This window comes from Euleptes europaea, chromosome 12 (assembly GCF_029931775.1).
Source record: "Euleptes europaea isolate rEulEur1 chromosome 12, rEulEur1.hap1, whole genome shotgun sequence".
Classification (NCBI taxonomy): Eukaryota; Metazoa; Chordata; class Lepidosauria; order Squamata; family Sphaerodactylidae; genus Euleptes; species Euleptes europaea.
In genome coordinates, this window is record NC_079323.1 from 38,413,329 (window position 1) to 38,485,417 (window position 72,089).

General features: G+C 42.6%; 1 protein-coding gene across 1 annotated transcript; it reads left to right on the forward strand.

Annotated features, from left to right (window-relative positions):
* Positions 1-7,552: 7,552 nt before the first annotated feature.
* On the forward strand, positions 7,553-42,519 carry PLCXD2 (phosphatidylinositol specific phospholipase C X domain containing 2). Its single transcript, XM_056858183.1, has 4 exons — positions 7,553-7,615; positions 32,515-32,975; positions 35,707-35,948; positions 42,363-42,519. The coding sequence occupies exons 1-4, from the start codon at positions 7,558-7,560 to the stop codon at positions 42,517-42,519; spliced, it is 918 nt and encodes a 305-aa protein (XP_056714161.1). The 5' UTR covers positions 7,553-7,557.
* Positions 42,520-72,089: the final 29,570 nt, after the last annotated feature.

A 72,089-nucleotide genomic window follows, 5' to 3' on the forward strand; every position in this document is an offset into this window, starting at 1 on the left:
CAAATATACGCAGTCACCCAGCCAAATTACAAAAACTACTTCAACACAAACAATTATTTATAGTGTTTGACTCCAGATCCCTCACATACCAGAACGAGGTGATCCGGAATACCACATACATGTCTACCTAGGTTTGCCAACCTCCAGGTGCTAGCTGGAGATCTCCTGATATTACAACTGATCTCCAGCCGATAGAGATCAGTTCACCTGGAGAAAATGGAGGCTTTGGAAATTGGACTCTATGGCATTGAAGTCCCTCCCCTCCCCAAACCCCGCCCTCCTCAGGCTCTGCCCCAAAATCTCTAGGTATTTCCCAATCTGGAGCTGGCAACCCTATGTCTACCCCTTTTCCTCCCTTCAAGATACTTGCTCACATTTACAAGTGGAAGCTAGAAGCTGAATGACTGGAATGGTCAGCAGAAGTAGCTCCAAGCATGGGCTGCATCAGTACAGTTCCTAAAAGCAAATGAATCTGCAGTCAAGGTCACAAGCAATTCCCAAATAGTTAACAGTACAGCTGGTTTTTATAGCCTAGCATGGGTTATTTTCAAAGGCCTGGCTCTTCATTTCAAGAATGAAGCTGTTATGTGACCGCATCATTTTTGTCATGACATGGTGCAATGGATGTGAGCAAACCACTTCCAAGCCCTTGTCCGTCCTGAAGCTCATTGGCTAACACAGAGTGAACCGTTTTCTCTCACCTTAATCTAGCCACAGGATTGTTGACAGGATTAAATGAGGGCCTCTTCTGAAGTTACATCTCCTTACTCATGCTTTGAAAGCTGCCAGGAAATAGTTGGCTCGGCTTCCGCTTAAACTATTCTAGAATGGTCAGACATGCAGACTCCAAAGAAGGTTCTGAGCATTTTGCAAAGCACAGGTCCCGGATTCTCAAATGAGCCTCAATCTACAACACAGCTGGCAGCCATTTTCTGGCTGCTATCCTACAGATGAAGATGTAAATCCAAGACCAGTCCTGCTATAAGAATCATGAATAACTTTGTTCCCTGTAGTGGTCATGCGTCATACTTCAAATGGGAGTAAAGGTGACATGCCAACTGATTAGGCAGTATATTGATGGTGGTGAAAAGTGCAAGCCAAGTCGCAACTGACTTATGGCAACCTCATAGGGTTTTCAGGGCATGAGTCATTCAGAGGTGGTTTGCCATTGCCTGTCTCTGTGTTGTAACCCTGGACTTCCTTGGTGGCCGCCCATCTAAATACTAACCAGGACCAACCCTGCTTAGCAGCCGAGATCTGATGAGATTGGGCTAGCCTGGGCCATCCAGGCTAGGGCAATGTAATATATTATCAAAACAATATATTGCCAAATATTTGTTTTATTTATTTAAAACATTGATTAGCCTTTCTACCTTGTGGCACTCACGGTGGCTTACAATGTACATAAAACAATGATTATGTTAACAAATGCCGAAAAGACCACAATTTATGATCTCAATTAGGGCTGTCAAATGCATTCCTGAATCAAACTGTCTCCATCTACTTCCTAAAGTTCAAAAGTGAAGGAGTCAGCTGCACCTCCCTGGGGTGGTTTTCCATAACCATGGGGCTGCCACCAATAAGGCCCTCTCTTCTGTACCCGCCAAATGAGCTTTATTGATTGATGGGGCAGTCAGCAAGGGCTTCCGCCTGTGATCTTAATTCCCGAGCCAGGAACATATGAGAGAAGACAGTCTTTCAGATACCCTGATCCCAAATATTCCATAAGACCAAGAATTCAATTGTGTAGGTGGCAAATTATCTCTTTTCATTTTCTTTCTTTCGTTACCAAGGGCAAGAGTGAGGGCTGCTTGACCCCAGCCCTGCAGCAGTCAAGGGGGAACCTAGCAGCATAGCAATTGTTGGCATTAGCAGAACAACCTGTGGCAAAGGCCTAAGACCATCCACTATTCCCTCTTGCTTGCCAAAGGAACAAGATGTGCTCCTCCTTGGGTTACGCTAGATGAGACAGCATCTTTGTGGCCACCACAAGGATACTACCGCCATTTTAAAGTGATTTAAAAATGCCACAAGGGCCTGAACCTGATCCTTTTTACAGACACGGCATCTACAGTGAGCAGTGCTTTCTTCATTCTATTTTTAATAGATCCCTTCATACAGTGGCAAAATTTATTAAGCTAATCCATTCATGGCCTAGCAGTGCTGCAGGTATTTGCTTTCATCGGAATTTAGTTCTGAAACAGGCATTGTCCTTTGTATGTATAGTGGGCATAACAATCATTCATGGCTAAGTGAAAGCAACACCCTCAGATGTTTTGGCAAAGTATAAAACCCCTCAATCTGCAGAGACTGGGCTTCCTACCAAAACACCATGCCTATTGCTGTGATCAGGTTACTGAATTAGGAATACAAAGGATTTTCTGAGTAGTGATGATGTCAATCTATTCTATGATAAAAAATAATATATCTGTGATTATGATCATAAACTAACACCACTGGAGAATTTTATGAGCATGTCCGACTACCATACAGATCATGTGTAAAAGCTTTGAATTTTTAAATGCTTTTGCAAGGTTCATGTAGCAATGACTTCATTACATTGGTTGGGTAAACTCCATTTAAGAGGTTTAGTCCAGGTCACACCTTGCAATGTCATGTTCATGGCTCCAAGCCTGATATTTTTTTTCCAAAGTCAAGACTTGCACGAACAATACATTATCCATTAAAGCTTAATTTAAACTAGAAATCACTAGTGACCATATACAACCTCTGAAAAAAATAGATTATGCGCATGATTTTGGAGCCTAAACAAGTGTATGTGGGCACTTTCACACAGCCCAAATAATGCACATTCAATCCACTTTTTAAAAGTTCTTTTTATTCATATTTAGAACAGAAAAAGAATGGGGTAAACATACACAATACATACAATAGTTGATAACATAGGGGAAGGGAAGGTCCAACCTGTCATTCATATAATCTTGGTATTTAAACAATGCAAATTCAAGATATTCACGCTTAAGGTAGATTTTACTGTGTGAACTGGCACAATCCACTTGCAAGCGATCATTAAAGTGCACTGAAAGTGGACTGCAAGTGCATTATTTGGGCTGTGTGAAAGTGGCCAGTCTGTGTGTGAAATCGTATGTGTGTGTGAAATGTCCAGTATCAATGCAAATGTCCAGGTGAACTGATCTCTATCGGCTGGCGATCAGTTGAATTAGCAGATCTCCAGCTAGTACCTGGAGGTTGGCAACCCTATATGCAGTACCCTATCAGATTTGGCCCCTTGCACAGATGCTGCTATCGACAATCGGGCGAGAACTTCAAAATTATATATGATGATGAAACTCACTAGTGTAGCTGTAACAAGATGTAACGGAGTATAACTGAATACCTTTGGTGTCTGCTCTAGTTATAGCCTAGTATTACTTTCAAAGTAGACTTATTGTGACAGTTGCTAAGAATAGCTTAAAGGATTTACCCGTAGAATGGGACTGCATTCAGCCTGTTCCAATCTGAGCTACTTTGTAGGAAAGAAAAGTTATTAAAGGTTTCAAAATATGGACTGCAACAATGAGATTTAGGACCGGTTTTTTTTTAAAAAAAAGTTTTACAGTTGTTAAGGTTTGTTTCTTTTTACAGTTTCATATCACAATAAAATAATTATTTTAAAAGCTGCTTTTGTCATTGGTTTTTCATTACTCTAAAAATCAAGCATTGTTGCAGTGCAATCTGGCCTTTATTGCATTGGTCTTATAAATCTGTAATCTGCCTTGAGGTCTCAGTGAAAAAGGCAGATAATAAATGAAGTAAATAAGTAATAAATAAATACAATCATGGAGTGAATGGGGGTAATCAGGACAGTTTTGTCATGAAAGAGAAAGATTGTCTCGGTTTTATTTTTCCTATTACAGTAAAGAAGAGAATAGAATGACAATTTTGTAAGCTACTACAACAGTACACTTTTTAGGAAGTAAATTCCAAAGGGCTTACTTGGGTTTATTTCCAAATAAGCAGGAAAGTACAGTATTGTAAGACTGGCGAATCAGTATAGACATTCTGCACTTTGGTGTGGTAAGGATTACACCACCAAACCAGAAAAGCTGAGAATGTTCTTTGAATACTGAAGAAACCGAAGATTACGGTATATAAAATAATAATTTGGTATGAGAAGAGGTTGTTTGTGTGTGTGTGCAAGCACAGTGTAATTTTCCCTTTGTGCAAAACAAGAGTTTCAAACAAATTTAAAAGAACAAAATCTGAACATAGAAAATGTGGAAATTATGTGTTTCCTTGACCGTTTCCTCAATTTTAAGCGTGTACTGTTATTTTAGAAGAGCACAATCCTTTGGACTCTTACGCTTTATTTAAAAAACAACAACAACTGGGGAAACAAAAATAAGACCATAAGAAAAGCCATGCTGGATCAGACCAAGGTCCATCAAGTCCAGCAGTCTATTCACACAATGGCCATCCAGGTGCCTCTAGGAAGCCAATAACAAGACAACTGCAGCAGCATTGTCCTGCCTGTGTCCAAAGCACCTAATATAATAGGCATGCTCCTCTGATCCTGGAGATAATAGGTAAGCATCATGACTAGTATCCATTTTTACTAGTAACCCCCACTTCTTGCTTTGCACCACTAGAACGAGTCCAGTCTAAGTTTTTTAGACTGGTCCTCCAGGTCCCTAGATGTGTATCGAACTCCCTGGCATGTCTAGAAACAGGTATGTTAAGAGTAGAAGCAAGAGTGAGCATAGCATCTTTCCTTCTATGGCTAAAAATAAAATTCAATCCCCATGGTCTTCTTCCCCTGACTTTAATTGACAACTTTGAATCCAAATGGCAGAAGGCCGTGAGAAGTAAGTTGGAGAGTTTGGATCTCTCCCCGCAGGCTTTGCTGAAGGTGGGTAGAGATCAAGCAAAGAAAATTATAATCCAGAGAGTTAACGATATTGAACGGCAGTCTGACTTGCTGAGGGCACCTGCATTTATGTCTGCCCCTACAACCAGATACATCCCAGCCCCAGCTGCCTACCTTTCCACCTTGGAAATCCACACTCATAGAAGGGCATTCACTTTAGCTAGGTATTCAGCCCTACCCTCTGCGGTTTTACAAGGGAGGTATTACAAGATCCCAAGATCAGAGAGATTTTGTCCATGCAATTCTGGAATACCAGGGTTGCTGTGCAGAGGAAGGCACTGGCAAATGACCTCTGTTTGTCTCTTGCCATGAAAACCTCAAAAGGGATCGCCATAAGTTGGCTGCGACTTGAAGGCACTTTACACTCACACACACATAACAAGATCCCAAGATCAGAGAGATTTTGTCCATGCAATTCTGGGGAAATAGAAACAATGGAACATGTGTTTTTCAGATGCTTATTCTATAAGGATGCCCACTCTAAGCTGTCCCGGTCCATGCTTGAGAAAATCTCAGGTTATTCTGAAAAACCTCAGGTGAGGAAGCTCCTCTCAGATGAAATTCCCTTACAAATTAGAGAGGTCACCAAATTCTGCACAGCAATCTACAAACTTCGTCAAAGTTTAGTAAAATAAAAGTCAAAGAAATAACAAAGTTAAAAATCTTCTTTTGAATTTGTGTCAAAATGTTTATTTTTTATCCAAATCGTGAAACGTTTTAATTTATATATATTCTTTTAAATTAACATGACACAACTTTTAAACAATATCAATGCATCCACTGTAATATTGCTGTTAAGTTCTTAATTTTTATTGGCGCAATGCCGCAATAAATGTTTCTGGTATTCTGGTTTACCATTTAACCATGAATAGCCCTCACCTCCATGATCATGTCCACTCCCCTCATGCTGCTGTTGTTTCACATAAGGGGGAAAAAACCACACCAAACAACGGAGAGATTACCATGCGTCTTCCACAGACACCAAAGCCTGTTTCTATATAGTGCACTTTCACCCATGCCAAATAATGGCAATTTTCAATCCACTTTCGGTGCACTTTAATGCTCATTGGCAAGTGGATCTTGCCAGTTGTACAGGTCATTCGTGAATGGGAGGTTTTGCCTCGGATCTGCTGCTCTCTAGATGCACATTTTGCCCATCCAAATTCTTAAAACTCAAAAATAAGCCCTCTTGTAGAGTTGTGAGAATTTGGATGGGGAAAATGCATCTAGAGAGTGGCAAATCCCAAGCAAAACCTTCCCTGCAGTAAAACAGTAAAACCCAGCTTCAAAGTGCACTGAAAGTGGACTGAAAGCACATTATTCGGCATGTGTGAAAGTGCCCCCATATAAGACAAGCCAGTTTGGAGAGAGAAATTATGGATGTATATGCGGATGGCCAAACTTACAGATTTGTTACATGGTAAAGACATGGAACAGTTTAAAAAAACATGGTCTAGGGCCGCCGCATATTGGGATAAATTGGCGAAGATGGATTTTACAAGTATAGTTAATGAGTTATAGATTAATGTTTTTTTTTAATACATGGAGATGTGTGTTTTTAAAGTGCCTTCAAGTCGCAGCCAACTCATGGCAACCCCTTATGGGGTTTTCATGGCAAGAGACTAACAGAGGTGGTTTGCCAGTGCTTTCCTCTGCACAGCAACCCTGGTATTCCTTGGTGGTCTCCCATCCAAATACTAACCAGGGCTGACCCTGCTTAGCTTCTGAGATCTCACGAGATCAGGCTAGCCTGGGCCATCCAGGTTAGGGTACATGGAGACAATAATAGTAATTTTAAACATTGTCAAAGCACTTCTCCGGAAGTCCAGAGGTGGTGGGAACACTGTTTGGGGTGGGTAACGGAGCACTGTATTTTCAAATTTTATATTACACAATTGTAATTAGGATGGCTTTATAAGTGCTCTTTTTTGGAATTTTTATATTTTGTACGTTTTCTTTTTGTAGGTTTTGATTTAAGCACGTTATAATTTTTTTCTTTCTTTTTTGTAAAAAAAATCATTATAAAAAATAATAAAACTTTATATATATATATATATATATATATATATATATATATATATATATATATATATATATATATATATATATATATATATATATATATATATATATATATAAAGGAAAGAAAAACAAAAACAAAAAAGACAAGCCAGTTCGCTCCCCGCAACCTTGCCCCAACTTTTCCTTCCGACTCCGACCGAACTCGAAGCCGGCCACGTCCAGGAGCCTCTCGGAGGGGAAATTCCAGGCAAAGCAAACGAGCCAATCGGAGCGAGGAGCGAAGAGGGGCTTCCACCAATCGGCGTCCCAGAACAGTCCGGCCGGGCCGAGGGCAGCCTCGCTGCCCAGCTGGCCAGCGCGCCTCCGAGCCCCGCGCTGTCCCCGGCTGGCAGGGGCGCGCGCCTGGTGGCGCAAGAGGCGCAGGAGGAGGAGGAGGCTGGTCCGGCGGCGCAGCCTGGCCGGAGTGGGTCCGCCCCGCAGGAGGCGGGGTCGGCTTAGCGGCCGGGCTGGAGGGCCGGGGCATGGCAGCGCGGGGCCAGGGGCTCTGTCCCCGCCGCTGACCCCCAGGAGGCAGGCAGGCGGCCGGCGAGGCTCGGCGTCTCCCGGGTGGGGAGAGGATGGACGGGGAAGGCAGGCACGCCGGGTGGATGGGCTCCTTGCCGCCCGCCCTCCGCGACCTGCCGCTTTCCAACCTGGCCATCCCAGGTAAGGCGCGGGCTGCGCTCCTCCGGCGGCGCTGGGGTGTGGGAACCGCCGCTTGGAGGAGCGCCTGTCCTCTCTCTCTCCCCCCGGTCAATGTCTGCGTTTAGTTTCCGAGGAGGTAATTCACAGCGGGTCGCCTTGTTAGTCTGTCTGCAGTAGTAGAAAAAAGCAAGAGTCCAGTAGCACCTTAAAGGCTAACAAAAATATTTTCTGGCAGGGTCTGAGCTTTCGTGAGCCACAGCTCACTTCTTCAGATACTTCACCAGCTGTGGCTCACGAAAGCTCCTACCCTACCAGAAAAATATTTTTGTTAGTCTTTAAGGTGCTACTGGACTCTTGCTCTTTAGTTTCCAAGTTTCCCTCTTTGGTTTTGGGGTTCGTTGGCATGTCTTTTGATGCCATAAAAATGTATTTTCGCAAGAAAATGGGGGTGATGGGGGGGAGGTGGTTGTGGGTTTCCTGCATTGCGCGGGGGGTTGGACTAGATGACCCTGGTGGTCCCTTCCGACTCTGTGAGTCTGTGTAAGGCGTTGAAAAGCCCTCTCTACGTTTTGTAAATGCAAAAACAACATCAAGAGTTTTTCTCCGTTCATCTGGGGAAGAGAGGGAAACAAAATCGGCACAGGTTTTTCTTTCTCTTTTCTCCCCAATGGGGACACAAAATAGCATACAACGATGTTCTCCTTTACTCAATTTTATCATCACAGCGGGCCTGTGAGGTATGTTAGGCTAACAGTGCATTCCCAAGGAGACAGTCTAAGCCCACTGAAATGAATGGGCTTAGACTGGAGTAACTCTCCTTAGGAATGCACCATAAGAGTATGTGACTGGTTGAGCATCAGCTAGTGAGCTTCCATAGGAGAATGGGGATTTGAGTTGGGGCCTCTCAGATCTTGGTTTAACCACCATGCTGGCTGTGGCTCATGTTATGTTCAGATAATATCACACTAGGAATTTTTATTTACTTCATTTATACTCCACCTTTCTCCCCAGTGGGAACTCAAGGTGGTTTACATAATTATCTTCACTTTCATTTCATCTTCATAAGAACTCTGTTAGGTAGGTTAGGCTGAGTATGTGATCGGCCCAAGATCACCCATCAAGCTTCCATAGCAGAGTGGGGATTCGAACCTGGTTCTTCCAGATCTTAGTCTGACATTCTAACCACTAGTACTGTTTTGGGATTTTATGCAAACTATAATTTGTGATCCTATGCCAAATATAGGGAAATTGTTTTTAATGACTTTTCACCAGTATTATTTGTATGTGTGCATGCATGTGTTTGTCTGTAACAGCAAATTGCAATGCAAACTTACATTTCTAAAAACTGAAAAACTTAACAATCATAATTTTTAAAAAAAATTGTACAAAGAAGGGAAGCAAAATGCTCCTGCAACTTCAAGTTGTAAATTAGAACATTCCTCTTTCAATGTTTTCCATAATGGAATTATTTCCTGGGTCTCAGGTCTTTTTATAGTATATGACTATTTAGTATCTCTCTTTAGGGGGACCAGATGCAAAGGAGGGCAGGGCTCCTATATTTTTAATAGTTGTATTAGAAGATGAATATTTGGGAGGTGCAGCTTGTCATGTGGGGGTGAAAAACCCACCTCCCACATCTGCTCACCTTTTTCTCTTTCCAGCTTTCATCTCTTCTAATTGAATAATGATCTAATAAGTCTTTGGGTTGACAACCTTCAGCCTGGTATTTTGAGGGATTAATTTTTGGGAAATAATGCAGAAATGAGGAATTTACAGCCTCCGGGCTCTTGCCCGCTTTCCAGCAGTCTTTCTGTTTGATTTACTGACAGTGTCCTGCGACTGCCCCCACTCAGTCGTTGACTGCTCAGGTTTTTGGTGCTTGGGTTGTGGGAAGTGCACGTTGTCACACTGTGTTGCCTTTGGAATGTGAGTCAATCTTTCTATGTATATAGGATTGTTCTTGTATTAGTTAATCATATTTGTTATCTGAATTGTATACTATGATTATGAAGTGAGGGATTGTAATCACATATAAGAAAGCATTGATTATTTCTTCTATATCAGTGAGCCCCGTACTGTGTGCTTTTTCTTGTTCTACAACCTCCAGGTACTAGCTGGAGATCTCTCGCTGTTACAGCTGATCTCCAGCCGATATAGATCATTTCACCTGGAGACAATGGCCGCTTTGGCAATCGGACTCTATGGCATTGAAGCCCCTCCCCTCTCCAAACCCCGCCCTCCTCAGGCTCCACCCCAACAACTTCCCGCCGGTGGCAAAGGGGGACCTGGCAACCCTACTCCTTAACAATGGAGGCTCAGGTCACAGCCACGGCCAAGGGGATCTTCGTATCTATGGGAGCACCTCCCCTGGTATGCCCCCCAGAGAGCATTACGTTCTGCTAATAACCTCCTGGTGGTCCCTGGACCCAAGGGGTGTCCTGCTCTCCTCGACTAGGGCCAAGGCTTTTTTGGCCCTGGCCCCGTCCTGTTGGAACTCCCTCTCCAACAAGACCAGGGCCATGCAAGATCTCTTAGAATTCTTCAGGTACAAACTTCCCTTGGAGTCCTGGGTGATATCCCACATAATGGGAGATATTCATCCTGATATCACTAGTTCTGTTGCAAGATTTTTGGCGGAAGTGATGTCGCTCAAATGTCAAAACAAAACAAGCACGTCAGCTGCGAGTTGAATGTTGAAACAAATTTTGTGATTTCAATGAGGCTGGTTCAGGGGGAATATATTGTTATGGTATTAGTGATGCTATGTTTAGTAATTGTTTTCTACTGTGTTTTAATCTTAAGTATACGTTGGGTGTTGTAAATTGATTATTTGGTGTTGCATTATGTATTATTGTTATGGTTAAGCTCAAGACCTTTGGTCAAAGGAGCTAGTAAATAAATGGAATGGAAATGGAATTCTTCAGGGCCTGTGAAACTGACATAAACTGGGGTGATATAACTGGGAAAATGCCAACAGGGCTGCTTTAGCCCCAGTGCTGAAGAGATAAATGTACCAATTGGCTTGTCACTGTTCCCTACTAGGCCTTAAAGCAGATGGGGAAGGTATTTTGAAGGATTAATTTTTGGGAAATAATGCAGGAATGAAGAGTTCTTTTACAGCCCTTTTGTTTCCATTCAAGCCACCCTGGGACTGCCTTTTAGACCCAAACTGCACATTAGAAGTAATAATCACACAGTTTCTGCATGTAGTTTGGCCATTACTTCACAGCGTTTTATAATGATTACTGAGATAATACCTGTGGGGGGGAAAGGGAGAGGGAAGGAGTGGGAATGAGAATTTCACACACATATATAAGTATGAATTTTTTAATCAGTTCCTGCTTCTCTCACCGCAGAACCAAACTAGGTGTGAAGGTGGAATTTTTAGAAGTGTAAATAGCAGTTGCAAGGAGACCAAATTTGGATCATTGGCTCTGGTAGGGAGAGAGCTTAACTCGATTTCCTGTACAAAAACCCCTCTGATCAGCTATCTCTGTGTGCTATCTCCTACCAGCGTGGTGTAGTGGTTAAGAGCAGTGGTTTGGAGTGGAGAAGTCTGATCTGGAGCACGGGGTTTGATTCCCCCCTCCTCCACATGAGCGGCGGAGGCTAATCTGGTAAACTGGATTTGTTTCCCCGCTCCTATACATGAAGCCAGCTGGGTGACCTTGGACTAGTAACAGCTCTCTCAGCCCCACCTTCCTCACAGGGTGTCTGTTGTGGGGAGGGGAAGGGAAGATTATTGTAACTGGTTTGATTCTTCCTTAAGTGGTAGAGAAAGTCGGCATATAAAAACCTTTTGGAATGACCTGCCTGAGTAGATAAAGAAGGCTCCCATGCTTCTGCAGACTCTACCAATTTTTCCCCAGGAGATTTTTATAAAGAGATTAGAAGTGCAGTATAATGGAGAAGTCCAAAAGGGCACTTTTATATAAAGGAATGGGATTGTAATCTATTGCAGTGTTTACTGTAAGTGTCATCTGCTTTGTTTATGGAATATCTTGCCTTAGACAGTTTTCTGCTTACCCTGTTTTCTAATTCTGTAACCACAGTCCTACTGCATTGTTCCACAACCATTCAATCTCACAGTTTTATGCCATCTGATTGAACTTTTAAAAATATTTTTGAAATGTATTTGTTTGTTTGATGATGAGGATTTTTTTATCCCGCCCTCAATCCCCGGCCACAGCCGGGCTCAGGGCGGCTAACAACACAGTACTTAATACATAAAATACAACAAAATACAATAAAATCACAGTTGAAAAATAAGCAACTTATCTGCCCCATAAAATCGTTAAGTTGAAATAATAAACAGAAATAATAAACAGATTGTGCTCATTGTTAAGGCATAGAGACTGCTGAAGGGCCTGAACGGACAGTCAGGACCCCCACATTATTGCTGGAACAATTTACAGCAAGCAAAGGGTGTAGGGAGGCCAGATCAGATGGAAAACCGTAGCTGCCCTCAACTGTAGGCCTGGCGGAATAACTCAGGTCTTTCTATGGATGGTCTTCATAGGCAGATATCATATCTGGAATTGCAGTTATGGAACTCTTTGTGTCATGTTCAGTTTTGGCACTATGCAAGTAATTTTTTCTGCATATTACTGATTCAGAAGGGTAAAAGGGACAAGAGGCTTGTCTAAGGTCATCCAGCGACTCATACCCAACATAGCTGTGTATCAGGGCTTCCAACTTATAGTTCATGCTCTTGAAGGTAATTTAGTACCATTAAGATACTTTATTTTTTAAATTATTTTTTAAATTTTTATAACATAGCACCTACATACAAACGTAAAACATACACTCCTTGTACATAATCAATGCTCTAAATCTGTAACAAAATCCTCGTCAACTACTGCACAGGAGCGGAAATAAATCATTCTATAATATCTACTATTAATCATAAAATCTTGAAAGTGATTAAATCTTTGACATAACTGCAATACATACATTTATACTGAACCCTGCAGGTGATCTAACTACTTTACTCAACTTATATTATACTGTATTACATTAGTATGCTAACACTGTTTATTGAGCCTTTTAACCAATATATCTAAACAATACATAACACTGCTTATTTATCATTATTAGCTAATAATATAAACCTATATTTATACACCTCTACTAGAATGATACCTGACGTATATGGTTTGTGGACTAAAAGGAAAGTTCCTTATTAATGTATTGAATTATATTATTATATAAAGGTACTTAATTTTTGATATTTCGATTTCATGTTCCTTCCAATGCCCATCTTTCTTTAGGGCACCCCCCCCAAAAAAAATCACAATTGTTAAACAACTAGATTACAGTCAGTAAGAGATTTCATAATGCTTGAGGCAGAAAATCCAAATGGTACCTTTCATGGAGGTACTAAAAATAACTGATTCATAATTCATCAGACATAAGAAGAGGCTTGCTGTATCAGGCCTAGTTCTATATAGATATATAAAGTACTATATATAGTTTTTCCTTTGGTGGCCAACCAGATGCATCCAGGAAGCCCACAAGCTGGTCATGAAGGTAATAGACATTGTCTGCTGTTACCTCCAGCAACAGGTATTCAGTGACATAGTTTAGTTTATTAGATTTATACTCCACCCTCCCCCATCAGAGTCAGGCTCAGGGCAGCATCACAACATAATAAATATACAACATGGTTAACATTAAAATATTAAAACAAAACTTAAAATCCTAGTCTTATTACCGATAATTTCTAGATGACATCCAGAACTACATAATCTCTTCCTGTAGGTTGAACTGATCTTAATATGTAAATAGCTCCATAAAGATGATAGGGTGACTAACAGCATCTGAGAGGTCATAAGTAAAAAGGAAGGAAACCAGGAACAGGAAGGTACCAAGGGAAAAAAGGGACGGAAAGGAAAAGGAGGGAGGGGAGGGAGGTGGTCCTCTGTATCAAACTTCACCAATGAATACCACTTGAAACACATCACTTATTTAAAGAAACCCAACAACCATTTCATCAAATAGGTGATTCTAAATAGAATCAAATAGGTGATTCTAAAACTATATTAACCATCCAACACAAAAAGATTATCTATGTAGCCCAGGTTTTGAAATTTCCCCATATTGCTTTTGAACATGGAGGCTGCAAAAATTTAGCCACTATAATGTAATTCTTCTATCTGTGCCAAATAACAACCATTGCATTAAGCTTTGTGGGGAGAGATAAAACGTATAGCCAATCAAAGTAAAGAATACTGGGCTATTCAGACCAGTATACATTTGACTGAACATAGGCTCCATAATATCATGTTGTGGAGGATGGGAGGGGTTGTATGTTAAGTTTTTCCCTCCTTCCTTCTGCTTGGCAGCCCCTCTCTGTGAAAACTCTGGCCAAGTTGCATGGTGGCTGCCACTGGACTTGGCCCAGTTGTGTGATGGCTGCTGAGCCCAGTGCTGTAGGTAATGAATCTCTGGAGATTGCCACAGGGCAAGTCCTCCTCCAGTAGAGGTCACGCAGGGCCAGATCTTGGGGGTGGTCTGGCGGGGGCATTTGCCCTGGGCGCAAGGAGAGGGAGGGCACAAACGCGGGCATGGGGAGAAGGAGCACCACCGTGCTGTAGCACAGGCACAGCTGCCACCTGTGGCACGGCTAGTGCATGCGCCGCCCACCTGCCCTTAGCTTGTACCGGTCGCTGCTCTCCCTCTGTTTCTTTCTGCGGGGGTGACTGCTCCGTGCCCCATCTGTGCATTTCTCTCTGCCCCTGGAGCCATCAGCACCTGGCTCCAGTGCACATGACACACCCCTCCCTCTTCCCTTCCCGCCTTCCCCAAGCTCTCTTTCCACCAGCTCTGTGTCTGGGGTCATGACAAGGGGAAAGAGTAGGATCTTTTCCAGGGCAGCTTTGCCTCCATGCTGACCCCTCCCTTGCTGACCCCTCCCATGACTTAGCTTTATGGAAACGAATGCTGAGCTTTCAGTGGCTTTTCTTATCGCTATAGGCATGTGTTCTGTTCTGTCTATCTATATTTCATATTTTTCTGCACATCTTGGACTTCCTTCAGGTTTGTAGTGAACCCCCCATCTGTCCTTAACTCCATTTTTATTTTATGTACTTATACTATATATTCCTCCCTTCCCCTCTGCAGCAGGGCTCAGGGTGGGTAACAACAATTTAAAATACTCTGAATAAATACATAGATTAAAAGTAAATTAAAACAGTATAATATAGATGGCCCTAAAAAAGCAGTAGTGTGCAAGCTCTGATAGTACTCCTGGCCTAAATACAGATACTGATTCAGACACCGGGAGCAAACATACAACTGGCTAATCAAGCTGGTATGGTGTTGGCTGAGAAGACCGGATGATCAAATAGAGTGTAATAGTGCATAACGGGGGGGGGGGGGGGCACAAGATCCAGACCGGCTGATAGATTTGCTGTGTACCATCGCTGCCCTCAACTATATGCCTGGCGGAACAGCTCTGCCTTACAGGCCCAACGAAACTGAACTAGATTGTTTACATCTCGGGCCTCCCTAGGCAGAGTATTCCACCAGGTAGGGGCTAGGGCTGAGAAGGCCCTGGCTCTAGTCGAGGACAGCCAGATAGCCTTCTGGCCAGGGACCACCAGTAAATTTCCGGACAATGAATGTAAGGCTCTCGTAGACGAGTACTGGAGAAGGTGGTCCCAGAGATATGAGGGTCCTAGTCCATGTAGGGCTTTAAAGGTCAACACCAAAACCTTGAACCTGATCCAGTACACAACTGGAACCCAGAGCAGCTATTGAAGCCTGGATATGCACTCTCCATGGCGCCCCAACAAGGATGTGCACAGCTGTATTGTGGATCTATTCATCATATCCTTTGTGGTGGTGTTTAGAATTTGATATATGATTATTCTTAGGCTGAAGTGAAGTAAATGGGGTTTTAAAGATCTAAGAGATAAGCCAATACAGTAATTGAATGACAGAATACAACCCTCCTTTAAGTTTTATGAACCCCTATCTGCATCTTTAATTTCCCTGAATGCAGAAAAGAGTTTTGAAGGAGAGTGGTATGCTTATAAGGAAATTGCATATAGTGTACCAGTAACGTTGCCCCCTGAATTTAAGTAGGTCTCATGTCAATACCTCAGTGAAAGCTAGAGGTGGTTAAAATGCAATTGTCACCTCTAATGTGGATCTGATGAGTTGATAATGCTGAAAAATGCATCTGTGTGCTCAGAGGATGCTCAGTCTTGGGACGACTGCCAAAAGCTTAGCAAAACGTTAATAGGCTCAAGTGTATCCCTGAAGCAAAACTTGTGGTCCAAAATTTTGTAATAGTATCAGTTTATATAGAGCAAATATGTATGAAAAAAGCAGTTTTCATGGACAGAGGTTTTACATGAGTTTGGGATAAGGTGGAGGCAAAATGTTCTTCATAAGACCCATGTAAGCTTCCAATTTCCAACATTATTTTACTATTGTTTTCATTTCTTGGAAATGCTTTAACACATTTAAAGAAAAAAAGCAGGGTCCATGATGCTGGCTATATGATCCAATTAACTAGGAGCATACCATGAATATGATTGAAGCACAGTATGACATAGCTAATCAGATCTGGTTATAAAGAGATTTTACAAAGCTACATCAGAATGAGGATATGTTCTGCCTTCACTCTGAATAAAGGACCATTTTTTGGCCCATTTCACCTTCCTCTTGAACTATCATCAAAGCTTTTGTGCGTGCACAATACTTTTGCAATAATAATGTGCATTGTGAAACATAGTCCCTATTTTGCCCTGATGTACATACATATATTCAATTATGTCTAAATGAAGCATAATTCTACATGTCAGTTTTTAAAATTAAATAGTTGCGATAGAAGGTCATGTTCTTCAGGATTATGTGGACCATGTTGGAAAATGCACTAGCAGAATCTACATCTCCAGCGCCAAGATTAAAACTGCAGCTCTGCTGAACAGCCTCATTTCCAGTTAGTAGTTCCATATGGCAGCCAAATGCCAGCTCGTGCCAAACTGTGGATATGCCTGTTTTGGAAGATGACCACAGATAAGATTCCTACAGCCAAACAATGATTCATCTAGTCTGGTATCCTGTCTGTAGCAGAAAGCAGTCCTGGATGTCTCAGAGAAAAGATCACTCCCTCTTCAATAATTAACCTGTGCTTGCAATAATACATTAACAACGTGGGCCGTGGCTGGGAATGTTACTTGACCTCAGCGAGTGATCAGCTTACATCCTAATGCCGGAGGTAGATGGTACTGAACATTTTATCCTGGCTAGCTAGGCTCATTTAGAGCAATGCGCTACAACCCCAGTGTTATTATAAGAAATGGACAGGTGTCATTCTTACCTTTGGGTAAGAATAAGAAGATTCTTAGGTGCTTAAAGGGACATCAGGGGGGAACATTAGACAGCTAGCCATCTTGGTAGAAAGTACCACTTAGGAATTGCCTAGAAAATTCTGAGTTATTAAGTTTTTACTGTTTGCAGTATTTTAGATAACCAAGCAAATCTTGGAGTAAGGACTCATTGAAACCAGGCCACACTGCTGCTCATTACTAGTACTCTGTGTGCTAGACAAGTAAACAGAGAAATGTTATATAATACTTGTCTGGATCAGTTTCCAAGTGCTCATCCGTTACGTTTCCTTCTTCAAGAGCTCTCAAGATGCAGGAAGGGTTTAATCGTGATTTTACCTATGCTCAGGACTAGAGAAGAAGGGTGTGGTGCATGCAGTTATGGGAAACAGCTGAGCCTAAGATCATAGAAAGAACTGTGTCAAAGCCCAGTGAAACTTGGAGGGGAGGGAGAAAAAGAAAGATTCAGAAGATCCCAGAGAGTCTAAAGGTTGCTATCAGTTTTCTCTGTAGTTCTAATATGGAAGAAACAGCTCAGGAGGGCAATGAAAACAGTTATGGAGCCTTGGTCTTTCCATTGTTTCCTAGTTTGCAAAGAAAAATAATGAAGTGTATGTTATATATTAAATTAGAACAGCAAAGGCTCAGATCAAATTTACTGCAATTTATTGGAGCTTAAAATAGTTTCTATATTTTATATCTATAAAAATAAAATAGTTTAAAAACTTAACTTACCCTTCAAACTGATGGGACATTTATGAACAAAATCTACAACATGAGATTTGGAGGGGGATGAGAAGAGAAAGAGAAGTTTTCATACCGTCCAGACAGGACTGTCCCCATAACCAAGACAAAAAAATCCACCATCTAAGATCCATTTGGCCTTTGTAAACACTGCTGGCCCACTTTACACCTTTCCAACATGTCAGTTGGTATATTTGGTATATGTGATGTCTTAGAGCCGGGCAGGGGCTCACCTGCAGCGCATCCAGCGTGCAGGCCAGGGGATTGATGGGGGGGAGGGCAGGCCAGGGGCTCTCCGGCAGCGTGTCCAGCCTGCAGGCTGGGGGATCGAGGGGGGAAGGGCAGGCCAAGGGCTCTCCGGCGGCGTGTCCAGCGGTGAGGCCGGGGGATCGAGGGGGGAGGACAGGCTAGGGGCTCTCTGGCGGCGCATCCAGCGCAGAGGCCGGGGGATCAAGGGGGGAGGGCAGGGCAGGAAACCTCTGGCGGCGCATCCAGTGCACAGGCCGGGGGATCCATGGGGGGGAGGGCTGGGCAGGAAACCTCCGGCAGCGCATCCAGTGCACAGGCTGGGAGATCCATCGGGGCAGGGCAGGAAACCTCTGGCGGCGCATCCAGTGCGCAGGCTGGGGGATCCATTGGGGGGGAGGGCTGGGCAGGGAACCTCTGGTGGAGCGTCCAGCGTGCAGGCCGGTGACGCCCTGGCGGCACGACTCTCGGCCACCTCGAAGCGTTCGGCCGCAGCATGCGGGTTGAGCAGGGGGAGGGCTATTCAGAGGCGTGCTCCCGCTTCCCAGCAAAGCCTGGCTAGCGACAACTAGCTCTGTGGAGCTCCCGGTCTCGGCAGGTGGGCCACGGGCCGGAGGTTCCCCACCCCTGTCTTAGAGAATACTGGATATCATCTGAATACCTAGAAATTTTACACAAAAACATTGTACTTGCTGTGTGTGTGTGTGTGTGTTAACTGTTGTCAAGTTGCTTTCAACTTAAGTTGACCCTATGAATTAATGACTTCCAAAACATCCTTGCTCAGGTCTTGCAAACTGAAGACCATGGCTTTCTTGATTTCGTCAATCCGTCTCATGTTGAATCTTCCCCTTTTCCTGCTGCCTTCAATTTTTCCTAGCATTATTATCTTTTCCAGTGACTCTTGTCTTCTCATAATGTGCCTAAAGTATGAAGCCTCATTGTAGCTTCTTGGGAGAGTTCAGCCTTGATTTGATCGATAACCCATTTATTTCTCTTTTTGGCAGTCTGCAGTATCTGTAAAACTCTCATCCAACTCTACATTTCAAATGAATTAACTTTATCCGCGTCTGCTTTCTTCATTGTCCAACTTTCACAGCCATACATAGTAATGGGAAATACTATGGCATAAATTATCTTGACCTTCATTGGCAGTGACATATCCTTCCACTTAAGAATCTTTTCTAGCTCCTTCATGGCTGCCTTTCCCAGTCTAAGTCTCCTTCTGATTTCTTGGTCGCAGTCTCCCTTTTGGTTGGTGATGGTGTCAAGGAACAGAAAATCTTGAACAACTTCATCGTCAACCTTACAGTTGTGTAATTCCCCAGTACTCATTACTTTGTCTTCTTGATGTTTGGCTGTAATCCTGCTTTGGCACTTTCTTCTTTAACCTTCACTGTTTTCTGCCAGGAATGTGGTGTTATCTGTACATCTCAAATTGTTAATGCTTCCTCCACCAATTTTCACTCCACCATCATCTAATTCTAATCCAGTTTTCCTTATGATATGTTCTGCATATAGATTGAATAGATAGGGAGATAAAAATGCATCCTCGTCTGGCACCTTTGCAAATTGGAAACCATTCTGGTTCTCCATATTCTGTCCTAATAGTAGCCTCTTGTCCAGAGTACAGATTGTATTGGGACACGACTGTGGTATCCATGAACAAACATCTACAAAACAATCAGATGTTATGGCACATCCATTTCTTTTAAAACCACCCATAGCTTTTCACAGTCCACACAGTCAATGTACATGTTGGTACTACTAAATTTAAATATGCAGAATCAGTGCCTAAAAATATCATACTAGTTCCTTGGAATCAGCAATATTTTTTCCAGACCAGCATGCACCGGTTAAAGGAGAAATAGAATAGCCAAACGATCTAGAATAGGTGAGTTGATTTGCACAGCAGCTTCCTACACGTAAAAGGTCCCATGTACTATGATACAATATCATCTGGGCTGAGGCCTATGGTGAGCAAGTGTAGTGTAGCGGTTAAAGTTTTGGACTAGGATCCAGGAAACCCAGGTTTGAATCTCCACTCTTCCATGGAAGCTTGCTGGGTGACCTTGGGCCAGTCAGTGTCAGCCTAATCTATTTCTCAGGGTTGTGAAGATTAAACGGAGGAGAGGAGAACGACGTAATCTGCTTTGGGTCCCCATTAGTGAGAAAGGCGAGATATAAATAAAGTTAATAAATAAATAATAGTACTGTTCAGCCTGAACAGGGTTAAAGTTATCATCAGATACTTAAAACGTGGAAGAACTAAAAACAATTTTCAGGTAACTTTAAAGTTTAACAAACTCCTACATTCTGTATCTGAGGAAGTGAGCTGTGACTCAAGAAAGCTCATACTCTGCCTGAAATTTTGTTAGTTTTTAAGTCGGTACTAGACTCTTGCTCTTTGCTGCTGCTACAGACGGACTAACACGGCTATCCAGCGTGATCAAACTCCTACATATTCACTCATCTCAGTACACTGTTATCAACCCACCTTCATTACGGGGATCTCAAAGGACAACACTTGAAAGCATTCTTAATGGCCATGATAGTTGCTGTGAGAAGATTTATGATTGATATGACTCATACTTCTTGCCAGTGTCAGGGCACATAATCTCTTAAAGGGTGCTTTGTTCATCAGTCACCTATGCCACATGACAGGTGGCAGTTTGGAGATAAGTCTGAGATCTGTCAGCTTTGACTTTCCTTCTTTATCTTGCCATCAGTATTCTAGGTCACAGGGAACTAATTGCTATGATTCCTCAAATAAATGATACAGATGTTTTCCATAATGAGGCAGGAAAGGACACATAGTAATTATTTAGAAAAAGAATTGTTTCATACAACCATCCATGACTCCTTCCCAATGTGTAATAAAGGTAATGTACAACTTAAGCATGATCGGTTACGTAAGGTGTATCAGGTACTGCACTGCCTTTGTGTTACATCATAGTTTATGTGAGGTGCGCTAATGACATTTTGAGATAAGCCAGTGACTCTTCGGACTAAGTTAGATGACTGTCAGTTTCCTCTTACTGTCATTCTCATGACACCTTCAGTACAGACAGCCTGGGTCCTATATTGTCTTGCTTTTTATGGCATGCCATTGTAATGACAAATATAAGTAATAAAAATCTTTTAATGTTGCTCAGCATCATTATCATTGCTTCTGCTCCTGGCTAGGGACAATGGAAGCATTAATAGTTAAAAGCCAGCCGCACCTGCTTTCAGCTGCACCAAACCACCTGAGAAATATCTCCAAGGAAGAAATGTGGGGAATTTAGATTCACCAAGGCCTACCAGTATAAAAAATGTTTTCATTGTCAGCTGTCTCCCCCCCCCCCCATTAATGGTTTTATTTAACAGTTTTTGGTTTTAGAGGCAAAAAACTTTGTTATACAACTGATATCATCCATAAAACTCTCATTTATTATTCCCCAAGCACTAAAAGAGATATAAGAGTAGTACTATTGATTGCTGATAATAAAAAAATTGTGGTTCAGGGCAAACTAATTCACATTTGATTTTTAGTTCCCTTTTCTTCCTGCAGAATCATTTTCTATGGCTTTGCTATAGTTTCCTCACAGGGGAAACTATCTAAGAAATAATTAGATTATTCCTTCAAAAGTTGGATGGGGGTGGGGAGCACTGTTCCACCACCCCTCCATGGAAGCCAATGAAGAACAACATGATGAAGTCGCTAAATTAGAGGAAAGGGAACGAAGCTGGCCATCTGTTTTCTTTGAGGTCGTGGCCATGAGCAAATGGAAAAATCAAAATTGGGGGGGGAGGGAGGAAGACCCCAAAAGACTGATTAATCCCTGTACCAGGATGACTATCCCTGTACCAGGCATGGCATTGAAATCTAGGCATAAATGTGCACAAAAAGTTGGGTCAGGACTTGGGATGCCTGGGAGACTGCCAGGTATATACATATTTTCAATAATAAATAAATAAATATCCTTCTACAAGGGTAGACTTATCTTTCATGGAGCTGACATTAGCTATGTTCTAAAGTACAAAATTCCTGCTGTTTTGAAAACCATCACAATGACTATGATGGAACCCCTCTTGTTTTAATAATTTTTTAAAAAAATTTGTTCTCACACACACCAAACCTCACTATCTCTGCTGAGACTTATAACCTGCTATGACACCGTTGCCATTAATTGTGATGGATCCCTTATTTTCTGTAAAAGTTCAGAATATGGCACTCAAGAGGCTTTTTGAGGTACAACTTTAAATGGTTTTATTGGTCTCTGGGGAGATTTAAAAGTCAGGTTAGCAAAGCTTTATAACAGGATTGAGGTTTGTAACAGGAAACAGAATTGAGGAACTTGAGGTGGTTATTCTCAAGTGATATATTGTAAATCCAGATGTATCAAGGTGGTTCACATACAAGTGTTTAAACTTTCATTTTCTACTGAGAGTGATTTCTCTTGGCCGTCACTGGTTTGTTTCTTAAACTTGAGGTTTTTTTAAATAGTTGTTCTTTAGTTGGTGGAGTTAGGAACACTGACACACTTCAGTTTTTCCTTTAAACTGGCTGGGATCACGCCTTTCACCAGAGCTATTTCACATTAAACTCTTAGGGGTCACTCTTGCAACCTTAGAGCTATGTTCCTAGATGACTCGTTATATGGATCCCTCCTGATCCAAAACCCAAATATGTTCCTTTTCACTCCAGAGAAGAATCCTCCACCAGACAGCTTGCAGCTCACACCACTGTCTCCAAGATCTGTCTGTTAACTTCTCTCTCGGTCAACTGTCAGTTTTCAACTGTCAGAACTCTCCAACTGCCATTCTCAGAATTCTTTTCAAACTCCCTGACAATCACGGGGGCTCTGTGGCCAGAACCACTCTGTAGAGTGCAGCTGTTCATCACAATGACCATGAAACTTCTGCATAAAATAAAAAAGGAAGACAATGGAGAAGCAAACAAAATGGCATGTCCATAAGGAAATGGAGTCTAAAAGCAAATTCTCGTATGGTGTAGTGGTTAAGAGTATTGCACTAAAGTAGGAGACTTTTGTTCAGTTTCCTCTTTTAGGCCTTCATTCCAATAATGGTACCCATATTTTTGCCCCGTGGAGTGAAAGAAATGCAAGATGGCTTTCTCCAGCAAGAAAATGGCAGGAGTCCCCCTCTCTCCTGCATTATTCTCTTCTGTAATCAAGAAATTCTGACAGATAAATTTGCAAAAAATAGTTGTGCCCTGAGTGATGATTTGAACCCAGGACATCCACTTGTAGTGCAGCGCTCTCGCTCTCTCAGCTTTGCCCACTTCACAGATTCTTCATGAAGACAAAAGGAAGGATTAGATAATATGGTTGCCAACTGAATCCTGGCAGCTGGTGGGAGATGCTGGTGGAGGGGACAAGGAAATGGCCATTGTGCTGGGAGTAATATTTCTTTGTTGGCACGATGTCAGTTCCCCCCCCCCAATTTTGTTCTTGCTGCTGCACCCAGCAGGAGCAGTGGAGCCTCGGATGGGAGAGTGGGAGCCCTGGCCACCCTAGGGATCATCCTCTCTTCTTGGAAGAAAAGTGGGATAAAATGTGACAGAGTAAAAGTTTACCAGATCATCTTCCTGAACCAGGAAACTTGGGTCTAACTTCCTGCACCATTTTGAGAGAAATACCTGACTGCATTTTGTGAAAGTGCCTCCTCCAGCCAAATGACAAAATCATACATTACCACATCCAGAGCATTTCTAGTTTTCTGGTGTTTGTGATAGCTTGTGTCTATTGTGTGTTGGTACTTTTCACACAGTCGGCGTACCACATGAAGAAAAGTAATCTCATGACGATCTTTCAATTTTTTTAAAAAAGGACTTGATACTGAGACCATCCACATAATTTTTTCGATATAAATTAGTCTTGACTGTTTTTGAGTAAGGGTTTTTGAAACCTTTGACAGACTATTCGCTTAACTACTTCAGTGTAATGTCAGCCCCAGTAAAAAAAGATCTCTCAACCACGCCCACATGCTGGCCTTGTAGTATGCAATTCTTGCAACACTTCTGTGAAACTTACTCTGGTGTAGGTTGGTGATAATAGCAGAATTGGGCACGTGGCGGCGGATGCATGTGGCTGGCACAGCACATGCTGGGTGTATCTGGGTTTCAACAAGAATAGGTTTCTTCTTTCTGTATCACCACATCCAAAATGACCATGAGAATAAGGCTCAGCAGAACTCCTAAACGTTCTTGTGCTATCAGCTGTGAAGGTTAGGCTTTGTTACCGGTTTGAGAATCCCTCACTTTGGGCGCTTTCAGACAGCCCAAACAATGCACTTTCAATCCACTTTCAATGCACTTTGAAGGTGGATTTTACTGTGTGAACTGGCAAAATCCACTAGCAAATCATCGTTAAGGCGCACTGAAAGTGGATTGAAAGTGCATTATTTGGGCTGTGTGAAAGTGCCCTTAGAGTGTCTTTTAGTTTTTCTGGGGGGTGGGGGTCGGTTGCCCTGCCTTGCCCATCTGTTATGCTGAACAGATCAACAATAAGGTTAAAACTACACTTTACATTAGGGATTCCAGGTCCCTCTATGCCACCGGTGGGAGGTTTTTGGGGCTGGGTTTGAGGAGGGGAGGGACTTCAATGCCATCGAGTTCAATTACCAAAGCGGCCATTTTTTCCATGTGGACTGATGTCTATCGGCTGGAGATAAATTATAATAGCATGAGATCTTCTGCTGTTACCTGGAGGTTGGCAACTCTACATAGTGTAATCTTTCTGATTTTGCTGAAAAGCAGACTTGGAGATTGCAATTGCAATTTCGGGAGGAATAGCACTGATAGCGGAGTCTGCTGACTCTCCCTTCAGTTGCTCAGTTCAAAATGGCACGTAACCCTCAGCAGCTTTTCTTCCTGTGGCAGAAAGAAATTCCCAAGCTCTACTCCTGACTGTCCCCACCCACTCATCCTATTAAGTCACATTCCCAGCTCTGTTCCTGCAGTGTACTGTAGAAATTATTCATATAGGACATATTCCAAAGGGGGGAAAGGGAGGCATTTAGCTGCAATAATAAATCCCTCTTCAATTTTGTGGGGTACAAAAAGGAAAATACTCCCCAGTGCTGGGTTTAACCCAAGGATAAATGAAATAGTGCACGATGCAGTAACGCAGTGTTCTCCTTGAGGTGATTCCATGTTCTTTTGGATTCTGACATTGGGCCATGAAGAAAGGAAGATTTAAAGCAGTTCAATGAGATGCTAAACTTACGTCAGACGGTGTTTGCAGCTTTGGGATACGGCAGCAGCTTCTGATGGAGAAGAGAACGCATCTGACCAAACCAAGTAAATGGGGGGAAGATGGGCAGGTAGCTTGTCATCTGACCAAAGACCACCTGGAGTCATGACATGGTTGGATCTGAACAGAAGAGACGTAGCAGTGCGCCGCCGGGGACCAGAAGAGTCTCCTCAACCAGGCCCATGGCCACAGAAAGACGTGGTCAAGAAAGGGATCCAGGCGGGGACCATGGCCCTAGAATAGAGATAGCAGGGGGCCTTCAAAAACTGTAGCTCAGGGGCCTGTCACGAGAGGTAGGGTGACGGAACACCTGCCACCTCCTGTAATTGAAACACGGCTTCTGTTCTCAATTGCATCCTCTGAGGCTTGAGTTCAGTTTAAAAACAACAGCACTATGTTGGGAAAGAACTGCGCAGTGCGTAATCTGGCTTGAAGAGAAAAGTGGGTGCTGACCTCGGTGGTCTTTCTGTTACGTTTGTTTAATAGATGGCTATGAAAAGTAGCATGCTTGTCTAGATGGTCCGATTGTGCCGTTTGTTTAATTTGTTAGCAACCGGATGGTCACAGCCTTCAACCCTATAGCCTATAAACACATAGAACAAGCAGTTCAGTTAAAATAGCTCCTATCTATAATATTTTTTTTAAAAAAAGACAAAATTCTTAAATTCGCAGCCGTACTGATATTTGCTGGTCAAATGACTGTAAATAAACTGAACTGAACTTAAATCTGCAGCTCTAAGCTGAGAGTGTGTCCCATTTTTGTCTGAAAGGAATGATCATAAGAACAAGTTATGAAACGTAATAAATACCAAAACATTAACAAATATCTAAAATCTGAGCCCCCCCCCCTTGAGCTGGAGGCCCAAATGGCCTCCTGGTACCACCCCGATTGACCTTGCTCACATCTATTCAGTGTATTTGTACTATTCCTTTGGGTTATTATTTTTTATTTTTTATTTTTTTTCAAACGGATAAACAAAACATACATACAGACCATACATACACATCCAGTTCTTACATTATACTGGAACTTACTCTGTAGATTATTTTGTGATGCCTTTGTGCTGTGTGAAAACCTAAAGCTACGTTTTTAAATCTTACCTTATGTAAATAAGAGGTATCTGTCTTTGGACTGTGAACCCAGAGAGAGGCTACATCTCTTCTAGTGCATGTTGGAGATCCAAGGTTTACTTCCTGGCATCTCCAGTTAACAGACAGCAGGTCACCTCTGCCTATGACCTTGTAGAGTCAGTGATACTCGGAGTAAGTACTGTCTTACCTTCTGTCCTAACCCTAATTTAGTTTATAACCTCTATAAAACTTTAAACAGGCTGGCAGTGCAGCGGTACACCTTTCTACGTTCATTGAAGTGTGATTTCAGAATTATTTTTAAACGCTGAGAAATACAAATATAAATGTTGAGCGATATCTCCCCCCCCCCCCGCAAACAGACACACACACTTGAACATGTCAAATATAGCATTTAGAGCAGGGGTGGGGAACCTTTTTCCTGCCAAGGGCCATTCACACATTTATAACATCTTTCGGGGGCCATACCAGGTGTAGTTCTCCCGTGTGGGGGGGGGAGAGGCTAGGGTTGCCAGGTCTCCAGCCACCACCTGGAGGTTGGCAACCCCAGGGGAGGCCACCCAGAGAAGGCCTGCAGGCCGCCCCCACTCCCCCCTCCCAGGTGGGAGGGCAGCCAGCGGTGGGCCCCAGAAAACGAGGCGCCAGTGGGGCGCAGCCCACAGTCGATTGGCAAGGGAGGAAGGGAGGAAGGAAAACAGAGAAAGAGGGAAAGGGAGGGAGAAAGAGAGAGAAAGGGAGAAAGAAATGGAGAGAGGGAGAAAGAAAGAGACAGAAAAAGAGGGAGGAAGAGAGGGAGAGAAAGGAGAAAGAGTGACAGAAAAAGAGGAAGAGAGAAAAGCCTCCCCCCCCCACACACACACACACACCCGCGCATGCCGGCCTGTGCGACCGGCCCCAGCCACCCCACCTCCCCCGCCCACACACACACACACCCGGCGGCGCACGGAGCACCAAGCAACCGGGCCCCAGTCTCCGTGCACTCCCCCCCCCGAGCTCCACGGCAGGATTCCCGGAGCTCCCGAGGGCCACAAAAAATGTCTTTGGGGGCTGCATACGGCCCCCGGGCCTGAGGTTCCCCACCCCTGATTTAGAGTTTCATTCTGACTTTTCAAGTTATAGGAATTTCATCACCTTGTTTGCTTGAATATGAAAAGCTTCCTTATACTGAGCGAGGCCATGGATCTGTCAAGATTAGTACAGTCTACTCTGATTGGCAGCAGCTCTCCAGGGTCTCAGGCTGAGGTCTTTGACATCAAATACTACTTGATCTTTTACATTGGAGATGCCAGGATTGAACCAGACGTTCTGCCTGCAATGCAACGCAGATACTTTGTCCCAGAGCCACATCACCTCTCTCCTACTTAGCATATACTTTGTTGTAAAAATCATGCTTACTTATAGGAAAAGCTGAAAACAATATTTTTTTACAAATCTATCCTGATATTTGTATATTAAAGTTCTGCTGACAGTTTTTATGACTGACTGGAATTGGGTGGCTACGAAACGCTTTTGTGGATTTAGATATTTAGCTTTTTGCTAGTGGAATGGATTAGCCAGATTACAGATGGAAAAATCTACGTGCAAATATAGGATTAGCCTCATTTTGCACTGGAGGTACTTAAAGACTCTGCTCTGATTAGCACTTATTACTTGTCTCGTTTCATTATGACTTAAGTTTTTACAAAGGAGAAATGGGACTGTATCTTTATGTTGTTTGATTTGATTATTGTGCTGTAGCAATCATTTGAAAGTGGATTGTCTTGTCAGCACAAAAAAATCCAGTTGCAAATTATTGTCATAACACAGTAATTATGCAGTATCAAGCAGTGTGTGAATCCAGCCTGGGAACAATGCTTGTACTGCACTGATAATACCTTATCAATGGAATAGGTTTTGTTGTCATTTATCCACTGTAAGAATTTTAAAGTGGTAATGCTGTGTATTGATATAACACTTGTCTTCCAGTATATTCTAGAATGAAACTGAATTTGGCTATATAACCCTAGGTCTGGAGAGCAGGTAGTGGTAGCGAATCGGAACCCATTCACAGCATCCTTTGTTACCATACTGTTTAGAGTCGTTGTAACCCCATCCTAAGGACAGGTTCCCTTTCAATTCTGACTTCTTAAAGGTAGTATTAATGGTGTTTGATTAATTATGTGCACATATGGGCAGAGAATATAAAAGGAATTTTTCATCTGAAATTACTTCCTGTAATAAATTGCTGGAATCATGGGGTAGGAGAAATGCTTCATCTGGATATGATATATCCTAAAAGGTGCTTTGGTTACTGGCCTTTCCTCAGTGCATTTGAGGGCTTTGTTTCTTTTTTCATAGAGAGAACCTAATGGCAAACAAGGCTCTCAATTAGTTATTTTTTTCCCCACGGTATCAACATGTGATCTCTACCTTGTAATTGTTATGCAGGAATCAAAACCTTTACCATGTGGCTCTGAAGGAAACAGCGTTTTGCAACCAGGGTCAAACTGTAGTCGCAGCTCAATACTTAATAAAACAGATTATTACTTTGCACCCAACTAGCAAAGGGACTACCTTCAAAAAATGGTTTTAAAGCAGAGTTTGACAAATCCCAGGGGCCTGGTATTTTCAGTAGTCAATTAATGTAAGCAGCCTCTTGGTGATTCACAGTAGAAGTGCAAAGCCTATTTAGGTGCGGGATATAGGCTAGCTTTTCGTTATGATGGCAATCACGGTTACCCCGTATTTATTTATACACTGCGGAACTTTTGTTATAGCTTCAGAAATGATTACAAAAAACTGAAGAATTTAGGAGTAGGCTGGGTGATAGCAATAATTAGACAGTATGGTCATTAAAATGTAAAACCCTGAAGGCTGGAAAACAAGTCTGGTTCTTAAATTTCTTGGGAGGGCTCATAAAGCCAAAGAAAATTAAGGCCTGGGTTAAAGGAACTCCCAGTAAAGGAATACTGTTCACAGCTTTTGTTGTCGTATATCAAAAAAGATATTGCATATCTGGGAAAAGCCCAGAAGACGACAACCAGGGTGATTAAGTGTTAAAGAAAAGGCTAAAGCAGGGGTGTCGAACTCATTTGTTATGAAAGCCGGATATGGCATAAATGCCACGTGTACCATAAAATTTAATGCCAGGTACCAGAGATGCAAACTTTATAGAAGGCACAGGCAAAGCCGATTAATGATGTTGTTGTTGTTTTTTTACTTTATCTTTTACTTAAAATACAAACATGCTTAAAAAATAACACTCTGACAGTATTTTCTTTTATTTAACAGTCTTTGATAATTGACGCCTCAGGACTGCAGGGGGCTGCCTCTGCTGGCGAGCTCGCAGCAGGCTTGCCAGCCCAGATTGGGAGCAGAGGGGTGGCTGCCTCAGCTGGCTTTTGGGCCGAATAAGAGCGCTCAAGGTGCCAGATCTGGCCCACGGGCCGTATATTTGACACCCATGGGCTAAAGAATCTGGAGCTTTTCAGTTTAGAAAAAATACACCTAAGGGGGAGATATGATAGCGATTTATTAATTTATGCATAGCCTGGGAGAAAGTGGATACAGATGATTTTTTTGTCCCTTTCCCATAATATGAAGCTGGTGGGCAAAGGATTTGGGATGGACAAAAGGAAGTATTGCTTCAGTCAATGATTAATGAGATTATGGCATTCACTAGCAGTGGACGTAGTAAGGCCCATAAGCACAGATGGCTTTAAAGGGTAGTTAGATTCATGAAGGATTAGTCATCACGGCTAATAGCCATTGTGCCTAAGGGAACACCCATATTCAGAGGCAGTAACACTCTGAAGCCCAGTTCTAGGAGGCAGTATCAGAGGAAGGCCTTGACAACTATTCCCTGTTTGTTGATCCTCCAGGGCAACTGGTTTGGCCACTGTGTGAAAGAAGATGCTGGACTTAGATGGTCTAACCCACAGGCCTCTTCTTATGTTCTGATGTCCAGGAAATAGTTATTAACCTGAATCCTATTCCTAGCAACTTGCTAAACAACTTTATATATCTGTGGACAGTATGGTTGTGGAAAGTGCTGTCAAGTCTCAGCTGACTTATGATGATCCCGTAGACCTTTCAAGACAAGAGATGTTCATAGGCGGTTTTGCCATTGCCTGCCTCTGCATTGCAACCCTGGACTTCCTTGGTAGTCTCCCATCCAAACACTAACCATGTCCAACCCTGCTTACCTTCTAAGACCTGACAAGATTGGGCTAGTCTGAGCCATCCAGATCAGGGCATAGACAGTATACCATGTGTATAATAGATGAAAGACTTACAGTACAACAGTATCGGATCTCTTAATAAGACATCTGGAGAAATTTAGTGTTGGAAAGAGGGGATTGTAGCTAGAGACAAGGAATTTGCATTAGCAAAGTGCTATCTTTGGCAGAGTTATACGTTTCTATTGCCATTGACATCAATTGGTTTCGAAGGGTATAATAACTCTGTTTAGGATTGCACAGTAGATTACATTTTTGCTATCAAGTCACACCTGACTTACGGCGACCCCTGGTGGGGTTTTCAAGCCAAGGGAAGTGCAGAGGTGGTTTGCTATTGCCATGGTATTCCTTGGAGGTCTCCCATCCAAAGACTTGCTAAGGTCGACCCTGCTTAGCTTCTGAGATCTGATGAGATCAGGCCAGCCTGATTATCACACTAGATCATCTATTGTGTTTTCCAATGGCATGATAGTAGTACGCAAACAATGTTTATAATATGCAAACTGTTTGTGGCCATCTGTGCTGGACAAGTTGCTTTACCCCCGCTTAATTGTCCTCCTGTTGTACATATGCATTAATACTTTGTAAACTTTTGTTCACTTCCTTTAATTGCCCGGCAGCTACACTTGAACTGCTCGCAAGTCACAGGCTATTTAGATTCTCTTGGATGATCACATTGCATCTAGATTCCAATGGGCTTTTTCTTTTCAAATATTCTCATGCCAGCTCATGTTCAGTCTTGTGAAGGAAAAATTCTTTGTTTACATTCTCAGCTTCAGGCTAAAGAAGCCCTTACCTGTTATTTTCCTTCAGATTGCTCAGTCCCAGAGGCTCAGATTCATAAAGCAATTTGAAGGAGTCTAAAAGCAAGCATTGTATTTGTAAAGCCAAGTAACCCAATTTTTTTTATTTTTTTGACAAATTCATGATTTAAATGTCCTACATAAACAAGACTATAATCCCTCAGGCTGGTATTCTCAGAATGAGACATGTTGATATTTGATTTGTCCTGTACGTGGGCAACCAGGTGGATTCAAAACTCCCAACACCGTAATCTCCTTAAGATCTTATTCTCATCTGCAGCTCCTAGTGACAGGAAAAGTATTGCTTTTGGTGAGCACACGTTAGATACTAAAAAAAAGAGTTAGATACTTTTTTAAAAGTAATGTGTCTGATTCTTGAAAATAAGGAACCTTTGTAGATGTTAGTAAGTGCTTGCGCACAAAAAATGGCGAAGGGAGCAGGGAAGAAATACGAAGGAGGTTAAGCTAGGACCATGTTTCTAACAGCAAATACATTGTAGTGAGAGTTGGTGTGGTGCAGTAGTTAAAGTATTCATTAGGAGCCAGGAGACCCAGATTCAAATCTCCCTGCAGCCAAGAAGCTCACTGATTTTGAGCTCTTCACTCCTTCTCAGCCTAATCGTCTTAGGACCAATTCACACATTATGAAGTCGTCATCTCTACAATGCTTCTGTCAGCAGATGTGCTCTGGGAGTTCTTTGCTCAGAACTTAAATCACAGGTCCATGTGGGCCTGATCCAGATAAGGACAGTGACTGGGAGAGGGGGCTTAAGCCTGAGACTCCATTTTCCTGATGTGAAATGCCCCCAAGGAGCTGCACCTTTTCCCTGCGGGGAGACCTGGGGATGCTGATGTGTTATTCATAAGATTCCCTAGCAAGACAAATAGCAATTTCCCTAGCCTCCTCCAGGTGAGGAAAATAGTGCATGGGAGAAAGCTTAAGATCCCTCGCCCCACACACCAAAGTCTCAGTTTGAATCAGACCTTAACCTGGGAATTAAGTTCCAAGCACTGGGCTCTAAGAACATTTCTGTTGACATGACCCATAGAAGACATGGAGACTTTGTACCATGTGGACAGACCATTAGACTGGAATAACTCTGCATGTGATTGCACTATGCAGTTTTCCCCAGGATTAAATAGGAACAGAACAAGAATAGAATTCAGATTTCAGTAGAAAGATCTAATGTGGTAAGAATAAAATAGTATTACCTTTCTTTTCTGTAGGATCACATGACTCCTTCAGCTACTGGGTTGATGACAAATCCCCCGTGGGGCCAGATCAAGCCAAAACCATCAAACGGTTGGCTAAAATTCCTTTAGTAAAGAAGCTAATGAAGAAGTGGTCAGTGACACAAAACCTGACATTCAAGGAGCAGCTTGAAGGTGGAATCCGCTACTTTGACCTTCGTGTATCTTCCAGACCGGGTGAAGCGGGACAGGAGATCTATTTCATACACGGCTTGTTTGGAATCAAAGTGTGCGATGGGCTGATGGAGATCAACACCTTCCTAACACATCACCCCACAGAAGTGGTCTTCCTGGATTTCAACCATTTCTATGCTATGGATAACAGCCATCATGTGTACCTGATCGGCAGGATCCAAGAAATATTTGGATCGAGGCTTTGTACAAAGGAGTGTGTAGAAAATGTGACGTTAAACTACCTCTGGGAAAAGAAACAGCAGGTAGAAAGAAACTTTCATTTAATTGGGTTTGGAACCAAAATTTTATAAAGTGGGTTGCATCCAGATTAAATTTTCCAGTAGCATAATGGGACTTCCCTGTCTGCCCCCTCCTGCTGCAGCCCACTAATCTCCTGGGAGATCGGGGTCCCTGAGGAATGACATGAAGAGGGTCTGCAGTGGAAGGGGGGATCGGTGGACCTTTTCGGTTTAGTTTAGATCCAGTTCAGTAATTAAAATGTTAGAATTGTAAGCCAGGTTTTGATTGTGGCAATATGTTGTCCTTATGCCCAGAGAATTAATTACAAAGTAACACCTAGCCTACAAATACCTCATTTTTTAATGTTAGAGTGGCAGAATCTGTTTTGGAAATGAGGATTCTTGAATTTTCTTAAATGAACAAATGTACACAGTGACCCTATGCACTCCAGCCTATGTGGACTTTAATCTTAAAAAAAAAAAAAAAACCTTAACAATACACTGCCATCTTCCGCTTCTTCAAGACAAAATGGCAAAGTGAAATTCTCAGTAGCCGTCACACACTGTAACAAATGGTGATGAACCAATAATTTCTTAAAAGTAAATATAACTCTACCTTGAATGTGCACCTTGAAAGAGCCCCGTGGCGCAGAGTGGTAAGCTGCAGTATTGCAGTCCAAGCTCTGCTCATGACCTGAGTTCGATCCCAATGGAAGTTGGTTTCAGGTAGCCGGCTCAAGGTTGACTTGACCTTCCATCCTTCCAAGGTCGGTGAAATGAGTACCCAGCTTGCTGGGGGTAAAGGGAAGACGACTGGGGAAGGCACTGGCAAACCACCCCGTAAACAAAGTCTGCCTAGGAAACATCGGGATGTGACATCACCCCATGGGTCAGGAATGACCCGGTGTTTGCACAGGGGACCTTTACCTTTTTTACCTTTTGAATGTGCATTAGTGAACTTATGCCAACATTCATATTCTCTCTTATCCCAGTTCTATTAGTTGCATTATTCCAATTTTCAAATTTCCACATCTCAGTAAAATTGCTTCACATCGTCACTGCCATTCCTTTGAACAACTTAACACATCCAGTACTGTTTTGTTGTTCTTCTGACAGACTGCTTATGCATGCCTTACCAATCTTATGTTTTTACATCCTGTAAAACCCTAGAAACATTATCTATACATGCCATCTCTCTTTTCCATAAGCTCCAGTCAGCTGCTTTCCTCCCACGCTTTACCTGTGTTGAATATCACACTTCTCTCTCTCTCATTTTGTCTAAGGAAAGTCAGAGGGTTGGAAACATGTGGTGAAGAAGCTCCTCCTAGTGGCTGTAGTTGAGCACTGCTGCTTTAAAAAGTTTTATGGGCTGAATTTATTTATTTTTTTGCCGTCAAGTCACATCTGACTTATTGCGACCCCTGCAATCAAACTGTGACCCTGCCAATATCCAGCATCAAAGGCGAGCATGACAGGGTCATAAGAGCTGGAGCTAGAAAATGTCCTTTTTTCCTCCTCCTTTTTGTAACATCTGCCCACTGAAGGGTTCTGTAGAACTCGAACGCTTGCACAGTGCTTTATGGCATTTGGCCTGGCCCTGATAAAAGGCATTGTGTGATTTTGTTTCCCTTTTTGCATTATCGACCACAGTGTATCGCAGCTGGGTGGGGGGAACAGCCTGTTTCATTTGGATTGAGTTGTGCTCCCGGACAGAAGAGGGAGAATGCAGAGTTTGTGAAAAATGAAAAGATAAAGTAAAATATAGATATTCATAAACTTCCAGTAGGAGGGAGTCAGTTGTTTCATTTCTCATGTTTCAGACACCGTGGAGGCTGGTAGAATAATCTTTTGCAGTTACTGCAGTCTTAAGCCCATTGAAATCAGTTAGTTTATTTTGGAGTGACTGCGTAGGATTGCATTGTCAGAGACTGACTCAGTTACACCATTGCACTGTGAATTACCAAGTACTTGACTGGCACTTCCTGATTGGTAATTCACAAATGTTATGTTGGCAATGAACTCACTAGGTAACTGTGGGAAAACCACTGTTGGCCTCAGTACCTCATCTGTCAATGACATTAGCAAGAAGAAGAAGAAGACTTGGTTTTTATATGCCGACTTTCTTTATCACTTAAGGAAGAATCAAACTGCTTTACAATCACCTTCCCTTCCCTTCCCCACAACAGACACCCTGTGAGGTAGGTGGGGCTGAGAGAGTGTGACTAGCCCAAGGTCACCCAGCTGGCTTCATGTGTAGGAGTGGGGAAACAAATCTAGTTCACCAGATTAGCCTCCTCCACTCATGTGGAGGAGCGGGGAATCAAACCCAGTTCTCCAGATCTGAATCCACTGCTCCAGGCCACCGCTCTTAAGCACTACACCACGCTGGCTCTCTTACCATGCTGGCTCTCTTTAATAGCATTGTTTTTAAAAAAACACCTGAAATCTGTGGCGGTATGTAAAAATATAAGCGTTTTTTTATAACAACCCAAGAAGACTGAGAAAGAGTCTTAAAGCCACCTTGTGTCTGAAGTGAGATTCATTCGACTGGAGCCTCCCTTTTGCTTTTAATCTCTGTCCTGCTCCTCTAATTTACATGTCGACACCAAAGCAATAAGGCCTTGATCTCCCATCCTTTCCCTTGCGCAGTTATAGAAAGCAATTTCAGCAGGATTGTGTGAAAACAGAAACGTGTTTGGGAAGATGGTTCTGACGCTTTGCCCATTTCCCCCCCCCCTCTTTCTTGATTCTTCAGGTTCTTATTTTCTACCATCATCCTATCTACGAAGAATACCCTGTTCTGTGGCAAGGGAGTAAAATGCCAGCACCATGGGCAAACACAACCAATGTACATAAACTGTTGCAGTTCTTAGACACCACACTTGGTGAGCGATCAAAACATGGAGCTTTTCACGTTTCACAAGCCATTCTCACTCCAAGGGTCAAAACTATTGCACGGAATCTCATGCGGGGTCTAAAAAACACACTTGTTCACAGGTTAGTACCTCCTAAGATTTGCTTGCTCTCTGTATTTATTTATTTGCTTGCTCTCTTTATTTATTATTTGCTTGCTCTCTTTATTTTACCAGTATATATAAACATAATCAAGTAAAATTCAGTATACTTTGTGCCAAGCAGAAACAAAGCCCAAGCAATTGTATTCATTTGCACTGCTCCATTGTTACCTTTTTATCTTTCATCCTTTCCAACCACTACCAGTTCCCTCCATCCCGGTTCAAGGTGTAAGCTCCTTGGAGGCAGGGACCCATCTATTGGGCATATGCTCTTTTTCCCCCTCTGCCTCTCACTTCCTGCTGAAGCCCCTTGAACCCATGGAAAAGCCACTCCTGAAATTGGAAGACCCTTGGAAATTGCGCAGGATAAGGAAGGATAAATCAGCACAAATTGCTGTGTCTTCTTGCATGACCAGAAAAGAAAGTCTGGATCCCACTCAGTATTTCATTCCAGTTTGTTGTCTGGATTTTGAATCTGATCAACCTGTTTCGTCATCAAAACAAAATCTTTCAGGATATTCTGGTAAATCTGTGTCACATTAGATTGGGTGATCTTAAGCTAACTGGATGTGCTTACAAAATAAGTCTTAAAGATGACCAGACGTGGCAGTACAGCAAGGTGCAGCACACTTAGTGCTGATGTGAAAGCAACAAAATCATTACTGCAGCAGGTTGCTGCCACCTACAGACCAAAAATAAGTAATGCCATTACTTTCTCTTAAGACATAGAATTGGGGCTGTTCACCTTTTTTTTCGGGTTTGGGTGTAATAGACCCGGAAATTTTAGAAAAATCTGAAAAAGTCGAATACTCGTTTTGGCTTTTCCTGGATAATCAAAAATTTCTGGGTTTATTAAACCCAAACCTGAAAAATACTCAGCACAGAGCTGAAGGCTGATCTAGGAGCAAGCCCAGGCCTTCAGTTCTGCATCGTCTCCGCCTCCAAAATCCATATGGACTTCGGAAGCGACAGCAAAGAACTGAGTGAGCCCAGCCTTCAGTTTTGCATCAGCACTGCCGCCGAAATCAAGTGGCGGCAAAGAACGAAAGGCTGGGCTCAGCCCGAAAAATATTTTTTTGGGGGGGGGCATGTTGGTGTTGGTTTGGCTTTAGCCAATGCACATCCCTACATAGAATTGTAGAATCATAGAGTTGGAAGGGGCCATACAGGCCATCTAGTCCAACCCCCTGCTTAATGCAGAATCAGCCTAGAGCATCCCTGACAAGTGCTTGTCCAGCCTCTACTTGAAGACTGCCAGTGTTAGGTGTTATTGTTAGGTGGTAATGGGTTTTTATATTGTTTTGGCTTCCATTTTACTCAGGTTAGCTACAGAGAAAGATAGCATCGAAATTGCTTAAAAGGTAAAGGTCCCCTGTGCAAGCACCGGGTCATTCCTAACCCATGGGGTGACGTCACATCCCGACGTTTCCTAGGCAGACTTTGTTTATGGGGTGGTTTGCCAGTGCCTTCCCCAGTCATCTTCCCTTTACCCCCAGCAAGCTGGGTACCAATTTTACCCACCTCGGAAGGGTGGAAGGCTGAGTCAACCTTGCTCCAGCTACCTGAAACCAACGTCCATCAGGATCGAACTCTGGTCGTGATCAGAGCTTGGACGGCAATACTGCAGCTTACCACTCTGCTTAAACATAAATAAATGGATATGTGTTAAATTAATTAATTATATAATTATAATAATTACTATATTAACTTCAGCCCTAGGAATAGGCTTAGGGTGTTCAGAATATCTAGCTCTGTTAGATGCAAACTGTAATTATAAATAGCCACCTCTGCCTGTCAAAGTTGTTTTGGTTGCCAGTTATTAGACACTAGATGGCACCAAAGTGGTTTTTATCCCACTCATAAACAAATGCATTTTAGGGTGTCATTCTTTAATCTAAAAGGGTGTGTTTGCTACACAGAAGGCTAATATTGCGAGTTATAGCTACTTCCATCATCAACCCCAAGTTATGAGTATGTAAAAACCATTTTAAAATCTTTTTTAAAAGTACCCCATTGTGCCAACGAAAACAATAACGTCTCCTAATGTTTTAATGTAGCTCCTCCTTCCCATCCTAATTACTTTTTGCTGAAAATGTGAGTTTGAGCATAAATACAAGCCAGATTTGTACATGGTGACCCACGTGTTGTTTACTTTGTATGGAGGGGCCGTGGCTCAGCGGTAGAGCCTCTGCTTGGCATGCAGAAGGTCCTAGGTTCAATCCCTGGTATCTCCAGTTAAAAAGTACCAGGCGGTAGGTGATGTGAAAGACCCCTGCCTGAGACCCTGGAGAGCCGCTGCCAGTCTGAGCAGACAGTACTGACCCTGATGGACCAGTGGTCTGATTCAGTATAAGGCAGCTTCATGAGGGAGACTTGGGAGAGGAGGGATGTAGATGAAAGCCCTTGTGTTATTGGCTCTTGTTGGCTGCAAAACAGAGTAAAAAATGGAGCATTGTTGCCTGCCCAACCCAGCGCCCTTAGGTCACTCCTAGTGCTGTTCTCGACAACAGTGGCTTAAGTGTCCCAGATGACTGCAGAAGAGGCAGCCCAGCGAAAGGACGGCCACTTGGGCATACTGTTGCCTCTCTTGTCCCGCAAGAGTTGCTGGAATGGTGAAACGACTCTAACAGTTAAGAAACAAAAGTTAACAACATCTTTAACAGACAATGTGGTTCACAGCAGTAATTTTTTCATTGTCAGCATTTCATGGAATGACGTTATCAAAAACACCGTTTTACAAGGAAATTGATCAACAAATAAATTTTCCCGTGACATTTATGGTGGCTTTTTAACGTGATAGATAATCTTGATAAAACAGTGATTTCCTAAAAACAGACGTTTTCCTAAAAGGTCAGAACATCCTATCTGGTGTTAAAGCATTTCATTTCAAGGGTGTTCTAAAGGCATAGCATATTGTAAAGGCCAGAGAAAAGGCACAAACAGCTTGTTCAAATTGTGTGTGTTAAGTGCCGTCAAGTCGCTTCCGGCTCACGGTGACCCTATGAATCAGTGTCTTCCAAAACATCCTATCGCTAACAGCCTTGCTCTGGTCATGCAAACTGATGGCAGTGGCTTTCTTTATAGTCTATCGATCTCATGTTGGGTCTTCCTCTTTTCAAGCTGCCTTCAACTTTTCCTGGCATTGTTGTCTTTTCCAGCGAGTCTTGGCTTTTCATAATGTGACCAAAGTATGATTTTAGCTTCTAGGGTCAATTCAGGCTCATTTGAACTTTTGTATGTATAGATATGGAGGGAAAAAATCATTTTAAAAGCTTCCTTCATTTGTATTTTTATTTACATAAGTTTCCATCCAAAAAAGATGCATTCTTCCCCTCTGACAGCTCTATCGTTATTGAATGAGATGCCCAGTGAAGTGAGGGCTGTATTTTCCTTTTTAACATGTAAAAATTTGAAAGATGAACTGTTTCAAAGGTTGGATTTGGGTTTGTTTGGGAGAACTTGGTGTCTGAATGTGTTATTTTAATCTCGTTACCATATATTAGAATCATTTTTTATCATTTCTGTTGATATTTTTGAGGGTTAAATAGTGTATGAATAATAAATCACACTTCCTTTTTGAGGTATGTTGGAATACCAAGCTTGTGCCAGCAGCTGGATGGGATGACTGGTGGGCAGAAAGAGAATCTCTCTTTATTAGTTTGTTGGATTTCTTGGTCGCTACTCACCCAAAGGGAATGTTAAACTATTAAAATGTGTCTAGCACCATACCACTAACAAAAGCTGAGCAATTAGCTGAGGAATGTTTTTAGATTGTTATTTGTACTGTATTTGATATATTTTGTTTTATGATGTTAGCCGCCCTGAGCCCAGTTTTGCCGAGGGATGACGGGGTACAAATAAAATGTATTATTATTGTTACTATTATTACTATTTATTATTATTATTATTATTAAAACAACCCAAACATGTAGAGTACAGTCCAAAGGCCAACCTAAATAATTTGGCCTTGCATGCCCTGCAGAAACTAAACAAGTCCAGCATGGCACAGGTGTCATCAGAGAGTGCATTCTACAGGTAGGGGCCACAACTGAGAAGGCCCTTCCCCTAGTGACAGCTAACAGCCATTCTGGGGCCGGGAACCTGCAAGAGGCCCCTAGAAGATGACCGAAGGTAGTGCGAGGGGTTGTAACAGGACAGACGGTCCCGTAGTATGAGGGTCCCAGACCGTTAAGGGCTTTAAAGGTTAACACCAACACCTTGAATTGGATCCAAAGACTAATTGGCAACTAGTGCAGCTGCTGCAAAATTGGAATAGTAGGAGCTGACCATGATGTTCTGCTCAGCAACCTGGCAGCTGCATACTGGACAACCTGCAGTCTCCGAAATGTAGAGCAAATTACAGCAGTCCAATCTGGAGGTGACCATTGCATCGAAGTGGCAAAGTCCGACCCAGACAAATAAGGAGCCAGTTGGCGGCCCTGGCATAGATGAAAGAAGGCTTGACTGTGCTACCATGGACATTTGTTCATCCGATGATAGCTCAGAATCCAACCACACCCCGAGGCTCTTTACAGAGTCTACAGCTGTCACCTGGACACCATCGAGTCTCGGGACTGACCCTCCAGCTAGCCTCTCAGCCTTTCCCATCCACGTGACCACCTTGGATGGGTTCAACTTCAGCCAGCTTCCCCTTAACCACTCGACTACCACCGCATCCAGGCGCTGGGATAGTGCCGAGAGCCCTGCTACCGGCTACTTATCCAGCAGGAGGAAGGGCTGAGCGTCATCAGCATATTGATGGCACCCAACTCCAAACCTCCTGGCGATCTCAGCAAGAGATCTTACCCCATTACCCTGCCAGCTGAGCTGCTGCTTAAGGTACCAGGGACAGTGAGGTGGGGGCGAGGCTGTGCTCATGAGAAATGTCCGGTTTGGGTATTGGGTGCCTGCTTGGTATTCTGTTCATGAACTCCTCTTCCTGCTCTTCTTGGAGCATGATTGGAAGCTTCTTAGCTTGGAAAGTTTCTCTGAACGTTTCCCAGTTTGTCATGATGTCTGAATACGTTTCCCAGTTTGTCATGATGTCTGAATAGTTGGAGCTTGTTGATTCCCCACAAATGGGGATTTTAAACTATGGTTCAGTCCTAGCTTGGGGAATAAACTTATTTCGGTTAGCCCAGGACCCTGCATTTGAGCAACACAGCTAAATGGAGTTCGCTTTAGTCCCCCTGGTGCCGCACGGGGGGAAGTGGGAGGAGGAAGGAAGCCTGGCAACAAGCCAGAGTTGTGCTAGTGAGGGATAAACCTCTGTTAATTTGTCTGCAACATGTGAAAAAAGAGTCTGGTTCTTTTCCCATTCACCTATAAGCTGGGTGGCTGAGTGCTTCAGTGGGGCAACAGCAGTGTTGTGCCACAGTAAATGCAAAATGCAGAAGGGGGAGATGAGAAGGGAAAGGAGGAGTTCTCCCTGCCTCCCTCTGACATCTCTGAACTTTCTAAACAATGAATGAACAAATGACATTCATTCATTCATTGTTTTCTGCACTCCCTTTTGTTTCTCAGACAAATGAATCAAATGGGGCTTTTCCAGTCCATTTTTTCATTGGTTTAAGAGCATGCACACGTTCCTTTTTTTGCATGGGGTTCTGCATTTGGACATTAAAATATCAACCATGGTATTTGAGTGAAAACGTATTTCTAAAAATAAAAAGGAACAATTTTACCCTTCTAATTTTCTGTCCTTTTCAGTTTAGCTTGTAAATAACTCCAAGCCATAAATACTGGAGGTCATCCCCCGCGTGACCACATGCTTCCAAAGTCCTTTTTTTATGATAAACAGAGCAAATGGTAAAATATTTGCTTGCTTCCTCCCCCACTCCCAGACACACAGACACTTGTTGAGACCTTCCTGGTGCATTCTGAAGTCTGTATCGGTTGAGGTCATCCGGTGTGGGTGTTAATTTCTCCTAATGAATAGATTCTGTAATAGATTCTAGAAGCTAAAATGACTAAACTGAGGCTATCGTATTTTGGTCACATGAGGGCAGCAGGAATAGAGGAAGACCCATCAAGAGATGGATTGACTCAATAAAGGAAGCCACAGCCCTCAGTTTGCAAGACCTGAGCAAGGAGGTCAAAGATAGGACATTTTGGAGGACTTTGATTCATAGGGTCGCCATGAGTCGTAAGCGACTTGACGGCACTTAACACACACACAAGCAATGAATAGAAGGCAGCACAGCAGGGGATGTTAGGTGACTGCCTGCTGCTGTCATCGTCTCCATCCACATAACATAACGTGTGCTTGATTTGTTAGAACATTCTCCGAGTTAAATCGTTTTCCTAGATATTTCCAGTTGTGTAACTTGATGCTAGCATGTTGATGGTGCACAGGCTGACGGGCTACGTTACATTTTTCTTTCTTTTTTCTCTTTAGGAATCTCCCTCGGATACTGGAATGGGTGAAGTCACAGAAACCAGGCGTCATGGGTGTTAACATAATTACATCAGACTTTGTGGAGTTGGTTGATTTTGCAGCTTCCATAATTGCATTAAACGATCTCTTGTTAAAAGAGGGAAAGAGCTCTGAATAAATCCAGACTCTCTTTTTTTTTTAAGTTCCTTTCTGTCATTTTCAGAATTTGTTTTGCCTCCATGTAATACAGTCCAGTAATACAGATAATTTTTTTTCAAGCTGTCCCAACGTGGTGCTGATTTTGCAAAGGATCAAGAAAATAGACCCAAAGCTGCACACGCTGATGCACGGTTCTAAACAGCATACAGCGGGATTTTCTTTGTGGCGTCTATGCCTGCATTTACTAAAAGACAGGATATGCTGAAGGCCAGCCAACTTGGAGTCTGGATATTGGCACACATGTGAATAATTAGCAGAGGCCTCTCTCTGGATTGGCTGACTATGTGGATCCCACATATTGTGAAGCCAAGGACTCCTGTTCTAGATAATTATTGATCTCCAAGCACGATTTTACTAGGCTGGCTACATCCGTCAGACCTGGACCCTGCGCTCTTCCCTTCCAGTGAACTGTATTATGCTACCTCAGTCACTCTTAAAAAAAAACAACCAGCAACAGCAAGCTCGATGTTCAGTGTGACTTCCTGTATATATCGGCGGTGACTTTTTAGCATCCATTGGGAAATTATGTTTTTCAAAACCTCCCGAGCCTTTTTCTGCTTGAACTCAAGTTGTAATTTTTTTTAATGAGAGGTGACAGGTTCAAAAAGATGGCTATTTTAAATGCGAAAGTGTATCTTCTGTGGAGATTGTGTTAAATATTGATGAAATTATGCTGAGAAGTAGATGTTGTGATGTAATTCTCTATTCTAACGTTATGTTTTTCTAAGAAAATTCAAATATTTGTGGAAATGGTTCATTAGAATGAAAAAATATGCTTGGGTATTTTGTAGGAAAGTTTAATGGCACCATTTCCACTTATGTATTTGATTAATTTATACCCCGTCTTTCTCCCCAATGGGGACATCATTCTCCTCTCATCCATTTTATCCTCACAACAACCCTGTGAAGTAGGTCAGACTGAGAGTTTGTGACTGGCCCCACGTCAACTGGCAAGCTTCCATGGCATGAGTGGGGATTTGAACCTGGGTTTCCCAGATCCCAGTCTAACACTCTTAACCCTTGTACCACTCGGGCTGTCAATTGCATACCAGGGAAATCTGGCAACCTATGAGAGAATTACTAGTATGCCACAAGAAAATGACTGATTAAATCAGGCATTCCTATATGATTTTCACTTCACTCCTTGCATTCAGCCTTCCCTGGAAGGGTAGTGTTCCTCTGTGTCTGCAACAAGCATGACCTGCATTTGAGTTGAAAGGTGGGCTATAAATATTTAAAAGTAAATAAAAGAAAGGATTGAATCATTCAGTAGCTCCCAATGCAGAGATGCAGCAATTTTACCCACCCTCTGAAGAGTCCGCCAGTTATGGCATTATATGAGTCACCCCCCTCTCTGCTTATATCATTCCAATCAGAAGGCAATAAATCAAACATGGAAGAAGGACTTCCATGTAGGTGCGTCATTTTTACTACCTCACACTGGAGTCTATTCTAAATGTAAATCTTTTGGGATGGAAGAGCGGTGTGTGCCTCCAATATGATTCAGGGCATAACTGCACAATACCCTTTTACAAATACATCCCTGGCTCTAGTCAACAGGTAGGTGTGTTCTGGAGGTTCTGTGCTTCCCAGATTCCTCATTTGGATCAGGACAGTGGTGCACAAAAAGAGTGGCTTAAACCTCTCCTGCTGTGCCGTTTCCCAACATGAAATGGTGCCTGCCAGCTGCTATTTCCCTTTTGAGGAAACTTAGCATGTAGCCAATTGGAACATGGTCCAGTGGGGAAGGTTTAAGACCGCTCTGTGGTCCTGATTCAAATCAATCCTGCATGTACTTGGGAAACAAGAAATCCCTGACCATGTTGGGTGATTTAGTCCAGAGACATCCCCAGGAAAAGTGTATTTTGTAGCCCTCTGTGATTTTACTGTAATAAGTTTTGACTGGTAAATAGAAAAGAAATTTAGCCTCTTGTGCATGGGCTTTTCCTCAAGAACCCATGTGGCTTTGGCATTCCAATGTAATGTATGTACCCTTGCCAGAAGAAACTGGCCCTTTGTTTTCAGATGTTTGCTTCTTTCACATTTTAGCTCCAAGGCAAATGAAAGCAAGTCTAGAGTAGGGCTAAGTAGATAGAGGGCTACAGGTTCTATAGACTGCTGGTGAAGTCAGTCACTCCTCTTCAACTTAAATCCCAATTCTGCCACCAATGCTTCGATGGCCCAATATCTTTATCTTTTTTATCTTTAGTTTTCTTACAGATTTGTAAACAGTGTCTATTTTTTATTCAGGAAAAGAATGTTTATTGTACTTCCTTTTTTGGAAGTTCCTTACTTGACATGGGAGGGGGTATGGCTCAGTGGTAAAGAATCAGCTTGGCATACTGACGGTCCTGAAACCCTGGAGACCCTCTGTCAGAGGAGACAGTACTGACCGATAGACCAGTGGTCTGACTCAGTATAAGGCAGCTTCATGTGAGATTGAGAATGTTCTGGTTAATCAATTTTTCTTCCAGTGAGTGCCCCAGATTCCAGGTTCTAAACTTGATGGTTTGAGTTCTGTTTGTTTGTTTATTTATTTACTAGCTTGCTTACTTATTTAAATATTTATACCCCAAGTTTATCCCCATTGAGGACCTAATGTAGACTACTGCATTGCTTACCCCTCATCTGTTTCATCTTTAGAACAACCTTGTGAGGTTGGTTAGACTGAGAGAGAAAGATTGGGCCAAGGTCACCCACTGAGCTTCCATGGCAGAGTGGCAACTTGAACCCGGGTCTCCCAGATCCTAGTCCAACACTCTAACCATTTGTTTCTTAAGCCCAGTGCTAAGGTTATAAACCATTTCAGCCAGTACGAAAGAACTTGAACTGGTAATGAAGCCAGTGTTTGCATGACTATCTGAAGTACTGGCTTGCACAGTTCTCTGTAGACTTGAGAATTAATTTATGAACCTACCTCAAGATAGAATCACTGGGCTTAAATAATGTTTGAAGTGTTTCTGCTCATCAGTTGGGGATGAAAATGGTTGTATTTTTATTATGCATTTTCTGTAACGGTTGTATTTATTTGAACAAAATAGCGTGTGGGGGCAAAACGTGATTTTCTAGTTTCTTCCCCCCCCCTCCACACACACACACTCTAATAAATGTTAATTGATTGCTGAGCATGTGTGTAAAGTGCCGTCAAGTTGTAGCCATCTTATGGTGACCCCATAGGGTTTTCAAGGCAAGTGATGAAGCAGAAGTGGTTTGCCATTGCCTTCCTCCTTGGTGGTCTCCGATCTAAGCACCAACCCTGCTTAGCTTCCAAGATCTGACAAGTTTGGGCTATACCATGCTGCCTTCCCTCCCACTATTGTTGAGCATACAGTGTAGCAATTTTAAAAAGTATTTGGTGCGTGTATGGGAACATTGCTATGATACTGAAGTGTTAACTCATGATTATGAAATATTTGTGTGGGAACATTGCCATTTCAAAAGAAGAATAATTGATGGTCTCAACATGTGCTTAGACTTGGAGCTCTGTTCCTAGTAAACCCTCATTGTTTTCTTGGTGGGGGAACTGTTGCTATAAATATTAGAATAACAAGTTGCATTCAGCCAATTGAAATGTCACATAGTGGCAATATACAAGTACAGTTACAATTCACTCCGAGGTTGAAGTCTTCAATGAGCAGAAAAGTAAACGGATACGATCGTTTCAATTCTTTGAATTCTTCCTCAGTCCCGTTTAATCATCTAGTTTGTAAGTATAACTTACAGTTTGTAAGCATACAAACTTACAGTTTGTAAGTATAACTGATCCTTAAAATTCTTAAAATTCAGGATCAGTTATAATTACAAACTGGCGGAATAGCTATGGGTTCCGCCTTTGCACCGACTATTGCTAATATATATATATGGCATATTTTGAACGAGAATATATATATATAACAACAACCCTTATGCAAATAAAATTTTGGGGTATCATAGATTTATCAATGACATGATATATATACTCTCACCTGACCTTGAGTTCCACAAATTTCTTGACTGGCTTAATGGTAGATCTGATATTAAATTCACTAAGAATCACAGATTCTTGTAAGCTCCCATTTTTGGATACCATGGTACATCGCAGTACCTCCAATACTCTTTCAGTTAGTTCATATAGAAAGCCCACTGACAGGAATGCCCTGGTTCATTTCATCATCCTCAGCATCTGAGAGAAAATCTACCCTATGGGCAGTTTATTAGAACTAGATGTAAAAACTCCTCCCATCTTGATTATGTGAATAATGCTAATGCTTTAACATCATCTTTAATTCATAGGGGCTACCCACCCAATGTTGTCAGAAAAGCTAGATTGAGAACAGAAACCAGAAATAGAAAGGATTTAATTTATGAGAAAACAGACAGGAATAAACAGGGAGACCAACTTACCTTTGCCTTTCAATATACGAATCTTTCCAGCCATATTACTGGTATTATTCAAAAGCATTGGCATCTTCTATCTGATATTCCTGGGTGTCAAGGTATACCTAAGATAGGATACCGTAGAACCACCTCCATCAGGGACAAGTTAGTACACTCAGACATGCCACACAGTATAGATCGTGAGAGAGTGAAAGGACATTTCAAATGCCAAAAATGCCTAGCATGTAATCTCAGTCTGGAAGTCAAGGAGTTTAAAAGAACAGACTCAGACTTTATATTTAGACTCAATGATTTTTCCAATTGTGAAACGAAGTATTGTGTGTATTGCTTGATTTGCCCGTGTCAAAGGATTTATGTGAGTTCTAGTATTCGTCCTGTCAAGGCTAGGATATTAGAACACAGGTCTAGGATACATAATAAAAATTATTCGGCACCAGTTGTGGAGCATTTCACTAGACTTCGCCATAATGAGAACGACCTGAGTTTTTTTGCTGTGTGTAGGCTTCGGGGTAAGCATTTTGATAGAAGGGACACTGAGAGACTGCTTCGACAGAAAGAAGCATATTTTATTCATTTATTTAATTCCCTGGAGCCTAATGGCTTAAATCTAGAAAATGATTTGTCATGCTTCATATAAGAACCATGTCCCTTTAAGAACTTGCTGTCTCTTTAAGAACCTGATGTTGTGTCACACTGGCTGAGACTTAAGCTCCACTGCCTTGCTGTGGAGTTTATTCATTACAGCTTGTATCCTATGAGGGAACGTCATATTGTTAACTTGTCGGAGCAACTATATGGATTGGATATCCTATCATTGGAATCATTAATGTGAAAAGACACATGTGGTTGCTATTTGTATCCTGCAAAAGGATTAAGAATTGTATGAAGAAAGACTGAAGCTATATCAGCTTATATTGGAAAAATAACCAACATAGATAATTAAACGGGACTGAGGAAGAATTGAAACGATCGTATCCCAGTTTACTTTTCTGCTCATTGAAGACTTCAACCTCGGAGTGAATTGTAACTGTACTTGTATATTGCCACTATCTGGCATTTCAATTGGCTGAATGCAACTTGTTATTGTGAATACAGATTTGTTATAATGTGCTATTAGTAGAATTTTTCAGCTATTTTCTGTACTTTCTTTCTAACCTTGGGTATAGGTACAGAGGTGTTTATTTGGATTGCATAAATATTAGAAGGGGTCATCTCAGATCACTGCTTCAACCTCTGTCCTTGATTATTTTAAAGAGTAGATTATTATAATTAATATCATTCAAATCTACTTGAGCTAGGTGTGTGTTTGTGGGGATCACTTGCACAAATGGTATACCATGTGCAGCTGGGCGGATAGATTTGTACAATGAGTGACTTTTCACATGGTTTGTAACATGTAAAGGTTGTGCCTGATGGTATGTGGTCTTGTGTTGAGAATAAGGAAGACATTTCGGAAGCAAAGGAGTCAAGGATGTTGTGTACCCTTAACACTGCCAATTATGTCAAATTGATTTCAGGGGTTATTTTTTTTTAATGTAGGGCTGGGATCTTCCATGTGCAATTTAATAGCTAGGAAGGAGAGCTCTTGTGGTGAAAAGGGACTGGATATCGATGAACTATTTGCTTGTCATTGTGGTATCTTGTAGGCTGCTATATACATCCTTATTCTGGGACTTGTTATGGGTTATGTGAAATATTTTTTAATAAACTGAATATTGTTCAGTGCCTATCACAGTAGGCCATGGCTGTTGCCCAAACTTAGGCACTGCTGCCACCGGCAGCACATAAGAATGGTGGTGTTTTGAGTTAGTTGTATTCATGCTACTCAAAATAGCTAACAGCTATGGTTTTGCTTGGCAAACTAGGAACCTAACCTATAATTAAGTAGGAAAATCATTTGAGTTTCATTAGGCCACATGTGGTCCATTAGCAGCCTACTCTTGGTATTGTTGATTTTGTTTGCAATTAACAATTAAATACAGTAGAAGAATATATGAATAAGTAAAATTATACATGTATTCATTAAGTCTATTTATTTCATGTAAACATCTGGGAGCTGGCTTTGCTTTATGTGAAAGTCAGATTTCTTGCTTTTATAGTTTGATTCCCCCCCCCCTGAAGTTTACATTTCATTTTCCCGCTCAGAATGTGTATTCTTTCCCAGCTCGTTGGTTCACTGAACATGTTCCATGTTCTGTTTCTACCCTTCTGAGTGTTGTAAAACTAGAGTACCTCATTTTAATTATGTGCATAAAATGTGGGGCTTACATCTGCCGTTCACATTTACTTAGTACTTCACTGAGTCACCCTGAGATTTTTGACTTTATTTATTTTATTTATTATTTCGATTTTTAACTCGCCCTCCCGGGCCAAGTCCCGGCCTAATGAGTGTGCAACCTATGTGTATATTATCGAAACCTTCTGTTAAGTTATATTGTAATAAAATTATTTTGATACACAAAACAATGGTTTCAGGTTCTTTGCTTCTGTTCTAATTGTGCAGAGCGATTAAGGAAGATACACAGAGTTAGGCCACGGGTCTGCCTAGCTTGTGCAGGGTTAGGCCACGGGTCTGCCTAGCTTGTACAGGGTTAGGCCACGGGTCTGCCTAGCTTGTACAGGGTTAGGCCACGGGTCTGCCTAGCTTGTACAGGGTTAGGCCACGGGTCTGCCTAGCTTATATAGGGTTAGGAAACGGGTCTGCCTAGCTTGTATAGGGTTAGGACACGGGTCTGCCTAGCTTGTATAGGGTTAGGACACGGGTCTGCCTAGCTTGTATAGGGTTAGGACACGGGTCTACCTAGCTTGTATAGGGTTAGGACACGGGTCTGCCTAGCTTGTATAGGGTTAGGACACGGGTCTACCTAGCTTGTACAGGGTTAGGCCACGGGTCTGCCTAGCTTGTACAGAGTTAGGCCACGGGTCTGCCTAGCTTGTACAGAGTTAGACCACGGGTCTGCCTAGCTTGTACAGGGTTAGGCCACGGGTCTACCTAGCTTGTAAAGGGTTAGGCCACGGGTCTGCCTAGCTTGTACAGGGTTAGGCCACGGGTCTGCCTAGCTTGTACAGGGTTAGGCCACGGGTCTGCCTAGCTTGTATAGGGTTAGGAAACGGGTCTGCCTAGCTTGTATAGGGTTAGGACACGGGTCTGCCTAGCTTGTATAGGGTTAGGACACGGGTCTGCCTAGCTTGTATAGGGTTAGGACACGGGTCTACCTAGCTTGTATAGGGTTAGGACACGGGTCTGCCTAGCTTGTATAGGGTTAGGACACGGGTCTACCTAGCTTGTACAGGGTTAGGCCACGGGTCTGCCTAGCTTGTACAGAGTTAGGCCACGGGTCTGCCTAGCTTGTACAGAGTTAGGCCACGGGTCTGCCTAGCTTGTACAGGGTTAGGCCATGGGTCTACCTAGCTTGTAAAGGGTTAGGCCATGGGTCTACCTAGCTGTCTCTTCTGACTGGCAGCAGCCATCCAAAGCAAGTGCTCTGCCTCTAAGCCATGCCCCCCCGCCCCCTTAGGAATAATGAGATGTCTGACAACATTGTCAAGACTTTGACTGAAAAAAGCATTGCACTTATCAATGTTAGCGGAATGTTAATGGGAAACATTACAAAAGTCTAGTTACAAAGTGGGAGGAAATGACAACATACGTTTATTTTTAGAGTGTAACTGAGGGTTAATACTTGCTCCCATTCAGTCTCAAGTCACAGCAACCTTTGGGCAAGAATGCTGATTTTTTTCAAGGCCCTTTGAATTTCAGTGACCTGGGTTGTGGTTGCCCAGTACAAATGTGAGCAGTTTGTTTCTAAGAGATGAATGGAAAACATTCAGCAGTATTGTTTTGCCACAGGTTCCACGGCCTTCGTATAACTCTGTTCCAGATTGATTCTTGCTAGAGTTTGGCACAAGAACTCTTAACAGGCGCATATGTTTATTCAGTTTGATCATGAATAAAGCAATCCTGTGTTTTTCTAGAAGAGTTATAGCATCTCAGGAGGAACAGATTAAAACTTGCAAAACAAAAATGTAACTAGTGGCTACTTGTATCCATTAATACAATTTTGAGTTATCTTGTTTGGAGGGGGGGTGTATGCATATGCACACACACTACTTTTGTGACAAGCAGTTTCCAGACACACAGAAAAAAACCATAAACATTAGAGCCAACAACAGATTTAAACAATCAGCACAACAGCATGTCAATTTCCAAAGGCCCTTTTGAATAATTCAGCTTTACATTTGTTTCTGAAAGTTTCCAGCTGCCAACCAACTAACTACTGAAAAGGGGGGTAATGAGGATAGGGTCTTAAAGCATGGCATTGGAGAAGTGGCAGATATGCACGGCTCCTCACAATACACATTTGTCCCGCATGTCCAACAGCCCATTCCTGAGCTGTGAGGCTGAAAGTAGGTGAGCAAGTGTCCATGCCACTGGCATGTGCTGCCAAGACTGGCATGGACACCGGCATTGGGGTGCTCACACGGGCCTCCCTATGCTGCTGCGGCAGTGTATGCCTGGGATGCCGGCGTCCTGATGGCGCACATCCATGCGCTGTCATCCCTGGAAGCGTTCCCAGGGCATTCCGGGGGCAGAGCTGCCTTTAGGCAGCTTCTTACCCCCTTCAGGCTGGGAATGCCCCCTTTGCCCTAACTTTCAGTTACGCCACCTTTTGAGGTGGTGTAACCCCGTGGAATGCTATGGAGTGGTTCCACAGGGCTGGAAAGTAAGGGCAACTTTCTAGCTTGGGGGGGGGGCTGAATCCTCCTTTGAAGTCCATGCGGAGGTATGGCCTCCAGCTACCGGCTCAGCCCTTCCCCTCAGGAACGAGCTGCAAGTTCCACCTGAGATGAAATATTCAGGAAGTATCTGCCATAATCTGCACAGGGTTCCAGTCCCAATGGATCGCTAGGCATTATCCAGGCTGAATAAGCCTATTCAGAAGCTACTGTGCACTAGACACAAGCAACATTGTCTGATGTGTTTCGCTTCCTTGCGCTTTGCTGCCTTTCAAGATGTAGCAAAGAATGAAGTCACAGTAGACTATAGAACACTGTACAGTTCTTTGACTTTCTGTAACTGGAGATTGTCCACTTGGGTCCTCAAGAAAGGCAATTAACATTCAGCTTTATGCCAGAGCGTCCAATGGGTTATAGCGCTTTGTGTCGGGGCTCATTAATTTACCATCAGGAAAGGTCTTTTGGTAGAGTGGAAGTTTCTCAATACAGCCACATTCCTGAATGACACATGGCAGAGTGCTTACCTGCTAAGTTAAACCACATCACAGCCCTTTGCTGGGACTGGAAAGCATTCTCTCATGGCTTTTGACAGAAAGCCAATGGAGCCCTTGCAAAGTTTGCCAGCTGTGCTGGTTGTCCATGTTTTGCCCTTAAGGTACGGAAGGCGTTTGGAAGTGCTGCTGTTCTTTTAGCTTAGCTTTCCCGTTACAAGCCATTGAAGACAAGGTCAATCATTCATCAGAGACGAGTTCCCTTTTCACTAAAAAACCCAAACAACTAAATTAAACTGGGCTGCAATTTCAAGTGCATCTACCCAGGAACCGTCTGTTTAGACTGTTGTGAGTCTGTTTCGACTCTCAAAGTGATATTTCATGTTGAACAAGTGGTATCAGACTAATCCAACAGTCCTGGTCCAAAGTCCCAAGTATTTGACAGAGCAAAGAAAATCAGGTGGATTTGCTTTAACTAAAGTAAACTAGCATGTTATTTTTACTATCTCAGTTTGAGATAGTAGAAAAGAGCAAGAGTACAGTAGCACCTTAAAGACTAACAAAATTTCTGGCAGGGTATGAGCTTTTGTGGGGAGGGGCTGTGACTCAGTGGCAGAGCATCTGCTTGGCATGCCAAAGGTCCTAGTTTCAATCCCCGGCATCTCCAGTTAAAGGGACTAGGCAAGTAGGTGAAGGACCTGCCTGAGACCCTGGAGAGCCGCTACCGGTCTGAGTAGACAATACTGACTTCGATGCACCAAGGGACTGATTCAGTATAAGGCAGCTTCATGTGTTCATGAGCCACAGCTCACTTCTTCAGATACAGCTAGAATATGAGTCCATCTATCCTTAAGTAGAGAAGAGTGAATTAGACACAGAATGGCAATAGCATGTAAATATCAAAAGCAAGTAAATGACATTAACCAGAGATTAGAAAGGGAGACTGCTGAATTACAACTAATAATGAAGCTCAAGACTGCATTCTGCTGCACTGAAAGAGAGCTGGGATTCATGTCTCATTACCAATGATGATTTCTCCACACCTACCACCCCTCTGCTTATCACACCTAATCCAATCAGGCCTGCTAATTTGACTTGCCCAAGGTCACCCAACTGGCTTCATGTGTAGGAGTGGAGAAACAAATGCAGTTCACCAGATTAGCCTCCACAGCTCATGTGGATTAGTGGTGAATCAAACTCGGTTCTCCAGATCAGAGTCCACCACTCCAAACCACCACTCTTAACCACTACACGACGCTGGCTCTCAACCACATAACCGTGGTTATATGAATGGGAGGATATATGAGATCTAATTCTCAGATACTTCCAAAAACCTTGATCAGGAATAGTATATTTGTGGACTTTTTTTCTATATTTCCCTCCCTGTTTCTCATCCTGTTGTGTGGCATCATGTTATATGGACTTCTGATAGCAGACAACAAGTGAAAAATTGTATTTCAGAATATTTATTGTGTGGAGGTTTGACTAGTTTACTAGAGCTGCTCACTTTCCCCTCTTTAGTTATGCTTGTGAGAACTAGTCCAGCATCCTGTTGCATGCAGTGGCCAACCAGTTGCCTTGTAGGGCCAACAAACGGGCCGTAGAGGTCAAGGACTTCTCTTGACATTGCCTCCTAGCACATCAATTGAATTCATTCGTTACTGGAGATGGTTGAATAGCAAGCTGGTTTCATGCAGGTAGGGTTGCCAGTTGTTTCCTATCAGGGCTCCTTTGCTTTGAAGAGGTAAATGATAGGGGGAAACTTTGTGTCCTAAATTTCTTTCTGTCATTTTTTTCTCCTGGTGAGGATAAGCTTTACTCTGTAAATGTTGTGCTATTGTGTAGTTTTAAAGGCCTGGATGCCCTGCCAGAAAATAAAATCTGGCACCATTAAACTAAAGTTCAGCACTCATTTCAACTGAATCTGTGCATGGAGATGGAAAGTGTTGTTTTTTATTTCATATAGGTGCTTTGGCTCTGAGACAGAAGTCTACCTCCAAATGACGCTGAGTTAAAAATCACAGTTCAGCAGTAGGGTGGGATCCGCTATGTAGAAAAATAAACAGCAACATCATTTGGCTTTAGTCAGGAATTTAAGGCATGTTTTAGCCAGAAGTATGAGTGTTGAGATCAAGGCTGACATCACACACATGTGTTCCAGCACATTAATGCTCATTTGGGAATCTTCCTGCAGTTCAGCCAGTGCACATTCCTCCCATTCACAAATTATGTTTTCCCACTTTAAATGCCACACCATTCTCTTCTACTAGTTTGCTGGTTGCAGTTGCCACTTCTCCATGATAGCTTCCCAAGCTGCTTTGGTAATGTATGTGATGGGAACATGGGAGAGGCATGTGACATGGTCACATCCTGCACAGTGTTGCCAAGGTGCTTGTGGTGCTGGTGCAGGGAAGTAATTATGTCATATGGCGTACCCGTTGCCTACCTTACTGGAGCCGTAGGAGAAGTAGCCACAAGGAATTATGTGAAAGTACGCTGAAATGAAATCAACGTATTTGGGGTGGTTGGTTTATTATATAAAAGGGTTTTTTAATGGCAACGCAGTATGCTCAAATTTCAAAATGAGAATGTGGCCAAAACAAATGCCTTTGATAAAAGTGGTTTAATACTGCACTCTAAGGTTCAATTTAATGATTTGTTTAAAATAACTTTTGGAATAACACTGATTTCCAAGTGGCGCAGTTCGTTGAACGCTTCTCCCATGCCAGCCAATGGAATGGAAGCAGTACAGAGATGATGGGGGTTACCGCACTTTGTATTCCCAGCGATGTATTAAGAGTTTGAAAATGTTGTAAAAAACATCGCTTTAAAAGGGGTTTTGGATACCACGGCTTATAAATGGTTGGAAGACGTCTTCACAGCTAAAGGGGCCAAACAAAGTGCGAACAGTATTTTTTATAACGTTTTCAAACTCTTAATACATTGGTGGGAATACATAGAAAGTGAGAACAGTATCTTTTATAACATTTTCAAACTCTTAATACATCGCTGGGAATACAAATGCGGTAACCCCCGATCTTGCACAGCTGTTATACTGTTGCCAGATCTACACATAAGTTTCTATAAAAGGTTTCCAAATATCTAAAAATAAGTCTGTATGCAATTGTCTGTATGGCACCAAGTTTAAATATTGATAAAGTTCTAAGGTCCTCAATCCATTTATTTACTGGAGGTGGGCATTTATCACTCCAGTATTGTAATATGAGTCTTTTAGCAGTAGTAAGAGGGTCCATTTTCATTGACCATTGGTGAGCCTCCAAGAGATGGCAGATAGTGTAAAAGTACATAAGCATCCTCAAAAATCAATGAACTTTCTAATTCAAAATTGATATGGGTAATCACTTCCCAGAAAAACCAAATTACTGGACATGCCCAAAGCATATGTTTAAGGGACTCATCCTGTGAGTCACAGCACCAACAGTTAGGCACTTTATGCAATCCTTTGCTAAAGAGTAGCTGTGGCGTCCAGTATATCCTAAACATTATTTTCTTTGTCTGGACTCATGGCAAAGAAGCCCTTGAAAGATTTCACCAGGCTTTCAACGACTTCCACCCCACCATCAATCTAACTATGAATTATTCTGAACAAGAAATCAACTTCCTAGACACCACAGTACGGATCCATGGTGGACACACAAGCACCACATTGTACCGGAAACCGACAGATCGGCAAACGTATCTACATGCGTCCAGCCACCACCCCAACCATATCAGACAATCCATTGTCTATAGCCAAGCCCTACACTATAGTCGCATCTGCTCCAATCCTTCAGACAGAGATACACACTTGAGAGACCTACAGCAAACATTTTTGTAACTACAATATCCTGCAGATATGGTGCGTAAGATGATTGAGAAGGCCAGAATGATACCCAGGCACAACTTACTACAAGATAAGCCCAGAGAGAATGACAACAGAACACCTCTGGTTGTCACTTATAGCTCCCAACTAAAACCAGTCCAACGTATTATTAAGGACCTACAACCAATGCTGGATTGTGACACTTCCCTCACTGAAGCACTGAGGGGGTGTCCCTTTCTTGCTTACAGACAGCCGGCTAACCTAAAACAACTTCTCACCCATGATGATAAACTACTTAACAAGAACATGGACTCTGGCACCAAGGCCTGCAACAAACCAAGGTGCCAACTTTGTGCTCATATAGATTCTAGGAACACCATCTCTGGACCCACCAATGTCAGCCATACTATCTCAGGTTCATATTCCTGCTCATCTTCTAATGTGATTTATGCCATCACATGCCAGCAATGCCCTTCCACAATCTACATTGGACAAACAGGTCAGTCTCTTAGACAAAGATTAAATGGACATAAGTCTGACATCAGAAACCACAATATTCAAAAACCAATGGGTGAACATTTCAACCTTCCAGGACATTCTGTTGCAGATTTAAGAGTAGCAGTTCTCTTACAAAGGAATTTTAAAGGGAGATTGGAAAGAGAAACTGCTGAATTACAGTTGATATTCAAACTAAAGTCAATGCATTTACCTGGGCTGAATAAAGACCTTGCATTCATGGTCCATGCAATCCATTACCAATGCTGATTTCTCCACACTCATCTCTCCCCTGGACATCACAGACTCTTCTGCATATCACACCTAATCCCATCAAGCCTTCTATTCACATTTACATACTGCTCCTCTACTTAAAGACCGATGGATTCACATTCTAACTGTATCTGAAGAAGTGAGCTGTGGCTCACGAAAGCTCATACCCTACCAGAAAATATTTTTGTTAGTCTTTAAGGTGCTACTGGACTCTTGCCCTTTTTGACTACTGCAAACAGACTAACACGGCTACCCACTGTGAATTATTTTCTTTGTTGAATAAGTCGCAACTTAAGATCCATAGAGAGAGCAGGTATAAACTTTAAGGCCATATCTTATTGCTTTGGCAAAATAGGGTGATCTAGCTCTTTATTCCATTCGTTTCTAAGACTCTGCATATCATTTTTATTAATTGACATCAAATATTTATAGACAAATATTGTAGGTTTCGTTTTCTGCATCGATTCAATTAGAGTTTCCAGGAGCAAAGGGGACCTTGAGATACTTAATGCTGCAGGGCCATATTTAGATACCAACAGATGTTGCAATTGTAAATATCGCCATTCGACAGAAGTTGACAAGTCATATCTAGACTTGTTATATTTTTGTCTCTACTTTATGTATACTTTTCATTTTAAAGTTCTATTTAGTTGCTGGATTTTGAGTGTGTTCCCCCCACCCCCGTTCTTTTTTTTCCTGTTTTTTTTTAAAGAAAGAAATAAACAAAAATAAAAAACAGCTGTTACTGTGTTAGATCCAGACAGCGCTTTAATTCAGTCTTGCCCAGAACCACTACCCCCCATCCCATATGGCTTTTGTTCATGCTGGTCCTATGATCCAGCATAGCCATTTGGTGTGGTCAAAGGGAACTCCTTCCTTTCCCACCTATGTCTTCTGAAGAAACTTGCCCACAAAAAGTTCCCAGTGGATTATGCCTTAGATATTTGTCTTTGATTTACCCTGTCTTGTAACAACCCAATTTGTTCTTTTAAAAACCTATTATGTAATAACATTGCTTCAATACAAAGTAAGAATACTGTAAAATGGAAATTAGTCCTTTAAAAAGCAGAGAGCTGACAAACAAGCCTTAAGGGTACATTACTAGTACATCCCTTAATCAGATAGTAAAACTCACAGAAAGGAAGCTGTTATGACAGAGCCTTATGTCAGACACTAATCCTGACCATGTACTACCTCATACAGGCTGTGTCTTTTGTTGGACTGGGATAGGAGGAACAGGACACAAAGAAGCTTTTTTGCACCAAGTCATAGCTGAATCATTCCCACCAAGTACTGTTTGCTCCCTTGGAAGATCTTGAATCTAGTTACCCAGGATCTCCAGAGTGGGGACTTTCATGAACCCTGCTATCTGAGATATCCTGCAGCTATGAGTCAAAGTTTCACTGAAACCAATGATATTCTCTTCCAACTAAATATTTTTCAAATTATGGTGTGGGCTGCATCTTAGCACTTGTGTAGTAATATAGTTTAATCACATATCTAATTATTTGTTGCCTGATATTCAAAGGGGCAATTGGAGAGGACAGGTTGAGTCAATAGATGCTTTCATGGACTATTCCACTGGAATTATTTGACTGACTGACTGACACTGGATTACTAAAAAAAGTATAAAAACTAACCCCAACGATTTTTTAATTTACTTGGTACAATCCAGGGCCATTTAAGCACTTTGAAAGTCCATTGCTTTCACTGGATAACTTAAAACTCATCTGCTGAGATTCAGGGAACCAAATTGCTTATATTGTGCCCAGGGGGCAGGAGAGAAGGTTGTTGCTTAATTTAAAATATATCCAAGGACAAGTGTCTGGCAATCTGAAGAAGAGAAGGCTGGGAGGCAATATGATAACCATCTTCAAGTACTTGAAGGGCTGTCATATAGAGGAGGGTGCCAAGTTGTTTTCTGTTGCCCCAGGAGGTTGGACCAGAACCAACGGGTTGAAATTAAATCAAAAGAGTTTCCGTCTAGACATTAGGAAGAAATTAGTTAGAGCAGTTTCTCAGTGGAACAGGCTTCCTCGGGAGGTGGTAAGTGCTCCTTTCCTGGAATTTTTAAGCAGAGGCTAGATGGCCATCTGTCAGCAATGCTGATTCTATGACCTTAGGCAGATCATGGGAGGGAGGCCATCTTGGCTATCTTCTGGGCATGGACTAGGGGTCACGGGTGGGAGGGAGGGAGGTAGTTGTGAATTTCCTGCATTGTACAGGGGGTTGGACTAGATGACCCTGGTGGTCCCTTCCAACTCTATGATTCTATGATCTGTGTGCCTTCTCCCCAACTGAAATCTTTTTTCTTCCCTCCCCATGCCATCTCACCAAACCCCTGAGCTGGTTCCCCACTGATACAGTGAGCTAGGGTTGTGCATATCGATATACCCGAACTGAAAATAAACCCGAAATTAGCCATTTCTGCAATATTCAGTTTTCGGTTTTACTGAATACCAAAACCTGGGGATTTCCCCGAAGCTGAAGAGGCAATTCCCGAAAAAGCCTCCTTTTTACTAAAGGGATGCTTGTAGAGAGTTGATACGATAAAGGGGGCAATTCTAAGCAATTGTGCTCAGACATATGTCATTCAAAAACACTTTCTCCCAGGAAAGAGCCCATAGCACCACAGCCAACATTTACTAACTTGGATCCTAATTACATGTTTGGACATTAACCTTTGCCTACTCTTTGCTGCCACTACAGACTCCCAGTTTGCCAACCAATGCCGTTCATGGTTGTCCACCAGTCCCCAAGAGCATGGTCTCAATCATGGCAAGCTGCAGTAGGAGGAGTGAGGCTGGAAATTTCCTTTCTGTGAGTGCTACTGCATTCCATTTGCACAAGATCCAAGCTGTTACTTGCAAGATAAAATAATGTTGTCAGTTCAGCTCTCTTTACTATCATGAATAGGACTATGCAACTTTAGCCATTTGACCTCTTAAAAAAAACATAAGCAGTGTATCCTAAGCAGGTGTACTCAGAAGGAACTTATTCAGAGGAACTTATCTCGTAATAAGCAGGTTTAAGATTATATTAGACAATTATTAGGTTAAAAAGGTAAAGGTGCAAACAACAGGTCATTACTGACCCATGGGGTGACATCACATCACAATGTTTACTAGGCGGACTATATTGATGGGGTGGTTTGCAGTTGCCTTCCCCAGTTGTCTACACTTTACCCCCAGCAAGCTGGGTACTCATTTTACTGAACTCAGAAAGATGAAGGCTGAGTCAACCTTGAGCCGGCTACCTGAAACCAACTTCCGATGGGTTCAAAATCAGGTCATGAGCACAGCTTTGACTGCAGTACTGCAGCTTACCACTCTGTGCCATGGGGCTCTCTCCTTATTAGGTTAATGATCTTTAAAGCATTAGCTTTAGTAAAGGAACAGAGAAAAAATTAACCATCAAAAATTTACAGATTTTTTTTTTAAATTTAACCAACAGAAAAATTACAGAAACAAAATAATGTTAAACTACGGAATTCACTTTTAAAGAATTAATTAATTGTAATGAATTATTATGATTTTTAACAATGTTAGGTTAATTGTTCACCCATGTGGACAATTCACTGAACCTCTCTTTTCTTCAGCTTTTATCCTGGAACACCAGGGTCAGCCTACAGTTTCAAATAAAACAGAAACAAAACGTAACAGTATTAAAAAACAAATTGAATTTTTAAAATTTGAAGTCAGCCTTGCTAAATAGGCAGCAAGCCATTTCTTCCCAGAGATGCCTGCAGTTATAGCTAGTGACCAGTAAGAGACACCTGGGTCTCTGTAGAGCTAAAGGTCTCAAGTCCTTGAAAACTTTGAGAATCTTGGAAGGGCATATTTTGAGTGTGTGGGATTCCCAAATTGTTCTCCTTCCCACAATCACTCATGGGTTCTCAGTGTGCAAGTACTAATGGCTTAAGAGCCATTAGAGGACCCATATGAGAGAATGGTGTGTCTTGTACACACCATCTTATATTGGCACTCATCTAAGGCTATTCAGCTAGAGTTTGCTGCATTTTGGTTTAACCCTGTGACAAACCCAACACAAGTGTTTTGGGAAGAACCTTGGCTCAGTGGTAGATCATTTACTTTGCATGCAACAAATCTTGGGTTCAGTGTCTAGTGTGTGTGTGTTAAGTGCGCCAAGTCCCTTTTGACTTCTGGCCACTCTATGAATTAATGGCCTCCAAAACAGCCTATCATTAACAGCCTTGCTTAGGTCTTGCAAACTGAGGGCCATGGCTTCCTTGATTGAGTCAATCCATCTCATGTTGGATCTTCCTCTTTTCCTGCAGTCCCCACTTTTCCTAACATTATTGCCTTTTCCAGTGAGTCTTGTCTTCTCATAATGTGACCAAAGTATGATAGCCTCAGTTTAGTAATTTTATAGGGAGAGTTCAGTCTCTAGTTATTTCCTGTTAAAAGGATCAGGTAGTAGGTGGTATAAAAGACCTCTTTTAGAGAGCTTGGAGAGTCACTGCTATTCAGAGTAGACAATACTGACCTTGACAGATTAATGGTCTGACTCAGGATTAGGTAGCTTGATGTGTTCCTGGGACCATTAGCCAGTCAATTTCTCAGTCTAACTTACCAACAAAGCGCATCAATGTTCTTATTTGTAAAAACTTTGAATATTGAAGGTTAGCTGGTTGTGCTTTTAGTTACAACCTACAGTGCCACTCATATCTTCTGCATTCTTTTCCTTATTAGCTTGGCTACTCTTGGAAAACCTCATTCTCAGCTGTGGTTTAAAATGCACAAAGGACCTTCCTTAAACAAGGGATTTCTTTGTCTGAAATTGCAACATGGCAGTAATTTAGTTCAAGTCACTGTGTTACCCAATTAAGGCGTATGTGATCCGTGAGACTCAGTAAGCCAAAACGGCTGAGTGTATGTGGGAGATTTTCAAAACAAAGCAAAAATGTGTCAAGGTCAACATTCCCTAGGGGTGGGGGATTGTTGTGCTCCCGAATCAAACCAAAGCAGGAAAGACTGAGGCATAGGTAACATACATAATGTGGTGCTCTACTTCTGGATTCAACATCCATGTTCAAACTAGGGAATTATTATCACATTTGGCCACTTTGGAGGCAACATAGGCCACCCGCACAGTTGGAAATGAAACTGGACTGAGCACATGAGCTGAATTTTTTCTTTTGGCTGGGGAGTGTCAAATCATTTTATATTCTTGTTTTTTTATAAGGAGATGACCTTAGGATGCGTTGGAAAGAAAAAGACAATTATATTATTTAAAGTTATTTATTTAAAACATTTCTATCGCACCTTATGTCATTGGACTCAAGAGGGCTACAGATGACAGCACATAACAAAGCATAGGGAAAGGGCTATGGCTCAGTGCTCAGTGCTTGGCATGTACAAGGTCCCAGGTTCAATCCATGGCATCTCCACTTAAAGGGACTAGGCGAGTAGGTGATGTGAAAGACCTCCGCCTGAGACCCTGGAGAGCCACTGCCAGTCCAAGTAGATAATACTGATCTTGATGGACTGACTGTCTGATTCAGTATAAGGCAGCTTCATGTGTTCATGTGTTCCAGGCAGAGGGTTTGCCTCTTACTTCACCTTCAATGGGGATTTGTCAGGGAAGCTTCCTAGCTGCAGAGGCAGCAAATGATACACATGGGCCCTCGGGATGGTCTAGAGGAGCCAACTAGTGCGGTGGTTGTCAGGGCCAGAGGCAGAAATCTGAGCGGGACTCAGCAGATGAAGGGAGCTGAGACCCAGGGCTCGTGGCAAGACCAGCCAGAGCGGAGCGCCATGTGCATCGCTTAGGGAAAGATTCTACTGCCGATTAGAGGACCTGGAAAAGAGCAGAATTCAGCAGGGTTTTTTTTCCCCAGGCTCGGGGAGGGGAGGAGAACCGAGGTAGGAGGAGGTGTGAAAGACTTCAATCTGCAACCCTGCAGAGCTCCTGCCAGTCTGAGTAGGCAGTACTGACCTTGCGGGACCAATGGTCTGACTTAGTAAAAGGCAGCTTCATGTTTTCATGTGTATGTTCTCAACGCACATACACCTATCTTAGGAAACTGAATTTAATAAAGGGTGTGCTGCAAAAGAACTCCAAAAAGATGGGGCATTGCAGTAATACGAGCATGTCTGGACTCAGTGCCTTTACTCCGCTCACCCCACAATGATGCTCCGTTGTCTCATAAACTTAATTTCTTTCAGACTCTGTTCTGGTATTGTCTGTGGTCCACAGCACCAGACTTAGTTGAATGAGCCTTCCCACAGCTGAGGATCATCTCGCAGTGTACCCTTATCTCCTTTTCAGTGAGCCAGCCTAGGGCGCTCTGCTTGTGCACCCTTTATTACCCCACAGGTTTGAAGACCACTTCCCACCTTCGCTCAGTTAATTGCTGTCTTCACTCTCCTGGCTCATTGCAATGCTGCCAAAATAACATTGGGATATGGCTTTCTCAGTCCCTTATAGCAAGTCAGAAGTAATTTCTTTCAGGTAAGTTTCGTTTCCGCAGTTAATGGACAAGTTGTGATTCGATTCTGATAAGTTGCCTTCTGAACGCACATCCCAGTTGTACAGATGACCCTGTTACCTCAGCAGTCAGCAACTGTGGGAGGAGGCATGTCAGAGAAAGTTTTGTCTCTGAAAGACAATAGTTATCCCTTGAGAAACAAAAGTTTCTCAGGTAATATATTTCAAACTTGAGACAGCAGAGCTCATGGGACCCAGAAGGCTCTACTCTTCCGTTATCTTTGCATTTAAACAAAGGCTTATGAAACCACGAACAAGAGTCTCTGAATTCTGGACTGCATTAACAAAGAGAAGGGCCGTTTGTCAAATTGTGCTGCCTTGAGGGCAAAAAATGTACCCCCCACACACTGATTTTTATTCAAAATAGCATCTATAAAATGGTGTCCATGGAACATAGGAATGTTCCACTTGAAAGTATATATCTGGGGTATATTTTGAACAGAATTTACAGTTGTATGAATGTGAAATTGCAAAAAAGAAAGAAAATCTTTGGCCCGAACCCCAGTGGCAGGGCAAGGCCTTCAGTTGTTCCTATCTTTAATTTCAGAACTTGTTCTAATACCTTCAGTGGCTTTTCTTATTGCCTCTTCATACAATACATTTCCCCCCCTACACTGATAAAACCTCTCCATAGGGAACAAGATGCATTGCAATCCTAAGAGCATTTTCCTCGAAGTCAGCCCCACTGAATAGACCTCAGTACGATTCTGAGTAGACCTTAGGATTGCTTTCAAAGTTGTGTGTCCTACTTAGGGTTGCCAGGTCCCTCTTCACAATCGGTGGAAGGTTTTTGGGGTGGAGCCTGAGAAGGGCAGGGTTTGGGGAGGGGAGGGACTTCAATGCCATAGAGTCTAATTGCCAAAGGTGGCCATTTTATCCAGGGGAACTAATCTCTATTGGCTGGAGATCAGTCGTAATAGCAGGAGATCTCCTGCAACTACCTGGAGGTTGGCAACCCTAGTCCTACTGTCTGAAGATTCAAGAGTTTATCTCTACTACCTACCTGTGCTCCAAGTTCTTTGAGGCCTCTACTGCTCATGACAGCAACAGGTGCGTTCTGTACAGGGGAAGCTGAGTGTGCTTTAAAAGGCCAAAAGAGTGACTACCCACAACCTTTTTCCCAGCAGCTCCTGGCCGGCCACTTTTCACCTTATTTCTGGTTCTAGATCACAACTGGGGAAAGGACAGAGTAAGTGGTGTGTAGTGGTTAGAGTTTCACACAAATACTGGAACGGCCTAGCTTCAAATCTCCATGTTGCCATGAATCCCACATAGGGTTGCCAAACGCCTGGAGCAAAAATGTCCTGGGCCTTTAACAGAAGCTTAAAGGGGTGTTGATGTTATTTACCTCCATGCCATGAAAATCTACAGCTGCCCATGTCCACACATTAAGCCTCTAAGTATGGGACAGTTATTTTTTGTCTACAGACCTGTTGGCAACCTTTAAACTCATATTGTGATCTTGGACTGGTCACTTCCTTTTATGGTTGCAAAATAAAATTCCAGCGGTACCTTCAACCCTAATAAGTAAATAATTAATGCTGTAAATGTTTAAGGTGCCGCTGGACTTTTGTTTGACTGCACTTTCTTACAGCCAAATCTAGTTTACAAGGCTATTGAGGTCAAATCAAGAAGAACTAGTAAATGAGAATATGGAACTGGCAACTAGGAACGAATTGGGAACTGGGAAACAACTTCAGCCTCCTTAAGTAAGAAAACGACTGCAGCCTTGAAGCGGGACACATCTCAAAATTCCTCTTCTTGTTGCAGCGAAGAACAGACATCTGTTTTGAAACTCTGTGATCTTTAACAGGCCATCCTACCATAAGGATTTTTTTAGCATTATTTATCACCATTCTTATGCCTCCTAACTGCATATTTGTTTAAAACTCATGTGCTGGAGAAAAGTTGTTTTGTTTTGGGGACTGCAGACAAATGGTAAAATCAGACCCAGGTAACAGCCTGAGACATATAACAAAAACCTTTTGAAAAGCTAAATTTAATTCTTCAGAGGCTCAGGAGGGAGCAATTTAAAACCAGGTTTGCATTTTTGAAATTTTTTGGTTTACCTTATTTGGGCACGCAATGAAAAATCCAGAGGTCTTTGGGGATTCAGCCGAATGGGGGTGGGGGTGGAGCGTCTAACTGAGATGAAAGGACATGCCTTTTGTACCATAGATACATTGCTAAATATGGCTTGTGTTAATAACAAATGAATGTGTTTGCTGGCAGGGCTGAGCAAAAATTCTCCAGCTTCTACTAAGGTAGCAGTATTAGCAGTATGTGGAACTGGTTAAGTGAAGAGAGCAGTTTTATAGCAGACAGAAATACCTATTGAGGCCGGTTACTGAGGAAGCGACTACCCAAGCTGCAAGAACAAAAATTTGGCTGCAAGATTTGCAAAGCTGCATTTCAAACAAATTGAACTAAGCCAGAGAATGACATTTTTAATGAGAACATTTGCTTCGTTTTTAGGGTTTGGCAGAGAAATGAATAATCTTCAGGCACCCAACACGGAGCAGGAAAGGAAACTGAGAAAGGAATAGATCTGGTTTAGTGGAAAAACATCTCTTTCAGGTTTCTTCAGTGCATTTGCAAAGTCCCGCATCAGTGTGTGAGGGCATATGCACAAATTGCATTCCCAAAATGTGTTTGAACTAGATCATTAAGAAATATTTATCTGCATTACCATTTAAAAAGGTAAAGGTCCCCTGAGCAAGCACCAGGTCATTCCTGACCCATGGGGTGACGTCACATCCCGACGTTTACGAGGCAGACTTTTGTTTGCAGGGAGGTTTGCCAGTGCCTTCCCCAGTCATCTTTCCTTTACCCCGAGCAAGCTGGGTACTCATTTCACCGACCTCGGAAGAATGGAAGGCTGAGTCAACCTTGAGCCGGCTACCTGAAACCAACTTCGGTCGGGATCGAACTCAGGTCGTGAGCAGAGCTTTTGACTGCAGTACTGCAGCTTACCACTCTGCGCCACGGGGTATTACCATTTATAAGATGACAAAAAAAAAAAACACACACACCAAAAACAAAACAGGATATCTACTTGTGTTCCATATGAAGGAACCACAGGATAAGGGTTAGAGTGTCAGATCTGGGAGACCCAGGTTTGCATTCCCAGTCTGCCTTGGAAGCTTGCTGGACCAGTCACACACTCCCAGCCTAATCTATCTCATAGGGTTGTTGTAAGGATAAAGTGGAAGAGAGGAGAACCATGTAAGCTGCTTTGGGTCCCCTTTGGGGAGAAAAATGGGATACAAATGACTGAGGTTGTTTATGCATGGGAGTTTTACCTGAGGTTCATTGCTCGCTGGACCCACACTTCCCTGTTGGGAATCTATGCACCACCAGTCTCCAAGCTCAAATCAAGTCCCCACCCCTTTAAATGCTGCTTAGTAAGCTCTACAAAGTAAGCCAATTACAGTGAGAGGAAATCCCCCCAAACCCAATTGCTGCATAAAAAGGTGTTTTAAGAACAACAACAAAAAAAAACCCGGATCAATCTGAAAGGGGGAGGGAGAATCCAAGCCTCAGTTTTTAAAAGCCTTTCTTCTGCTCAGAAAGAGCTCCCAGGAAGCAGGAAGCATTTGAATCCCCACCTCTTTACACACTGCTTTGTAATTGGCTGTGAGAGAAACCAAGCTTGCATGTCCTGTGCATTGCCTTATGCACAGGGATTTAACCCGGCCGAGCTCAGTGGGATACAAATCAATTAAATAGAAAGTAGAGATGCAGTATTATATCCCAGCATTTTATAACCATGAATTTCAGCATTAGAAGAAAGCTTAGGGCCATGTAGTCAAGCCCCTTGTTATGAGACATGGTTGTCAAAGCACAATGCAAATCACAGCATGCCACAAGCAAAAATGCTAAGGAAAACAGAGTTACTACCACAAGCAAATTTTAAAAAAGGAAAAGAAAGCTCGATCAAGAATATGACTGATTCCTGAACCCATCAGTCAGTGGAGAAGGAAGGTATCACATAAAGTTAATAAAAATGGCTGGAATTTGCTCAGCTGGTATGAAGTACATACAAAAACATTGTAAATATTAAATTCAGAGCCAGCAATGTGTAGCAACTAAAAGTTAGCAATGGAAAGAAAAGAGTATTTTCAAATCCTTGTTCAGACAAAACTAACTGGGTGGCCTTGGGAATGCTCCCTCTCAGCCTAACCCATTGCTTCAGGCTTGGCCTCTGATCAGTCTGTCCTACATGACAAAGAGTGAAAATGCATGGTCACTTTAGCCTCCTTTATTTCCTGTTTCAGCCAGGATTCAGCCAGGATCCAACGCATGCATTTTCGCCGAACGTGAGTTCGATCCTGGCTAAATCCTGGTTGAAACAGGGAATAACGGAGGCTAAAGCGACCATGCGTTTTCGCACAAAGTAACCTGTCTTAAGGACTGTAGACAGCTTGATGGGCACTGAATATCAAGAAGTGGTTTTCTTTAGGTATCTATCAGGGCTTTCTTTCACTGTGTAATTTTCTCTTAAGCTTGCTGGCCTTACTTTGTAATAACACCAGTCACCCCGTCCTCCTTCTCTCTGCTTTGCACATTTATTTCAGCCAATGGAAACTAATAACCCATGCTTCTGATGATGTGGGCTCTGACTCACAAAAGCTTATGCAAACACAAATCTCCTAGTCTTGAAGGTGCTGCAGCCTTCTTTGTTTTGACGGCGATGGATTATGATGAATAACCCCTCAGGAATGTGGGCTCTCCTAAAAAAATAAAATAAAAAACAAGATAAATGAGTGTGCTGTTTAAAATCAGAAATCATAAATAGCCAAATTAGTCCAAAAGTGGGAAAAGCCAGATTCAGACAACAAGTTTTATTAAGACCAAAAAAATTAATCCAAATCACTGTGCAAGCTTTCAAGTTCTCCATGACTCTTCAGCAGGCTGGATGTTTAAAATGAGGAGGGGAAGGGGATGTTTCATCTGTGATCTTAACCCTTCTCATCTGCATTCTCATTCTCATCTGCCTCTTCAAGCTGGGCCCCAGTGTCTGTATGTGCATTGGTCCTGGGGGCATCCCACTTGAGAGCAGCTGGCACAAGAACTGGACTTCGGACCAGGAGCAGAAGGCACACATCAGTAACCCTTGTAAAGAGCTGTATTTTTTAAGTGTCACAGTTCATGCAACCCTCCTTATAGGTAGGGTTGCCTGCTTTGAGTTGGGAAATACCTAGAGATTTTGGAGGTGGAGCCTGAGGAGGGTGGGGTTTGGGGTGGGGAGGGACTTCAGTGGGGTATAATGTCATAGAGTCCACCTTCTAAAGGGGCCATTTTCTCCAGGTGAACTGATCTGTGTCTCCTGGAGATGAGTTCATCTAAGAAGATCAACCACCTGGAGGTTAGCAACCCAATTAAGAGATGAGAAGCAACCTTTGGGTATTATAGATTACAACAGCCCCGAGATCCAACAACAGCCTAACTACACATTTTGTTGTAAGACATGTAACAGTCCCAAAACAATGTTGGGGAACCTTTTTATTTTTTTAAGCAAAACAATTTAAAATTGAGGTTTAGAAGCAGCAGGGAAGGGAGACTTCACTTACCCTGCCCACAACGCTACCTGTCAGGTTTTGTCTCATGAAGGCATATTCCAGCTGCCTCCGCAGCTTATCTCTCATGTGCAAATGTGTATTTGCAAAGGTAAAGTCTCCTCCGTCTCCGTTCTGCTGCTATGTTATATTCTGGAATGCATTATTGGAAGTAGATTATGCTGCATATTTCTCTATGTTGACACATTTTGAAAGGAAGGGGGGTATTTGAAAGTCAGATTCTCATTATATAAACCTCCAAACCTGACACTATTCTAGGAATTATTCAGTACTCTGGTTTCCCCTTATCTGGGCCCTTAGCATTAAGTCTTTTGGATGTTACTGCTGATACTTCTGGTGAGTACCCCCCCCCCTTCTGTCTGGAGAAACTTAGCCAGAGTTCCTCTGTTTAAACACAGCCATGCCCACACATTGGGATGCTCTGAGACAATGCCTGGTTTCATGTCTGGAAAGTTTCAGCATACCATCTAACCCACTCCCTCTCAGAGCCTGTTTGGAGAAGGCACTTGTAGCCCAAGGGGCCCTTCCCTGCCTCTGATAAGCATGGAAGCTAATTGTTGCTGGCTAAAATATTCATGGGGTGGAATGTACTTTCCTTTCAACGTCTGAGCTATGACGAAGAAATGTTGTACTGGAAGCATTGTTCAATGAAGGAATAGTGTTGCATAGCCATGCATGGCCTAGAGGGCCGACTAAGGAGTGCTTTCAATGTGCCTTTATAATGACACTGAAGCGTCTTTAAATATTTATTAACAGAATGCTGGATCTGGTGTGCAAAAATCTTATGACATCAATGCCCTTTTTCATCTCTATGCAATGTCCTACAGAGCTGAGCCTCAGCACATTTCAGTGGAAGGAAGCTGTTGCCTTTCCTCCTTGTTACAGAAATATGGTTTCCTGGAAGGCATCAGTGGGCACTGTAGAGTTGCCAAGTTTGCCAACCTCCAGGTGAGTGTCTGGCAATATACCAGAATTACAGAAGATCCGTTTCCCTGGAGAAAATGGCAGCTTTGGAGAGTGGATTCTATGACATTACACTCTGCTAAGGTCCCTCCCATGCCCAAACCCTTCCCTCTCCAGACTCCACTCCCAAATCTTCAAGAATTTCCCAACTCAGAGTTGGCAACCCTAGGGCAGTCTAGGGATGATAGTGACAGGCAAGAATCTGATCCTCTGTGACAGCGTTGATCCCAAGGCTGCAGGATCTGCAAACCCTACCACAGGATCAGGATCTATTCAATAAGAAACACACAAGGCACGTTATCACCTGTGTACTAAATTCAAGGGATCATTAGCACTCACTTCTGCCTGTTAGAACCTAGAGTCGGGCATGGCTAGGGTGGCCAACCTCCATATACTAGCTGGAGATCTCCCGCTATTACAACTGATCTCCAGCCGATAGAGATCAGTTCACCTGGAGAAAATGGCCGCTTTGGCAATTGTACTCCATGGCATTGAAGTCCCTCCCCTCCCCAAACCCCGCCCTCCTCAGGCTCCACCCCAAAAAGGGACCTGGCAACCCTAGGCATGGCTGAAGGAATGTGGTTCATAAAGGCCCCTGCTCAGTCTTCCCTGTGCCATAACCTCTCCAGACAGCTTTGTTTTTGCAGTCAAGTCACAGCTGACTCATGGTGACCCCATAGGATTTTCAAGGCAAGAGATGTCCAGAGGTGAGATAGATAATTTATTTGCGGCACTTAGCCAGTCAAAACATGATAAAATGGAAAGCATGGACTAATAGATTCTTACAATCATAGAATTACAGTCCGAGTCTTAAAACATTTTTAAAACATTTAAAAAGGAATTACAGCTGGGACACATCTGTCAATTGCGCTGTTCTAAGGCGACGAATTTTCATTGCTGCTAAACAAAATTTTGCAACCTGAAGAGTGGTTGAAGGATTACCCTCTTGTAGGAGCATCTCAAACCTTTCACCTGCCCTGTCAGGTCTCAATCTCGATAAGAGGGGCTCAATAAACTTCGAACGGGGTAATGTATAGAAATTGCAGTTCAGGAGGGCATGCTCAACAGTTTCTAAGTCCCCTGATTGATGTCCAGAGGTGGTTTGCCATTGCCTGCCTCTGTCCAGTGACCCTGGTATTCCTTGGAGACCTCCCATCCAAATAGTAGCCAGGGTCAGGGCTGAGCATGTATGACTGGCCCAAGGTCACCCAGCAAGCTCCCATGGAGCGAGCGGGGGTTTGAACCTGGGTTTCCCAGGTCGTACTCCGACACCTTAACCACTGTACCACGCTGGCTCTCCTAGGGGGCTTTAGGCACTCCATTCTCCCTCTTGCCCCCTTTGCAATATGGGAATAATACTGGCTTCCTTTGCAGGGCTGTTGTAAATATTAGCAATGTTATATGAAAGATTTTTATTGCTAAAAGTGCTGTTGTTTTTATTTCTTAGGCCTTGTTTATGCATCACTGCAGATTTGATGTGCAACTAGAATTTGCGCCTCTACAGACAAGCCTTAAATCAGGGTAAAATCAGATGAAACAGCAACAGTTCCTGGATCAAGATGGCAGCATGGTAGGGTTACCAAACTCCTGGTGGGGCCTGGAGTTCTCCCAAAATTACAGCTGATCTCGAGACTGCAGAAATCAGTTTCCCTGGAGAAAATGGCTGCTTCAGAGGGTAGACTATATGGTATACCACAGATTCTAGGTGACATCCCTCCCCAAATCCCCCTTCCATAGACACAGCTCCCAAATTTCCAGGAATTTCCCAAGGTGAAGTCAACAACCCTACATTAGAGAGGGGTAAGCTTTTCCTCCTGCACATTTTTCTTTACCTGAAATAACCCCACAGGGGTCCAACTTGCTCCATTTGACAGACAGGCCTCAACAGGCAAAGTGACCTATGAAGTTATTTCAGGTTAAAGAAATGTTGTGGGGAGGCTGAAATACTAGGGTTGCCAGTTCCAGGTTGGGAAATACCTGGAGATTTTGGTAGGGTTTGGAGAGGGGAGGGACTTCAATGCCATAGAGGTCCAATTGCCAAAGCAGCCATTTTCTCCCGGGGAATCTCCAGCCACCACCTGGCGGTTGGCAACCCTATGAAATACCCTTATCTCCCTTGCATTGTCTCTGTCTAAACAGTCTTATCTGTTTTAAAAGAAAAGAAACAATCACAGAACACCCATTTTCTCATCTGGTTTGGTCCACAGTTAATCCTCAGACTAGAAAAGGGCTGTTAGTGTGTCTTGAAACCCAGAGAAATTAAGTCCAGGCAGGAAGCATT

Bases quoted from the DNA above. Each gene is read 5' to 3' on its own strand.
- PLCXD2 (XM_056858183.1), top strand. From the start codon at position 7,558: ATGGGCTCCTTGCCGCCCGCCCTCCGCGACCTGCCGCTTTCCAACCTG. The intron at 7,616-32,514 runs GTAAGGCGCGGG...TCTTTTCTGTAG, and splicing joins TTCCAACCTGGCCATCCCAG to GATCACATGACTCCTTCAGC. The intron at 32,976-35,706 runs GTAGAAAGAAAC...TTGATTCTTCAG, and splicing joins TCTGGGAAAAGAAACAGCAG to GTTCTTATTTTCTACCATCA.